Genomic DNA, 72,089 nt, shown 5'->3' with positions numbered 1-72,089 from the left:
AAGAAGAATCATATAGAAATGAAAAAGGGATAAATCTTCAGACCGAACCTGCTGGGACTGTGTGAGGTCCTGAGGCTAAGAGTAAGGATTTATCCACAGGAGAGCTGCGTTCTTACAAACCATCCCACTGTGTAAACTTGACATCTGTGGAACAGCTGAGCTGTATGATGTGTACAAGGACACAAAACATTATTTACCATCAGATCCCGAGCCCTCCATGTGTTAATCAAGAAACTGCTGCTGTGCTACATCCATAAATAATGAAAAAATTAGGAGCTAAAGCTAAAAGGACAGTTTATTTGTACCATCTTCATGTGAACACATTCAAGAACATCACAGATGAAAGAAACATTAAAAACTTCCACACTACATAAAGCAAGAAAAATAGTTTTTCTTTCAGGTGGTTTCAGAAAAAAAAAACAGAAACATCAAACAGCTCCAAGACTCTCTTTGAAAGAACTAAAAACCTTCATTCTCATGGTCCAATCATGAGTGAACTGCCCGATGAAGCCTTGTGTGCTAAAACATGTCAGAGTTTTAAAGGTTAAACATGAGTTTCCAAAACGTTTTGCTGGAGAACAATGAACTATTTGACTGAGTTTCATTTATTTACAGACGAGCAAAACCAGGACAGAGAAAAAAGGACAAAACTGACTCAGTAAAACGACAGAAAATAAGATCCCATGTAAATCTGTATTATGTAGAAGTTCAGCCCAGCAACCAGTTCAGTTCAACACAAGTTTAAATAATTCTATCTGAACTCTGTGGAGCCTGATCTCAAGCTTTTGAGTCTGACACTGAAACCAGAGGATCTTTCTGTCTTCAGATTCACTGTGATCCAGTGATGGGAGTGATTTCAGCCCTGAGTGATCACGCTGATGTTTGCACAGAGCAGACAATGAGGTGAATGTTTTGGCACATTGGTAACAGTGAAACAGTTTATTAGTAACGTGGGATCGTTTGTGTTTGGAGTATGAACTGAGATTCCTGAAGCTCTTGTCACACTGGTCACAGCTGTAGTTTCCTTCCATGTGTGTACGTTCATGATTGTTACGATTACCTGAATCTGAGAAGCTTTTGTCACAGTGTCTGCACTTGTATGGTTTCTCTCCTGTGTGGACTCGTTTGTGTCTTTTAAGGTCACTTGCAGTGGTGAAGGATGACCCACACTGATCACAGAGGTGCTTTTTAACCCCACTGTGAAACAATTCATGTTGTTTTAAGTAACTTGATGTGGGGAAGCTTCTCCCACATTCTTTGCAGTATTTCAGTTTGTCTCCAGTGTGTCTACGTTGATGTGTTTTTAAGTCAGCTTGCCAACTGAAAGTTTTTCCACAGAGGTCACAACAAAAGTTTTTCCCACCACCACAGTGATGACAGGGTTGAGAACTGGATCCATCTGTGTCGCTCTGCTTCTAAACAAAGACACAAAGACAGTGTAAGTCAGTCCTTCAACACTTTTATCCTGAACGTCGCCTGAAATAAAGAGCATCTCTGCAGACGTCCAATTACATTTTACTGTTTCAGTTAACACACTCAGTTTACTGGGCTGCAATAACTACAATACTACCACCATAATACTACAGTAATACTAAAATCATAACTGACATGAAAATCTGAATAATCACTCAGAGCTGCTTTTCCATGCAGTAGAATTGCTAACATGCTAACACAGTTTAATGAGCAGAGTTGTTCCAAACAGTCAGGCTAAAATGACAAGATAACAATATAAATACATACCTCACAGTAACTGCACTTGTAGAGTCTCTTTCTGGTGTGTATCTGTTGGTGTCGTCTCAGGTAATGTGGAGATTTAAAAGTCTTCTCACACAGGTCACATTTATAAGGTCTCTCCTCAGTGTGGGTAAACATGTGTTGTTGTAACTGTGCGTCTGTAGCAAAGTATTTGTCACACTGTTCACAGCAGTACACATCATGTCTGGTGTGAATGCGTTGGTGTCTATTTCGGTGTCCTCTCCGGCTGAAAGTTTTTCCACAAATGTCACAGCTGTATGCCTTAATTCCAGAGTGGGTAACTAGATGCCTCTGTAAGGTGCTACTGTGAGTAAAAGCTCTGCCACACTGATCACAGCTGTACGCTTTAACTCCACTGTGGATGAGTTGGTGTCTTTTTAGGTGACCCTTCCAGGAAAAAGACTTTCCACACAAGTCACAGCTGAACGGTCTCTCTCCAGTGTGGATGACCTGATGCTGTTTTAGTTTAGCCTTCACAGTAAAACCCTTCCCACACTCGTCACAGCTGTATGTTTTCTCTCTCTTTCTTCTGTGAGGTTTGTCGGCCTCCTGAGAGCGCTGACTTCTCGCTCCATGTTGGTCCTGCAGTGACAGAGATACAAACAGAGGCAGTGAGTGAAATGCAGTCGTGGAACAAACTGAACCTTCAAACTCCCTCCATTAACACTAGTTTTAAACCTGAAGGTGGAGTGTGGCACCAAACACCTTAAAGGTCTCTTATCCCCACCTGCTGGTAGTTCTAACACATTACATCCAACCTGGTGCTAAAAATAATTCATGACTGTTCAAACACTAAAATCATGCCCATCCCTCCTGATTGCACACACACACACACACACACACACACACACACACACACACACACACACACACAGAGTTGTTGTTTCTAATACATATTTCTATAATTTTTATAGATTTATACATAATTATTCAGTGATATTAAATCCTATGTTTATCTATTTGTTTATTCAAAAGGAACCCCATTAGCTTTCACAACAGATGTTGCTCGTCTTCCGTCAAATACAATCACATAAAATATTATACAATAAAGTGGATTCAAGATATCCACATAATTTGGCTCTTACATCCACAGTGAGGTTTCACAATTAAAATATAAGCAATCAACAATAACAACAATAATAATATCAATAACATTGAGGCACATTACACAAATTTCAAAAACAAATCATCTCTTACAATATTACAACAACTAAAAGTTCTGTAAATCGACTTTTAAATGTTCATTGAAGTTTTGAATAGTTGCTAATTTTCTAACTGTATGAGGCAATTTATTCCACTTGAAAGTTGCTCTAATTATAACAGTTTTACAAAAAGTTACTTTTAACTCGAGGATTTACTAAATTGCAGTTTGTTGAAAATCGTGTAATATCATGATGTATTTCATCTGGATACTGCAGCTGAGCAGAAATAAATGTGGTGTGTTTAACAGAATTGCGTTCTTTATAACTACAAGTAAGCCATAGAATATTTGAGCCTGTACAGGAAGCCAAGAAAGTTGATAATGCATTTTATCAATATTAGTATTAGAGATGGCACGATGCCACTTTTTAATGTCCAATACCAATTCCGATATCATATGGATATCTGCCGATACCGATATGAATCCGATATAGCGTTTTTTGTAATCAATAAAACAGTTTTTTAAATAAATATCTTGCTGCATTTTGTAGAAGTTCATACTCAAGTTTTAAAAACAAGACACTAAAGCTATTCCGTTATACCAAATGAGCCCTTTCCTCTACTCCCTCTTCACCCACGACTGCAGACCTGCCGATGGTTCTGACACCATCATTAAGTTTGCAGATGACACCACGGTGATTGGCCTCATCAGTGACAACGATGAGACCGCCTACAGGGAGGAGGTGGATCGTCTGGCTGAGTGGTGCGACACAAACAACCTGCTGCTTAACACCAAGAAGACCAAGGAGCTCATCGTGGACTACAGGAGGAATGCTGACCCACATCCACCCATCTACATTAAGGGGACGGCTGTGGAGCGTGTGAGCAGCTTCAAGTTCCTTGGAGTCCACATCTCTGAGGATCTCATCTGGATGACCAACTGCTCCAAGCTGGTCAAGAAGGCTCACCAGCGCCTCTTCTTCCTGAGGACTCTGAGGAAGAACCACCTGTCCTCAGACATCCTGGTGAACTTCTATCGCTGCACCATCGAGAGCATCCTGACCAACTGTATAACAGTCTGGTACGGGAACTGCTCCGCCTCGGACCGGAAGGCGTTGCAGAGGGTTGTGAAAACTGCCCAGCGCATCGCTGGAGCACCACTTCCTGCCATAAAGGACATCTACAGGAAGCGGTGTCTGAAAAGGGCTGGGAAAATCATCAAAGACCCCAGTTACCCATCACATGGACTCTTCACCCTCCTGCCCTCTGGGAGGCGCTACAGGAGCCTCCGGACTAAGACCACCAGGTACCGGAACAGCTTCTTCCCCACAGCTGTCAGACTCCTGAACTCTGCCACCTGACATCTGACCTACGTTAAACTCATGAACTGGACATACACACACCCACAACCACCTACACACACACACAATGGACAACTGTACCCTCAAACACACAATAATAACATGGACTGAACCACCACTCACAACCACTAGCACTTTATATAGCCTCTGTAGAAATTATCCACATATCTCACTTATCTTAACTGCACCACTGTATAATTCTGTGTAAATAATCATTCTGTATAATATGATAATTTTTAATTCTACAACTGTTTAAAACTTGAATATTTCCCATTTCTGTATAGCTGTATATCTCATATTTCTGTATAGTTTTTCATATTTATATCCTGTTCATAGCTTGTACTCACTACAGCCTGTACATACTTATAGTTATAGCATATCCATAACATACTTTATACCGTGTACATTATAACATACCATAATAGACCCATTTCTGTAATATACTTACATATCTATATTATTGCTAATATATATTGTAATATATCTATATCATGGCTAAAGCACTTCTGGATGGATGCAAACTGCATTTCGTTGCCCTGTACCTGTGACATGTGCAATGACAATAAAGTTGAATTCTATTCTATTTAAATATTTTATAGTTCAGCAACACACATCAATCTAATAAACTTAAACCTGCACCATCCTTCCTATTCTGGTATTTTAAAGAGTACTTATCAGAAATATTAAACAACCTAACTAATAGAGTTGCCAACTCCCAGCAAAAATCTCAGAGAACCACCCCCGCCCTCCACCTCATGATGCTTAATCGACGTAATCAACTTTAATTTAATGCACGTGTACATCAAATGCACAGAAATAATCAATTATGTTTCTACAATAATTAAATAGATTCAACATCTTTCTTCAACAGAATTGCAGACTGCACAGATGGTACCTTCCCAAAGGAAAAAGGACTATAGCTTACCAGGGTGTAAATTAGACTTAATAGTTACCATATACAGTAATGGATTTCTATACATTTAATCAGATGACCACTTTGGTTGTAAGATTCAGATAATTGTTTATTAAAAGTTAGTCCTTTAAATGAAATAACAAAGAAAAGTATTTTTTGTGCCTCCCTTTTCTTGTTAATGCCCTACCTGCCTCCTGCCAAAGCTTTGCTAGAGCCGCCCCTGCACAGTTACCAGCTGTCAGCTACTTAGAAAACATGAGAGAAGAAGAGGCAGCTGCAGCTTAAGGACACAGACTAACTCCAGTCTTTTTTTCCCCCATTCTAGCTGAAGTACGGGACAAATCGCTTCCTTTTCGCCTCAGTATGGAAGAGATTAAGATTAAAAATGCTGCGGTTTGGAAGCATGTAGTGAGGCTCCAAATGCTCCACCAGTTCGCCGACAGGTCTCGCAGACAACAGCCGCTCTATCGAGTGACACATACTTCTCTGATAAGCAAAGCTGGGTTACGCCAAGTAGCGCGTTTTGTGAGGCGAGGATCGGTCCATTTTTAATTAGTATAGTATGAACATCTAATCTGGACGCCTTATTCTGGACTAACTGAAGTCTGTTAAGATCTGTCTTATTAGCTGCTGACCAAATGATTGAACAATACTCCAGATGAGACATTACTAGTGCATTAATGACATCTTTCATAATTGAAGAAGTGATACAGAAAGAGCATTTCATAGCCATAGCTATGCCTTGTCCCGTTTCCTTAAAAACAGTCGATGTGCTGAGACCATGAAAGGTGGTGATTTATGGTAAGGCCGAGCAGTTTAATCTGGGTGACGTGTTCTAACACTGGCTATGGAAAGACTCAGTTGTGGGTTGTTGACTAATCTGCTTCTAATTAGCATAGATTTGGATTTAGATACATTTAAAATCATGCTAATGAGATTCGAAGTGCGTTTCTGAGATACCGACGAGGCCTCCCTTGCAAGTAAATCGATTGATCGCTGTTGCCTTGTTTTTCTTTCATGGGAATAAGTCCTGGAGACAGCAGGGTCTGAGTTTAGACCCAACAGGTTCAGTGAAGAAAAATGTCTGATTGTAACCTGAGGGGGTTTTTTTACATTAAGAAAAAGGCACCAAACATCAAACCAATTTAAGCCTAAACAGTAACACATGAAAGTAGAGCAGGGCGATATGACCAAAAATATTAACAGTGCAAATGCAAATTCCTCGGAGCAAATGTCGGCCAATTTCCACTGGAAATGCCTTTTGGTTAAACTGTCAGCAAGCAATATGCATTTGCACTGTTAAATTTTTATATAACTTTAATACACATAAAAAACAGCTGTTTGTTTAAGTGAAAATACATTGATGGGATTTTTAATAAAGTTGTGGAGTTGTAAAGTATTTTGTCTCGCGTCAATTATATCGTCAGTTATATCATTATCGCAAATTTTCAAATGTATATCGTGATAAATATTTTTGGTCATATCGCCCTGCTCTGTCTGTCACCTTCTGTGTTGAGCTCATTGTTTCCTCTGTAGTGGCTGAGCTGAGTCCAAGTAGCTGAAAATGTTCCTCTGCTGCTCCGTCAGACTCTTCTCCTCCTGCTGATCAGCTGGGACACAAAACAGATCTTTGTCAGGCTCCACACTGCACTGAAGAGTCAAAGTGTCTCATGTGTTCATCTGACAAGTAAAAGAACACATTTTTGGCAACTTGTTGGAAACAAACACAAAAGGTTTAAGCACCAATACAAAATTTAGCAGTATAGCAGGAGAGACTGAGGCCTGTTATTAGAATCAAATGCACAGTGGGCCGACACACCAATATACACACACACACACATACACATATGTGTGTGTGTGTGTGTGTGTGTGTGTGTGCGTGTGTGTGTGGTGTTAAATAGGCCTATACTACTGTGCTGTGATGTCGCTCGTAAGGGTGAAACTCATTGTGAAACGTTTGAGAACCACTGCTACAGAACAATGGAGATTTCCGTTATATGGTAACACCTGCAACTCACGTGACGCCCAGAATTGTACAATACTGATGCTTGAGAGCGCGCGTGTGATGCAAGTATGTGTAGAGTGTTGAGCGCGTGATCAGTGGTGAGAAAAACAACTCACGAAACTTGACCTTTCTATACTCGTGGCTCACTTGCACTTCTAATCTATTCGTTTGCACACTTACACACACCCAGCTGCTGTTTCCTGTTTTGCTACACTCTGGAGAGCCTCGCCTTTAACGGTCTTCTCTCACAGAGAGCAACAGAAAACTTCATTCAGAAAACTTCGAAAAACTCAAGATTGACTGAACTCAGTTCAAAGTTACCTTGACACTTACCTTTAGATGTGAGAGGTAGTGATGGTCCACTTGAAGCTGACGCTCCGGTGCGTGTGTCAGAAAGATCAGCTGCTTCAGAAGCACTGTGTCGAGGCTTGATTCGTTTGGCCAGAGTCACGTGATCAGTGACGTCTGAAGCTTCATTTAGAACGTACTTTTTTTTCTTTTTTTTTTGTTAAGTTTGACGCGCATCTTGACTTTTGGTCTTTGGATATTAACAGTCCTGGGTATGTGACTTCTTGTGTAACAGAAATGTTACACATAGTATTTGCAGAGCAGTCTTTAATTGCTAGCAATTCACATTTTTTAGATTTAGACATAAACCAGATGCCTCAGAGAAATCACTAATAACACTAAGGGCTGGACGGATTTGATTTGCATTCTTCAAGAAGAGTGGTGTCATCAGCTAGCTGGCTGATGATGAGCTCCTTATCAGCTATGGTGATTCCTTGTAAGCCTGATTGTGTCTCATCGATAATTGTGTCCAAGAACTCTTTACAGGGCTCTAGAGTAACTTTTTGCCATGGGTGCACCGGTACGCCAAAAGTTAGGCGCACACAAATTTTTCAACCGCATCGTTTAACACCGCAGTTTTACATGTGCACTTCTTTTGGGGGGGGGGAATTGCAGTCCATACAGACAACATTCATTTCTAAATTATTAACTAACAATCTTGTGCTTAAAGTGCTTTGTCAATATTGTAGAAAATGTTAAACTTAATCATCATCTTGGCCTCCTCTGACGACCTGTTTGCTGCTGCCTGCTGCTGAAAGGCATTGGGGAGAGGGGACACTTGGGCAGTGCATTTATTGCAGCATATAATGTGTTTTCTGGATACACTGTGCTTTTTCAGCATTCAAAGTGTAGCCCGGGTATATTTTATGGGGCTTAAGTTTTATTTCTAGTTTTCTTCGTCCCACTCCTTTTCAGGTAATTTTTGTTTTTTGTTTTGTGCACTTTATGTTCAATATATGTATTTTGTTGTGCCTAAAATGAACAAATAAAAAAAAATATGTGTATATATATATATAGCTGAATAGTTATCTTGTTCATTTTCCTATATTTGTATTATTCATAACTTAGTTCAGTGGTTCCCAAACTTTTTTTGCCAGGCCCCCCTTTTTTACAAGAAAAATGTTCGCGTTTGTGAACTAAAAATCAAGAATGTGGGATACTGTTTGTCCGTGATTTGAACAGCCCAGCGCGTGCTCCCGACGCAGGAAAACTAATTTTGCAGGGGAGACCTACCTTGGCGCTTGTGCAGGTGAAGCCAAAGGGAAGATATGCTTCACCATATTTTCTAGTCTTTGGCTTGGAAGGAAGTTGGTTTGGAAACATATTCAGCTATGCTTCATCTCCTGCTTTGCGTTTGTGTGGGAGCCCCGTCAAAAACCTGTCCACAGTGTCCAAGCGCTCTTTTTTTTTCTTCTTTTCTTTTCATACTGCGCCCCCCCGGCGGGCCCCACACTTTGGGAACCTCTGACTTAGTTTGTGTTCAGGTGCTTTTATTGTGAAAGGGGCCGAGAGAGGAAAAGAAACGAAGGAGAAGGCAGCAGCCACGAGAGATCGGAGGAGAGAGAAGCATGGGTGAGATGCGGCTAGCGTCTACGGAGACTTTTCCCACGGGACGGCGAGGATAAATCATCCCACGTCGACGGCTGAGTAACAGAGCGTGACTGTGAGGTGGTGCGGCCCGGACTAGTTTGCACTGTTGCCTCGAAATATCCTTAGTTAGCGGCGTGCTAACTTGGCTAACCGGAGTTAGCCCTCAAGGCGGACTTAGCTAAGGATCACCGGACCTGTACAGAGCGAGAGGCTACCAACTGCTGAGGCTGACCGATAAGGTTTGCTGCTCGGAAGGAGTAAGTGTGCAGCTGCATGGACTAGGGACGGACCTCTCGACTTGCTGTGAGTTTGTGGAAAGAGACTTAGAGTTCCAGGTAGGAGCACCATTTTGTTTTCTTTTAGGACCGTTGGTTCCTACGCACACCAGCATCGATCCAGGCTTGCACTGAGGGCAACTGGGTAAGTTCAAGGTAACTAGAACTCAGGGCGTACCCGGCTGTAGTGGAGTACTGAGTCAGGGGCGCTACAAAAGATTGATGACACCGTGTCAGAGCTGGCTATGAATTTCAGAAGGATCAGGCCTTAACTTAACAGAAAAGTTATCAATAGTTATGTGTGCCTATGCCAAGAGGCACACATATTACTATTCCTCGGATTTATTATTATGTGTGCCTATGCCAAGAGGCACACATATTACTATTCCTCGGATTTATTATTATGTGTGCCTATGGAAAGAGGCACACATATTACTATTCGTCGGATTTATTATTATTATTATTATTCTTCAGTTTCCGCCTGAAATTTTGCAGCGAAACTCGCCCCGCAGTTTTGAGACAAGCTTCATATATGTTACCTCATTTTGTGCGGCTGGATCAGGAATGGTGTGCTATGACTTTTGGTGTTTATAACTATTATAGTTTTTAAATATTAATATTTTAGTGAAAATTTTCCTTCTTCTCTGCCAAACAGTTTTGAAAATAGGGTTACATATGTTAGATCATTTTGTGCGGCTGGAGCTGGACTAGTATGGTATACACTTTTGGTGTTTATGACTTTTATAGTTTTTGAAATATTTAGATTTTAGTGCAAATTTAGGCCAATTTCCATAGAAACAGACTTTATTTGTGGTGGGTTGGCTCTCTCTAGTGGTATACCGGGAGTAGTGCGGCTGAAAATCTGTATGCTTGTTACAAAACTCCATATCCCATAATTCATAGCACCCTCTGCCGAGTTAAACAATGGCGGACACCACTTCGTTTTATATGTCTTTTTATTCGTGTTTCTAGGTCACAAAATACACTTTTAAGATATTTTCAGGCGAGAATGTAGGTGTGTAAACTTCAAATATCTGCTCGTTTATCAAGACATCCCATATTAGCGACAATTCTCTTAAGTGTTGCTGATAGCCGGCTAGCTAGCTAGCGCCGCTAGCTTAGCTAGCTAGCGCCCCTTCGTGAAAAACCACCCAGGCTTGGCTGACAGTGAGGTGGCTAAAATTTCTTTAATCGCCTGATCGCTCGGCAAGGGTCTGTGTCTTAGCTGGACTTATTTTTCGTTTATATGGGCCGATGATGCTGGTCGATGTGGAAAAAATAACTGAGTTGTTTGGTGGTGGAGCTACAACAGAGGGCAGCTATCCACCGTGTGTGACAGAAAGGACATGCCGCGAACGAGACATACAAGGCGGTGAGGCTACCGCCGATCGTCCGGTGTTTGCTAACGCGGAGGTCAATCGTGGATCAAGGAAAGCGAAGGCAGGAGCGTGAGGTGAACTGAATTTCAGGTAAGAAGTTATGACCTGCACTCTATTTGGGTCAGATATAAACCGAGTTTAGGTGTAGTTTATTTAGCAACAGTTCTCTTACGTGTTGCTGATAGCCGGCTGGCTAGCTAGCTAGCGCCGCTAGCTTAGCTAGCTAGCGCGGCTAGCGACCCTTCGTGAAAAACCACCCAGGCTTGGCTGATAGTGAGGTGGCTAAAATTTGTTTAATCGCCCGATCGCTCGGCAAGGGTCTGTGTCTTAGCTGGACTTATTTTTCGTTTATATGGGCCGATGATGCTGGTCGATGTGGAAAAAATAACTGAGTTGTTTGGTGGTGGAGCTACAACAGAGGGCAGCTATCCACGGTGTGTGACAGAAAGGACATGCCGCGAATCGAGACATATGAGGCCGGGCAGGCGATTGCTAACGCGGTGGTCAATCATGGATCAGGGAAAGCGAAGGCAGGAGCGTGAGGTGAACTGAATTTCAGGTAAGAAGTTATGAACTGCACTCTATTTGGGTCAGATATAAACAGAGTTTAGGTGTAGTTTATTTTCGTTGTGCTGACTTTTTACAATCGTACTGCGTGCTAGCTAGCTAGCGACGGGAGTTTATATACAGCTGTGTGCGCTAAGTTACTGACGTTGGACTTTATTTTATTCATAATGGTTAGTTAAGTAGAGTTGCCGTACAAACGGAATCGTGCCACATTCAGAGAAAATATTACGATTTATTCTGTCGTTCTGAAGCCTCCCCTGTCATTCTCTCGCCTGTTGAAACTTCAGTCATGAAACTGATCAATGATCGGCTTTTCTCTCTTGTTTGTTTATCGCGCTAAACAACAGCAGCACGTTTAAGCTTGATCAGCTGTTGTTAGAATTCATTTGCTTTTAATTTCTAGTATCAGCTGATGTTTGCTGCAGCCACAGCTGTAAAAGCGGCTGTTCCAAACCAGATATCCTTACTGAATCATCAGAGCTGAACAGGTGATGGAGAAACAGGTTTACCCTTAGGTGACATGAATGAGTTGAAGGAAGTTATGAACTGTTTCTGAGACAAACACCAAGCTCATTTTTTTTGTGTAGCTGACAGCTGGTAACTGTGCAGGGGCGGATCTAGCAAAGCTTTTGCCAGGGGCCAGGTAGGGCATTAACAGAGAAAGGTGGACACAAAGATATACTTTTCTTTCTTACTCTCATACAGGGAGTGCAGAATTATTAGGCAAGTTGTATTTTTGAGGAATAATTTTATTATTGAACAACAACCATGTTCTCAATGAACCCAAAAACTCATTAATATCAAAGCTGAAAGTTTTTGGAAGTAGTTTTTAGTTTTAGCTATTTTAGGGGATATCTGTGTGTGCAGGTGACTATTACTGTGCATAATTATTAGGCAACTTAACAAAAACAAATATATACCCATTTCAATTATTTATTTTACCAGTGAAACCAATATAACATCTCCACATTCACAAATATACATTTCTGACATTCAAAAACAAAAACAAAACAAATCAGCGACCAATATAGCCACCTTTCTTTGCAAGGACACTCAAAAGCCTGCCATCCATGGATCCTGTCAGTGTTTTGATCTGTTCACCATCAACATTGCGTGCAGCAGCAACCACAGCCTCCCAGACACTGTTCAGAGAGGTGTACTGTTTTCCCTCCTTGTAAATCTCACATTTGATGATGGACCACAGGTTCTCAATGGGGTTCAGATCAGGTGAACAAGGAGGCCATGTCATTAGTTTTTCTTCTTTTATACCCTTTCTTGCCAGCCACGCTGTGGAGTACTTGGGCGTGTGTGATGGAGCATTGTCCTGCATGAAAATCATGTTTTTCTTGAAGGATGCAGACTTCTTCCTGTACCACTGCTTGAAGAAGGTGTCTTCCAGAAACTGGCAGTAGGACTGGGAGTTGAGCTTGACTCCATCCTCAACCCGAAAAGGCCCCACAAGCTCATCTTTGATGATACCAGCCCAAACCAGTACTCCACCTCCACCTTGCTGGCGTCTGAGTGGGACTGGGCTCTCTGGAGCTCGCCCTTTACCAATCCAGCCACGGGTCCATCCATCTGGCCCATCAAGACTCACTCTCATTTCATCAGTCCATAAAACCTTAGAAAAATCAGTCTTGAGATATTTCTTGGCCCAGTCTTGACGTTTCAGCTTGTGTGTCTTGTTCAGTGGTGGTCGTCTTTCAGCCTTTCTTACCTTGGCCATGTCTCTGAGTATTGCACACCTTGTGCTTTTGGGCACTCCAGTGATGTTGCAGCTCTGAAATATGGCCAAACTGGTGGCAAGTGGCATCTTGGCAGCTGCACGCTTGACTTTTCTCAGTTCATGGGCAGTTATTTTGCGCCTTGGTTTTCCACACGCTTCTTGCGACCCTGTTGACTATTTTGAATGAAACGCTCGATTGTTCGATGATCACGCTTCAGAAGCTTTGCAATTTTAAGACTGCTGCATCCCTCTGCAAGATATCTCACTATTTTTGACTTTTCTGAGCCTGTCAAGTCCTTCTTTTGACCCATTTTGCCAAAGGAAAGGAAGTTGCCTAATAATTATGCACACCTGATATAGGGTGTTGATGTCATTAGACCACACCCCTTCTCATTACAGAGATGCACATCACCTAATATGCTTAATTGGTAGTAGGCTTTCGAGCCTATACAGCTTGGAGTAAGACAACATGCATGAAGAGGATGATGTGGACAAAATACTCATTTGCCTAATAATTCTGCACTCCTGTAAACAGCAAGCTCCTTTTTTGTGTAGCTGACAGCTGGTAACTGTGCAGGGCCGGATCTAGCAAAGCTTTTGCCAGGGGCCAGGTAGGCCATTAACAGAGAAAGGTGGACACAAAGATATACTTTTCTTTCTTACTCTCATATAAAATATTTAGCTTTTATTAAATAGTTATCTGAATCTTACAACCAAAGTTTGTATAATAATACACAAGATTGGCTGTAGACCATTGCTCATCATTCAGAACACTGTGTAAAAATAACAAAAGACAAAAAGTGAATGCGAAAGTGCATAAATATTTATTTTACGTGTTTGATGTGTGTGGCGGGGCTTGGTCTGCAGTGCCGCTGCAGGGAGGTGGACCCACCTGAGCGGCATCTGCAATCACGCCTCTCGGGCGTTGTCTGTGCTCTCTCGGCTGTTTTTGGGTGTGTGTAAGTTGAAAAGCTACAACCGGTTGTGTGGGTACACCAACCATGTGTGAAAAGTGGTCCATAACGTAATGCTTCAAAGCGTGTTCATGCAAACATTGTCGGGTCTGCCGTGCTACAATGGGGACTTCTGCTCATGAACCTGTGTGCACAGCGTCTGCAAATCGGGGCTGTACAAAGCAACTTCATCTTTACACAAAACTGTAAGCTGTCATCTGTGAAGTGTGAGCGGTGTTTGTTTTTACCATAGTTCATGGTGGAGAATGGCTGCTCTTCTGAGTTTTGCCCTAAGCAGCCGTAAGAATGGCAAACTACACAGATTAGCAGCGGCATAGGCACACATAAAATTTCTTCAGAAATTTTCGCTTTCTAGTTCTTATTATTATTTTCCTTTTTCCGCCTGAAATTTTGCAGCGTATCTCGACCCGCAGTTTTGAGACAAGCTTCATATATGTTACCTCATTTTGTGCGGCTGGAGCAGGAATGGTGTGCTATGACTTTTGGTGTTTATAACTATTATAGTTTTTTAAATATTAATATTTTAGTGAAAATTTTCCCGCGCTTCTCTGCCAAAGAGTTTTGAAAATAGGGTTACATATGTTAGATCATTTTGTGCGGCTGGAGCTGGACTAGTATGGTATACACTTTTGGTGTTTATAACTTTTATAGTTTTTGAAATATTTAGATTTTAGTGCAAATTTAGGCCAATTTCCATAGAAACAGACTTTATTTGTGGTGTGTTGGCTCTCTCTAGTGGTATACCGGGAGTAGTACGGCTGAAAATCTGTATGCTTGTTACAAAACTCCATATCCCATAATTCATAGCACCCTCTGCCGAGTTAAACAATGGCGGACACCACTTCGTTTATATGTCTTTTATTCGTGTTTCTAGGTCACAAAATACACTTTTAAGATATTTTCAGGCGAGAATGTAGGTGTGTAAACTTCAAATATCTGCTCGTTTTATCAAGACATCCCATATTAGCGACAATTCTCTTAAGTGTTGCTGATAGCCGGCTAACTAGCTAGCGCCGCTAGCTTAGCTAGCTAGCGCCTCGTGAAAAAACCACCCAGGCTTGGCTGATAGTGAGGTGGCTAAAATTTGTTTAATCGCCTGATCGCTCGGCAAGGGTCTGTGTCTTAGCTGGACTTATTTTTCGTTTATATGGGCCGATGATGCTGGTCGATGTGGAAAAAATAACTGAGTTGTTTGGTGGTGGAGCTACAACAGAGGGCGGCTATCCACCGGTGTGTGACAGAAAGGACATGCCGCGAACGACACATACAAGGCGGTGAGGCTACCGCCGATCGTCCGGTGTTTGCTAACGCGAGGTCAATCGTGGATCAGGGAAAGCGAAGCAGGAGCGTGAGGTGAACTGAATTTCAGGTAAGTTTATGACCTGCACTCTATTTGGGTCAGATATAAACCGAGTTTAGGTGTAGTTTATTTAGCAACAGTTCTCTTACGTGTTGCTGATAGCCGGCTGGCTAGCTAGCTAGCGCCGCTAGCTTAGCTAGCTAAGCGCGACTAGCGACCTTCGTGAAAAACCACCCAGGCTTGGCTGATAGTGAGGTGGCTAAAATTTGTTTAATCGCCCGATCGCTCGGCAAGGGTCTGTGTCTTAGCTGGACTTATTTTTCGCTTATATGGGCCGATGATGCTGGTCGATGTGGAAAAAATAACTGAGTTGTTTGGTGGTGGAGCTACAACAGAGGGCAGCTATCCACCGGTGTGTGACAGAAAGGACATGCCGCCAACGAGACATATGAGGCCGTGCAGGCGATTGCTAACGCGGTGGTCAATCATGGATCAGGGAAAGCGAAGGCAGGAGCGTGAGGTGAACTGAATTTCAGGTAAGAAGTTATGAACTGCACTCTATTTGGGTCAGATATAAACAGAGTTTAGGTGTAGTTTATTTTCGTTGTGCTGACTTTTTCAGTCACTTACAATAACTCGTACTGCGTTCTAGCTAGCACGACGGGAGTTTCTATACAGCTGTGTGCGCATGTTGAACTTTATGACAGCCTCCCTGTCATTCTCTCGCCTGTTGAAACTTCAGTCATGAAACTGATCAATGATCGGCGCTTCTCTCTTGTTTGTTTATCGCGCAAAAACAACAGCAGCACGTTTAAGCTTGATCAGCTGTTGTTAGAATTCATTTGCTTTTAATTTCTGGTATCAGCTGATGTTTGCTGGAGCTACAGCTGTAAAACGGCAGATGTCCTTACTGAATCATCAGAGCTGAACTGGTGATGGAGAAACAGGTTTACTCTTTAGGTGACATGAATAAGTTGAAGGGAAGTTATGAACTATTTTTGACAGACAAATACAGGGAGTGCAGAATTATTAGGCAAGTTGTATTTTTGAGGAATAATTTTATTATTGAACAACAACCATGTTCTAAATGAACCCAAAAACTCATTAATATCAAAGCTGAAAGTTTTTGGAAGTAGTTTATAGTTTTAGCTATTTTAGGGGGATATCTGTGTGTGCAGGTGACTATTACTGTGCATAATTATTAGGCAACTTAACAAAAACAAATATATACCCATTTCAATTATTTATTTTACCAGTGAAACCAATATAACATCTCCACATTCACAAATATACATTTCTGACATTCAAAAACAAAACAAAAACAAATCAGCGACCAATATAGCCACCTTTCTTTGCAAGGACGCTCAAAGTCTGCCATCCATGGATTCTGTCAGTGTTTTGATCTGTTCACCATCAACATTGCGTGCAGCAGCAACCACAGCCTCCCAGGCACTGTTCAGAGAGGTGTACTGTTTTCCTCCTTGTAAATCTCACATTTGATGATGGACCACAGGTTCTCAATGGGGTTCAGATCAGGTGAACAAGGAGGCCATGTCATTAGTTTTTCTTCTTTTATACCCTTTCTTGCCAGCCACGCTGTGGAGTACTTGGACGGCGTGTGATGGAGCATTGTCCTGCATGAAAATCATGTTTTTCTTGAAGGATGCAGACTTCTTCCTGTACCACTGCTTGAAGAAGGTGTCTTCCAGAAACTGGCAGTAGCACTGTGAGTTGAGCTTGACTCCATCCTCAACCCGAAAAGGCCCCACAAGCTCATCTTTGATGATACCAGCCCAAACCAGTACTCCACCTCCACCTTGCTGGCATCTGAGTGGGACTGGAGCTCTCTGCCCTTTACCAATCCAGCCACGGGCCCATCCATCTGGCCCATCAAGACTCACTCTCATTTCATCAGTCCATAAAACCTTAGAAAAATCAGTCTTGAGATATTTCTTGGCCCAGTCTTGACGTTTCAGCTTGTGTGTCTTGTTCAGTGGTGGTCGTCTTTCAGCCTTTCTTACCTTGGCCATGTCTCTGAGTATTGCACACCTTGTGCTTTTGGGCACTCCAGTGATGTTGCAGCTCTGAAATATGGCCAAACTGGTGGCAAGTGGCATCTTGGCAGCTGCATGCTTGACTTTTCTCAGTTCATGGGCAGTTATTTTGCGCCTTGGTTTTTCCACACGCTTCTTGCGACCCTGTTGACTATTTTGAATGAAACGCTTGATTGTTCGATCATCACGCTTCAGAAGCTTTGCAATTTTAAGACTGCTGCATCCCTCTGCAAGATATCTCACTATTTTTGACTTTTCTGAGCCTGTCAAGTCCTTCTTTTGACCCATTTGGCCAAAGGAAAGGAAGTTGCCTAATAATTATGCACACCTGATATAGGGTGTTGATGTCATTAGACCACACCCCTTCTCATTACAGAGATGCACATCACCTAATATGCTTAATTGGTAGTAGGCTTTCGAGCCTATACAGCTTGGAGTAAGACAACATGCATGAAGAGGATGATGTGGACAAAATACTCATTTGCCTAATAATTCTGCACTCCTGTAAACACCAAGCTCCTTTTTTGTGTAGCTGACAGCGGGTAACTGTGCAGGGGCGGATCTAGCAAAGCTTTTGCCAGGGGGCCAGGTAGGGCATTAACAGGGAAAGGGGACACAAAGATATACTTTTCTTTCTTGCTCTCATATAAAATATTTAGCTTTTATTAAATAGTTATCTGCATCTTACAACCACAGTTTGTATAATAATACACAAGATTGGCTGTAGACCATTGTTAATCATTCAGAACACTGTGTAAAAATAACAACAAACAAAAAGTGAATGCAAAAGTGCATAAATATTTATTTTACGTGTTTGATGTGTGTGTCGGGGCGTGGTCTGCAGTGCCGCTGCAGGGGAGGTGGACCCACGGGTGTAAAGTCTGTGCTCTCTTGGCTGTTTTTTGGGTGTGTGTGGGGCTATGAGTTGAAAAGCTACAGCTGCCTGTGTGGGTACACCAACCATGTGTGAAAAGTGGTCCATAACGTAATGCTTCAATGCATGTTCATGCAAACATTGTCGGGGTCTGCCGTGATACAATGGGACTTCTGCTCATGAACCTCTGTGCACAGCGTCTGCAAATCGGGGCTGTACGAAGTCACCTCATCTTTACCCAAAACTGTAAGCTGTCATCTGTGAGGCGCGAGCAGTGTTTGTTTTTATCATAATTCATGGTGGAGAATGGCTGCTCTTCTGAGTTTTGCCCTAAGCAGCCGTAAGAATGGCAAACTACACAGATTAGCAGCGGCATAGGCACACATAAAATTTCTTCAGAAATTTTCGCTTTCTAGTTCTTATTATGTGTGCCTATGCCAAGAGGCACACATATTACTATTCGTCGGATTTATTATTCTTATTATTATTATTATTATTTTCCTTTTTCCGCCTGAAATTTTGCAGTGTATCTCTACCCGCAGTTTTGAGACAAGCTTCATATATGTTACCTCATTTTGTGCGGCTGGATCTGGAATGGTGTGCTATGACTTTTGGTGTTTATGAATATTATAGTTTTTTAAATATTAATATTTTAGTGAAAATTTTCCCGCGCTCCTCTGCCAAACAGTTTTGACATTAGGGTTACATATGTTACATCATTTTGTGCGGCTGGAGCTGGACTATTATGTCATGACTTTTGGTGTTTATGACTTTTATAGTTTTTAAATATTACTATTTTAGTGCAAATTTAGGCCAATTCATCTTTTGGCGCCAAATAAACAGACTTCATTTGTGGTGTGTTGGCGCCATCTTTTGGTCCCATTGAAACAAATTTCAAACTTCATTTGTGGTGTGTTGGCTCTCTCTAGTGGTATGCCGGGAGTGGTACAGCCTGTCTACCCTTATTTGGATACCGTAATGATGACAATATCAATGGCGCGCACAGCCTCGCTGCTTTCAGGAACCATTGGAGGTTTTAAGGTTGCGCGAACCATTGAATAGTTACGGTAAACACAATGGCTTCTATGCTTGGTGGAAAACTCCATATCCCACAATTCATAGCACACCTCTGCCGAGTTAAACAATGGCGGCCACCACTTCGTTTTATATGTCTTTTATTAGTGTTTCTAGGTCACAAAATAAACTTTTAAGATATTTTCAGGCGAGAATGTAGGTGTGTAAACTTCAAATATCTGCTTGTTTTATCAAGACATCCCATATTAGCGACAATGCTCTGACGACCTCGGTCCTGCCTGACAGCTAGCCGGCTACCTAGCTAGCTGCCGCGCCTTGGCTGCAAATGGACAGCGAGGACTCTCTCTCTCCTTTCACCTCCCGGTCTCTCGCAAATGCTCGCACAGAATCGGAGTTACAGCTGGATGTGGAAAAAATAACTGAGTTGTTTGGTGGTGCTATAATGCGGAGCTACAACAGTGGGCAGCTATCCACGGTGTATGACAGAAAGGACATGCAGCGACCGCCGATCGACCGGTGTTTGCTAACGCGGAGGTCAATCATGGATCAGGGAAAGCGAAGGCAGGGCGTGAGGTGAACTGAATTTCAGGTAAGAAGTTATGACCTGCACTCTATTTGGGTCAGATATAAACCGAGTTTAGGTGTAGTTTATTTAGCAGCAGTTCTCTTATGTGTTGCTGATAGCCGGCTAGCTAGCTAGCTAGCGCCGCTAGCATAGTTAGCTCGCGCCGCTAGCAACCCTTCGTGAAAAAGCACCCAGGCTTGGCTTATATTGAGGCGGGTGAAACTCGTGTCAGCACCCGGTCGCTCTCTATTTGGGTCAGATATAAACCGAGTTTAGGTGTAATTTATTTTCGTTGACCTTTTACAATCGTACTGCCACGGGAGTTTATATACAGCTGTGTGCGCACTAAGTTACTGACGTTGGACTTTATTTTATTCATTAGGGTTAGTTCATAGAGTTGCCGTGCCGTACAAACGGAATCGTCCCACATTCAGAGAAAACATTATGATTTATTCTGTCGTTACGAAGCCTCCCCTGTCATTCTCTCGCGTGTTGAAACGTCAATCATGATAACTGATCAATGATCGGCTGTTCGCTCTTATTTATCGCGCTAAACAACAGCAGCACGTTTAAGCTTGATCAGCTGTTGTTAGAATTCTTTTGATTTTAATTTCTAGTATCAGCTGATGTTTGCTGGAGCATGAAGATGAAATCAGGAGATGTCCTTACTGAATCATCAGAGCTGAACTGGTGATGGAGAAACAGGTTTACACTTTAGGTGACATGAATGAGTTGAAGGAAATTATGAGTTGTTTCTGAGAGACAAAGACCAAGCTCCTTTTTTTTGTGTAGCTGACAGCTGGTAACTGTGCAGGGGCAGCTAGGACATTAACAGAGAAAGGTGGACACAAAGATATACTTTTCTTTCTTACTCTCATATAAAATATTTAGCTTTTATTAAATAGTTATCTGAATCTCACAACCAAAGTTTGTATAATAATACACAAGATTGGCTGTAGACCATTGTTCATCATTCAGAACACTGTGTAAAAATAACAAAAACAAAAAGTGAATGCATGTGTGAAAAGTGGTCCATAATGTAATGCTTCAAAGCGTGTTCATGCAAACATTGTCGGGTCTGCCGTGGTACAATGGGACTTCTGCTCATGAACCTGTGTGCACAGCGTCTGCAAATCGGCGCTGTACGAAAGTCACTTCATCTTTACACAAAACTGTAAGCTGTCATCTGTGAAGCGTGAGCGGTGTTTGTTTTACCATAGTTCATGGTGGAGAATGGCTGCTCTTCTGAGTTTTGCTCTCTGTAGCCGTATGAATGGCAAACTACAGTGATTAGCAGCGGCATAGGCACACATAAAATTTCTTCTGAAATTTTCGCTTTCTAGTTATTATTATTATTATTATTTTCCTTTTTCCGCCTGAAATTTTGCAGTGTATCTCGACCCGCAGTTTTTGGACAAGCTTCATATATGTTACCTCATTTTGTGCGGCTGGATCTGGAATGGTGTGCTATGACTTTTGGTGTTTATGAATATTATAGTTTTTAAATATTAATATTTTAGTGAAAATTTTCCCGCGCTCCTCTGCCAAACAGTTTTGACAATAGGGGTACATATGTTACATCATTTTGTGCGGCTGGAGCTGGGCTAGTATGGTGTGACTTTTGGTGTTTATAACTTTTATAGTTTTTGAAATATTTAGATTTTAGTGCAAATTTAGGCCAATTTCTAGGCTCCTGAGAAAGATTCTGCTTTTGGCACCATAGAAACAGACTTCATTTGTGGTGTCTTGGCTCTCTCTAGTGGTATACCGGGAGTAGTACAGCCGAAAAGATTTTATCCTTGTGTTGAAAACTCCATATCCCACAATTCATAGCACGCCTCTACAGAGTGAACAATGGCGGCCACCACTTCGCTTTTATATGTCTTTTATTCGTGTTTCTAGGTCACAAAATAAACTTTTAAGATATTTTCAGGCGAGAATGTAGGTGTGTAAACTTCAAATATCTGCTTGTTTTATCAAGACATCCCATATTTAGCGACAGTGCTCTGACGACGTCGGTCCTGCCTGACAGCTAGCCGGCTACCTAGCTAGCTGCCGCGCTTGGCTGCAAATGGATAGCGAGGGACTCTCTCTGTCGTTTCACCTCCCGGTCTCTCGCAAATGCTCGCATAGAATCGGAGTTACAGCTGGATGTGGAAAAAATAACTGAGTTGTTTGGTGGTGCTATAACGCGGAGCTACAACAGTGGGCAGCTATCCACGGTGTATGACAGAAAGGACATGCGCGACCGCCGATCGACCGGTGTTTGCTAACGTGGAGGTCAATCGTGGATCAGGGAAGCGAAGGCAGGAGCGTGAGGTGAACTGAATTTCAGGTAAGTTATGACCTGCACTCTATTTGGGTCAGATATAAACCGAGTTTAGGTGTAGTTTATTTAGCAGCAGTTCTCTTATGTGTTGCTGATAGCCGGCTAGCTAGCTAGCGCCGCTAGCATAGTTAGCTAGCACCGCTAGCGACCCTTCGTGAAAAAGCACCCAGGCTTGGCTTATATTGAGGCGGGTGAAACTTCGTGTCAGCACCGGTCGCTCGCCGACAGTATGTGTTTTAGCTGGACTTATTTTTCGTTTATATGGACCGATGATTTATTTATTTATTCATTTTAGTAACGGTATAAACAGTGAAAGGTGGTGGATTGGCCAGATGTAAACTTCAAATATCTGCTCGTGTTACCAAGACATCCCATATTAGCTCTGATGTTTTCGGTGCCTGCAAAGAGCTAGACAGGTAGCTAGCTAACCCGAGCTGGCTGTCTTTTTGACTCAGGGTCATAGCTGGACTTATTTTTCGTTTTATGAGCCGATGAGGGGTTTTTTTTAGTAACGGTACAAACAGTGAAAGGCGGTGGATTGTCCAGATGCTGGTCGATGTGGAAAAAATAACTGAGTTGTTTGGTAGTCGCTGACGCCGGAGCTACAACCGAGGGCAGCTATCCACCGTGTGTGTCAGAAAAAGAACATGCGGGGAGCGAGGCGGCGAGGCGACCGCCGATCGACCGGTGGTAGATCGTGGCTCAGGGAAACCGAAGGCAGGAGAAGCAGGCGGCTGCCGGTCGGAGCGTGAGGTGAACTGAATTTCAGGTAAGAAGTTATGACCTGCACTCTATTTGGGTCAGATATAAACCGAGTTTAGGTGTAGTTTATTTTCGTTGTGCTGACTTTTTACAATCAGTTATAATAACTCGTACTGCGTGGTAGCTAGCACGATGGAGTTTCTATACAGCTGTGTGCCCGCTAAGTTACTGATGTTGAACTTTATGACAGCCTCCCCTGTCATTCTCTCGCCTGTTCAAACTTCAGTCATGAAACTGATCAATGATCGGCTTTTCTCTCTTGTTTGTTTATCGCGCTAAACAACAGCAGCACGTTTAAGCTTGATCAGCTGTTGTTAGAATTCATTTGATTTTAATTTCTAGTATCAGCTGATGTTTGCTGGAGCCACAGCTGTAGAAGCGGCTGGTCGAAACCAGGAGATGACCTTACTGAATCATCAGAGCTGAACTGGTGATGGAGAAACAGGTTTACCTTTTTTTTAGGTGACATGAATGAGTTGAAGGAAGTTATGAACTGTTTCTGAGAGAAATAAACACCAAGCTCCTTTTTTTATTTAGCTGACAGCTGGTAACTGTGCAGGGGCGGATCTAGCAAAGCTTTTGCCAGGGGCCAGGTAGGGCATTAACAGAGAAAGGTGGACACAAAGATATACTTTTCTTTCTTACTCTCATACAGGGAGTGCAGAATTATTAGGCAAGTTGTATTTTTGAGGAATAATTTTATTATTGAACAACAACCATGTTCTCAATGAACCCAAAAACACATTAATATCAAAGCTGAATGTTTTCGGAAGTAGTTTTTAGTTTGTGTTTAGTTTTAGCTATTTTAGGGGATATCTGTGTGTGCAGGTGACTATTACTGTGCATAATTATTAGGCAACTTAACAAAAACAAATATATACCCATTTCAATTATTTATTTTACCAGTGAAACCAATATAACATCTCCACATTCACAAATATACATTTCTGACATTCAAAAACAAAACAAAAACAAATCAGCGACCAATATAGCCACCTTTCTTTGCAAGGACACTCAAAAGCCTGCCATCCATGGATTCTGTCAGTGTTTTGATCTGTTCACCATCAACATTGCGTGCAGCAGCAACCACAGCCTCCCAGACACTGTTCAGAGAGGTGTACTGTTTTCCCTCCTTGTAAATCTCACATTTGATGATGGACCACAGGTTCTCAATGGGGTTCAGATCAGGTGAACAAGGAGGCCATGTCATTAGTTTTTTCTTTTTATACCCTTTCTTGCCAGCCACGCTGTGGGAGTACTTGGACGCGTGTGATGGAGCATTGTCCTGCATGAAAATCATGTTTTCTTGAAGGATGCAGACTTCTTCCTGTACCACTGCTTGAAGAAGGTGTCTTCCAGAAACTGGCAGTAGGACTGGGAGTTGAGCTTGACTCCATCCTCAACCCGAAAAGGCCCCACAAGCTCATCTTTTGATGATACCGCCCAAACCAGTACTCCACCTCCACCTTGCTGGCGTCTGAGTCGGACTGGAGCTCTCTGCCCTTTACCAATCCAGCCACGGGCCCATCCATCTGGCCCATCAAGACTCACTCTCATTTCATCAGTCCATAAAACCTTAGAAAAATCAGTCTTGAGATATTTCTTGGCCCAGTCTTGACGTTTCAGCTTGTGTGTCTTGTTCAGTGGTGGTCGTCTTTCAGCCTTTCTTACCTTGGCCATGTCTCTGAGTATTGCACACCTTGTGCTTTTGGGCACTCCAGTGATGTTGCAGCTCTGAAATATGGCCAAACTGGTGGCAAGTGGCATCTTGGCAGCTGCACGCTTGACTTTTCTCAGTTCATGGGCAGTTATTTTGCGCCTTGGTTTTCCACACGCTTCTTGCGACCCTGTTGACTATTTTGAATGAAAGCGCTTGATTGTTCGATGATCACGCTTCAGAAGCTTTGCAATTTTAAGACTGCTGCATCCCTCTGCAAGATATCTCACTATTTTTGACTTTTCTGAGCCTGTCAAGTCCTTCTTTTGACCCATTTTGCCAAAGGAAAGGAAGTTGCCTAATAATTATGCACACCTGATATAGGGTGTTGATGTCATTAGACCACACCCCTTCTCATTACAGAGATGCACATCACCTAATACGCTTAATTGGTAGTAGGCTTTCGAGCCTATACAGCTTGGAGTAAGACAACATGCATGAAGAGGATGATGTGGACAAAATACTCATTTGCCTAATAATTCTGCACTCCTGTAAACACCAAGCTCCTTTTTTGTGTGTAGCTGACAGCTGGTAACTGTGCAGGGGCGGATCTAGCAAAGCTTTTGCCAGGGGCCAGGTAGGGCATTAACAGAGAAAGGTGGACATAAAGATATACTTTTCTTTCTTACTCTCATATAAAATATTTAGCTTTTATTAAATGCTTATCCGAATCTTACAACCAAAGTTTGTATAATAATACACAAGGTTGGCTGTAGACCATTGTTCATCATTCAGAACACTGTGTAAAAATAACAAAAACAAAAAGTGAATGCAAAAGTGCATATATATTTATTTTATGTGTTTGATGTGTGTGTCGGGCGTGGTCTGCAGTGCCGCTGCAGGGAGGTGGACCCACGGGTGTAAAGTCTGTGCTCTCTTGGCTGTTTTTGGGTGTGTGTTGGGCTATGAGTTGAAAAGCTACAGCTGCCTGTGTGGGTACACCAACCATGTGTGAAAAGTGGTCCATAACATAATGCTTCAAAGCGTGTTCATGCAAACATTGTTGGGTCTGCCGTGGTACAATGGGACTTCTGCTCATGAACCTGTGTGCACAGCGTCTGCAAATCGGGGCTGTACAAAGTCACTTCATCTTTACCCAAAACTGTAAGCTGTCATCTGTGGCGGCGCGAAAGTGTGTTTGTTTTATCATAATTCATGGTGGAGAATGGCTGCTCTGCTGAGTTTTGCTCTCTGTAGCCGTATGAATGGCAAACTACAGTGATTAGCAGCGGCATAGGCACACATAAAATTTCTTCTGAAATTTTCGCTTTCTAGTTCTTTTCATCTTTTCTTATTACCCACAGCTACATCCACTTCTGTCAGGCCTAGGCTGCTCACTAGGGCTGGGTATCATCACTGATTTCTATAATCCATTCGATTCCGGTTCTCAAAGTCCTGATTCGATTCAGTTTTCCTCAGACAGTCAGAAATATTATAATTCTGATGAAATCTCACAGTACTGATACATGTGAGATTTCATCAGAATTGTGAACATCACAGCAGATGCCTTTGTGTGAAAGTAACTGAGAATAAAACACAGAAAAACATGAAGGAGATTTTTCTGGCCTGACTTTTTATAGCAGATAACCTTAAAAATATTCTGCAATGTTCTGCATATAAAGTATATAAAGTTTAAATTTCTTCAGTATTGAACAGCAGAAAAAATAGGCTTTCTTGTCCGAGGTCGTTTACGTGAAGAAAAGAAAAAGACAGCGGCCGACAGCGCTGTAAACAATGGTAGGCTGGTGGTTAATAAGCGGATGAATAATGCAGAAAACAGAGATTTGAGACAGGAAACTGTTCTTGAAGTACAGAGAGAGAGAGAGAGAGCTGTGCATGAAGTGTGATTTTAATAGTCGTGGAAGCAAAACTGCAAAACGCATGACAACATTGATCAAACGTGAAGCTCAGTTTGCTGCTTCTTTTGCTGCTGGCTCAGTGAATTTTGGTTGGAGAGAGACAAAACCTGCAGCTCAGAATCAGCGCAAAAAGACATAAACACAGCGTGGACCCGACGCATCAGAATCGCTGAGCTCCGACAGCGTGTCCGTGTTTGGGCCGTCGGGTGAGAAAGCCGAGAAAGACAAAGCTGATTCTGATGCGTCGGGTCCGCTCTGTGTTTACGTCTTTGTGTGGAATCCGTGTACCTGCTCTCATTTGCTGTTTGGTGGTTGTTGAAATAGTTTTGTGAGCTTTAATCTGAGAATCTGCCGTTTCTGGCAAAACACAGTTATATTTAAAAGTCAATTCAGGATTTAATGAATCGATATCGCTTTATTCAAGCTACTCACCTCCCTCTTCCACCTGCACTTTCAACTGGACCACGGCCAATCAGAGAGGTCCCGCCCCTTACTATCTCTGATTGGTTTAGTCCACGATAGGGCATAATGTGTGTCTGTTGTTGACCACACGGAGAGTTGCAGAGATTTTTTTTGTTTTTTTGTTACCGGAACAGTTGGTTGCACAGATGCGACCAAATATTTTTTTTAGTCGCACAACTGAAAAATTTGGTCACACTCTATAGCCCTGCTTTAATTCTGTTAGCAAGTACTAAAGCCATAATCTCATAGTCATTATTGAGCAGACAGATGGGTCTCCAATTATCAATAAGAAGTAAGTCTTTGTTTGGCTTTGGAATAAGTGTTATGAGACCCTGAGTAAGAGTAGGAGGGAGGGTGTTATTCTCTATACTTTCTATGAAAACCTGCAGTAAGAACGGAGCACTTCCTCTCCATGGCCTTATCAACATCCAATCTCCAGACTTCAGACTCTGCTCCTGAGGAGAAACAGAATCATCTGGCAGATCATTTGTTCTCATGACTTCTTTACTTTTAAACATTTTGAGCATCCAATCTGCTAATGTGCTCTCTCTTCTGCGTTTCTATCATCACTACAGAAGACTAAAACTCTAAATACTCTACCATATATAATCTCAAAGAGTCAGACCGTTCTCTGTTGGAGTAATCCTCATGTACATCTTAACTAGTTCTATACAGTCTAACCATGTCCTGCCTGTCTCTTCCATTGACTTCCTAAGTCTTAGCTTTACTGTGCCGTTAGTTCTCTTTGTGGGTGATATGAACAATGATGTTTTAGTGTTATCCCTAGATGCTGTGGCATTAATCCAATCACTTCATTTACAAAGTGTGGACCATCATCACTATAAATAGTCTCTGGAATCCCGTGTTCCGAGATGATATTCTTACATATTGCTTTGGCAACCGAAATGGCATCTGCTTCCCTAGTTGATTGATTGATTGATATACCTTTATTAGTCCTAGAGCTGGGCGATATATCGAGTTTTTTAAAAAAAATATCGATATATTTTTATACGAGATATAAGATGTGACAATGGCTGTGTCCGAATTCAGGGGAAGGATGCTCATAAGGACACTACCTACCTACGTCACAAGGTAGTGTCCTTAGACGGACGGGTAGTCAGGAAGTGAGCGGCTTGGACAGCCCCCTTTTTTTCTCCATAGAAACTTTATTGAACAAACAATGAGTATCCAACATAACAGATGGGCTGTGGACAGCCTCCTAGCCTGCAACTCCGCCCTTACTTGCGTGTTTTTCCGGACGCTAGCGCCACAGCGCGAAAACTTTAAAATGGACCCAGAAATGTCGCTCTGTTGTTTGGACAATTTTAATTTTTGAGGAGCTAGAAAAACCTTATCGTCGTCGCCCGCACGTTTTGTACCTTAGGCTCATCAGAGACAAACATGTCCAGGTAAAATAATTTCCTTTAATCTACACGCATTTAGGAATTACTTAGCTAATTACACGGATAATTGAAATATTGCCAGCGTTGTGCCAAAAAAGTGTTCGCCTGCCAAAACTGATTTCCAATGTTTCCGAGTGTAATATGTGTAATATCTTTATGTATGTTGGTAAATAGACTTCGGTGAACATGGTTTACAAAGGGGTTTTATATATACAATAATTACCTGTTGTTAAAGTATCTTTATAACTCTGGTTATAATGTAGGTACAATCGATATATTTGTTGCGCTGTCTGCTGTCCTCTTGGCCAGATTACTCTTAAAAAATAAATTTCTAATGTCAATAAGATTTTTTTTTTTTTAACTGGATGAATAAAGGATATATAAAAGTCACTGCCAAAAACTGATTGCAGCTTCTACCTTGTTACAGGAATGTTGCTGGTGGCTCAAAGTGACTTGATATCACCAATGAGGGACACATTTGACATGTTTCACATATTATAGACCAACAAGTTATTCATAGCAGGTTAAATACGAGCAATCAGTTTAGGGCAAAAACCGGAAATCGTTTTTTGGCAGACGATCATTTTTTTGGCACAACATCGGTCATTCTCACACATGTACTGTATCATATAAAATATATAAACTAAATATCTTTGAAACGTATAGAATCTAATCTTTTGTTTGTTTGTTTTTTTACATAGCACTTTATCAAACTGTTGTCTGCTACAGAGTTACAAGTATTATACTAATAATATAGCATCCACCATCTCCTGCTTGCATATTTCTGTAAACATCTTAGTGGTGTGGCAGCCACGAGTGAGCCCTGCAAACCCTGTGGATGGACGATGCAGTGGACAGTGGGAGGAAGCATCCTAAAGCTCTCTTTGCAGACCACCCTGTGTGATTCTCCACTTGCCCACCAGAAAAGACAAACCGCAGGTCTCAGTTGCAGCAGCTCATCCACGTCTGATCTTGCTCGGGCAGATTCAGCAACACTGCTGAAAAAAAAAAAAAAAAAAAAAAAAAAAACACTGCCAGAGACTTCCTGTAATCTATTACAGTTGTTAAAGAAACGGTCCAGGAACAGGTCACTCAGGTTGATCCTGTGTGAACAACTGAAAATATTGTTTTTTATCTTTACATACTGTGTATTTGAAATATTCTTGTTTAATTGTTATTGTTATTTACTTTATTGCTATCAAATAAATATCCAAGTAATATTGTTCAAAGTTAGCGTTATGTTCATACGTGTTACAAATGCCTGTAAATCAAATTGAGTTCAGTGACAATTACTGTTTGTTTGAATCAATTTATTAATAACATAAAACCTTTAAACTAATGCAACACATATAACAATGTAACAAATATATTCAAATAAATAAATTTCTCAATACATAACTCATTTGGGAACTAATCTTTCTAGAAGTGAAAACAGTCTGTCCATCCTCTCCCTGCTCTCCTCTCCTCAGCCTCTCTTTGCTGCCTCATGTCCTCTCTGATGAGGTCTAGCAGCTCATCATCCCCGTCTCTTTTCCTCTTTCTCCCTGTCGTAGGTGGCTGAGTCGCTTCGTCATCGCTGTCGTTTTGGTCACCCACTGCTGCGCTTGGCCCTGGAGAGAGAGGAAATTAGGACAGGAGGCTTAATGGAAGGCATCTATCCTATCACCTCATCCATGAGGGCAAACCAGGGCCAAGTAGCAGCAGTGGGCTTCCCACTGACCCCCTCTCCTGAGCCTGGATACTTGCAATCCTAAAGGCAGAGGAAATCAAAAATGACAGCAGGCAAATAAAAACACCACAACAACTCTTAGTAATTGCACATTTATTAACTTGTGTTCTTAAGAATTATCTTCTTGATAACACACATATGTACTTTGTATTCTTTAAAGTTATCTCGTGTCTTCTGGCCTGCAAGGGGGTGACTTTCCCCTGCAGGCCCATCTTCTCCAGAATTGTCCTGATCACACACAACAAATAAGAGAAGAAAGGACACCATGGCAACTATGTTAATCCCTAAGCCCAAAAGTTTTCACAGCAGAACACCAGAGGAACACCGTCTGGACATCACAGGTTCTGTACAGCAGCGGTCCGTGAGTCGTTTGGTACCGGGCCACAGAGTTAAGGCTCCGGTGTGAAATTTATGGTTTTCAGGGGTTTTATCATTAACTCGGTTTCCCTGAGTCTTTCCCTTGTTGTAGTGGTGTGTCTTATTTTGAAAGAAATATTTACACGTTACCATAGCGACCAGAAAGCATTAAGCGGCAGAGAGGAGGATGTTACTGTCAATATTGGCGCATTTTCAGGAGGACGCTGCTAATAAAGTTACACAATTACACAGTACATTCACGTTTATTATTATATTTACAAAATACCACAGTTTTTGTCTTGGTTGGATCATTTTATGTGGTTGTATTTATCCGCGATACCTTAAAGGCCGGTCCGTGTCTGACATAAACCGGTCTGTGGCTCAAAAAAGGTCGGGGACCGCTGCTGTACAGCATGAGGGTTAATAGGACCGTACTCATATGAATATGATGTGTACACTGATTTATTCTTGTACATCCACGCCAGAAGGCGGCCCAATTCTTCACCCCAGTGAAGAGGTGATCGCTTTTCTCCTCGTTTTAATAAATTAAGCCGTTTGGTCTTTGTTCCCCACAACATATCACCAATTTGAAAAAATCCCGATACAAGCTGGTTTACGGTTATTTTAAAGAAAAGAAACATGTCTATGCAGATGCCCAAAGCTTAACAAAACGACCGATATAACAATTTAACTTTTGTACAACCAGATTTTCATATACTTACATTTGAAAGTGTTTTCCTCTCCTGCTTCGACCACCATCGTTATCAGAAACAAATCTCCTCTGACCCGCAATGAATCCTGGGATATAGTAGGACATGAAGGATACATTGGACCATCCTTAGAATTCAGGGCAAAGTTAAGTTACAAAGTTACACAATATGGGATCAGCAAGAAAAGATTTTTAGAATATCAGCAAATTAAATCCATAGTAAAAAAGAGATTTAAACCAGGTCAAGATGAACTACAAACACCACCAAGTGTGGTTCAATTTCTGACTCTTAAAACCCCCAAATTACTATCCAAAATATACAGAATGCTTTCTAAAATAGATGAATCAATATCACTTCCTATTGCAAAATGGGAAGCGGATTTATCAGTTAACTTAGACCAAAACTTCTGGTCTCAGATTTGCTCAAAAACCTTTCATCTAATTAGAAATCCCAGTCTTCAATTAATTCAATACAAAATACTACATAGAGTGCACTATACAGGTCATCGGATGTTCAAGATGGGCTTTACATCTACCAACAACTGCTCACACTGCCAAACCAATTCACCGGACAATTATATCCACGCTCTTTGGTTCTGTCCACCAGTTCAGAAGTTTTGGCGCGAGATATGTGAAGACTTATCAAAGTGTCTGAAATGTAACATTCCAACTTCGCCTTTAGTGTGCTTGTTGGGCAGCTTAGATAATGTCACTACGGAAAAGAATATAGCCCATATGGTTTTCACTGCACTATGCATAGCCAAGAAAACAGTCCTCATGAACTGGAAAAATAAAAATAATCTTAATTTTAACCAATATAGAAATTATCTATTAGATTACATTAGTCTTGATACAGCCTCTGCCACCACATCAGATCAATTGCTCTGGGCTCCTTTGAACAGCTCCATCACCTAGTGGGGGTGGGGGGTCATAGTTTGGTCCCACCTTCACTGTTGTGATAGGTGTGGGGGTAGGGACAGGCTTAGGGCATCGGGGGGTTCCCCAGGAGCATCTTCCTTGGGGGCTCAACCCGGGTAGCGGTCATGGCCAATTAAGGGCTCTGTTGGCTCTTGGGTGATGGTTTCCTCGTGGCTGCGTGCAGCGGGGCTAGGGAGGCCTGTGCTGACGGACGTGGGTTACTGACCTGGTAGCCTGGCTGCCCCTGGGTGGGTCCGGGATGGGCGTGAGGTTCTGGGGCGTTCCGTCTCTGGGCTGGGGCTCTGGCCGGGCCTCAGGGGCCTGGGTCCTGGTTGGTGTGTTGCCGGGGTTGTGGGCGGGTGGGTGTATGGGGCCCAGCCCTGGCGCAGGGTGCCGCTGGTGCATCGAGCCACCTGGGGGGCTCTTCAACTGGTGGGGGAGGTTGTCACATCTTGCAGGAGCTTTCCTCTCTTCGGGAACTCTCTCTGCAGGAGGGGGAGATACAGGAGAGGTGGAGGAAGCTCTCAGCCTGGGCTTCTATTGTCTTGTGTAGTCTGGAAGATGAGTGGATGATGGGGTGGGTGTAGTTTTCTCTGTGGTGGGGTCGGGTGGACTGTCCCGGGCTCTGTGGGGCTGGCCGGCGCTGCTGCACTGGGCCCCTTTCCTGGCGGGTTGCAGAGTATGGGGTGCCTACTGGGGTCAGCGGGGAGCTGGCCCCAGGAGGGGTCACTGCCCTCCCTTCCTTCCCTCCCCATCTCCAGCTGCCTCCCTCTTCTCGCTCCACCACAGTCACCCACACATGCAGGGCCTTGGGGTAGGGGTGTGTCACCAGGGTGCAGGGAGGCATCCCCCCTCTGTCCCCTTCTGGCTGCCTCTGCCTCAATTTTATCCCACAACTTAGACATTCACATTACTCACACTCTCATTACACATACATATAGGATCTTGGGGTGGGCACGCCACACAGAATCCAAATTACCATCAGGGTGTACACCTCACCCCTGGCGTCGTTGCCCACCTCTCAATTTTAAATACACGTAGACATTGAGGGCTAGCAGGAGGGGCTATGCGCCTACCTGCTGCTCTGGCAGGTAGCTCCATGCCCTCCTGGGTTTTAAATGCACCTTAGAACACACATACATCAACACTACATATGAGCGGGTGGAGGGAGGTTTGAGTCTTCACACACCCCGCTCTCTGCGGCCTGCTGGAGCGGGGGCTAGGAGGAGGAGTTGGCCGTCCGACTGGGGTCTGGAATGTGGGGCCTCCCTGCTGCTGCGGAGTCGGGCGGTCTGCTTCTCCCCACCGCAGGGAAAAGGGAAACACCACCTGGGTCTGGGTGCAGTTTCCCCTCCAGGGGCAAGGGTACCCGGACCCGGTTCTTAGAGTACGCTTGGGGAGAGTGATTGTGTGTACAGCGTCTCTTTATGTCTGTCTCCGTTGGTTGAGTGTGGAATAATTGCCTAGGAGAGCATGAGGGTGGGAATGGATGTTTGTATCTGTGTGTGCCTGTATGTCTGTGTCTATATGTCAGGTTGGGTATCAGACGCCACCTCTCTGGGGACATCTCAGGCCCTCCAAGGTTTGGAGGCCTATCTCCCCCCACCACTTCCCCTGCCGGTGGTGGACGCCCTCAGACATCGGTGCGTTGGTGGTTCTCTGTGTCCGGGGTGGGCGCCCAGGTACACACCGCTCACTCCTTGGCGGCTGCTTATCGGGGCCTGGAGCCTGGGGCTCGCTCGGGCCACTTCGAGGCGGGTGCCCTCGGCCTCGGCCCGGGCTCGGTCACTCAGGCACAGCTGGCTGCCGGCGGAGCTCACGGGCACGTCACTGCAACCCCTTGGCTTCTGCTCCCGCGGCTGCTGAGTGACCCCTCATCTGGGACTCTCCTCAGCTCTTTCTGGGATAGTGGCGCTGCTGCCCTCTGTTGGTCTTCCTTGGTCTCTTGTGTTCTGGGGGCCTCTGGATGTCTGGAGTTTTGATCTCCTCCATACCTGCTTCATGCCCTGGAGGACGGGGCAGTGGCCCCCACACCCTCTAGCAGATCATTACATGAAGGAACCTTTTTAAAAACAAGCGCGTTCATGCTCACAGGTGTACACACGGGTGATCACACACAAACTACACCCTTTTTGGCTCTTACCTCAAAGCACACTGTGCGCTGTCGATCTTACGTGCTGCACAATAATGTTTAATATTTAGTATTTACTGTCATATTCCCATAGATCATTGTGATGTTGTTTATTACTCTCGTTTTCTTCTGCTTGCTTTCTCTTTCTTTCTCAACAGGTGATCCAGATGATCGATATATGTATTTTTTGTCTGCTTATTCTGTTGGTTTTGGTTTTTGCCCTTTTTCCCGTCCCTCTTCCCCGCTGTTTTTCTTTCCTCTTTCTTTCTCCCCTTTCTTTCCCCAGTTAAGTCTGTCCCGTATTCAGCAAGTGAAAATAAAATAAACAATAAAGGTGAATCAAATGGACCATTACGGCAAGGCTGGGATGGTCAATTTGGTAAAGTAAATCCGTTGGGCATCTTTCTTCGCCTTTAGACAATAATTCTGATGGCAAAAGAACCAAACGGGACAGGTTTAAAAAAAAAAAAAAAGAATTCAGGGCAAAGTAGGACGCATTTGTCGCCACATTTTGAGTACTCTTTGAATTCGGATAGCCTTCGTCGCGTCGCCGCGACGTCATTGCCTCCAAATACGGCATTGGCGCATCCTTCCCCTGAATTCGGACACAGCCACTATCCTTATAGCGATATAGTCTATGTTACGTTATAATTATAGTTGCGGAGCCGCAAGTTTGCCTCTCTTTCGTCTCTTACGCCATGCACGGCCTGAAATCCTTTCATTTTCTCAAAAGTTGACTGCGCGCCTTTTGTATGAATTCTGGTTGTGCTTGATGACCGCGAACCGATTTTATGTGATACACAGCGCTCAGCAATCTGTCAAAAAATGTTTTAGTACGACTTGGTAAGCTACGGAGCTGCACCGCTTGATGGATTGTCGGAGCATTACGGCTACCGAGGAACCTCGCGGAGTAATACGTACTGTGCTTCAACGTAATATTACCGTATTGTGTGTGTATAAGGACCATAAATGGCACCTGTTCAGAGACATGGTTACGAAGCGGATTTTAAATTCCAGGCTGTCAGTCACGCAGTAGAAGTTGGGAACAGAGCAGCTGTAAAATCTGTCTATGTTATTATGCTCAGCGTCTTTTAGTTTACATTTTGACTGCACAATTGTGAGCTCTTTGTTATGCACAAAACAACATCGTTTTCTTTTATTTATGGAGCATCATTATTTAATAAATGCTCATAATTTATTTTTGAGTAGTTTTTTTTTTTCATGTACAGCTATGCTGTATGTTAATAAAAGTGCCTGTGTGACATCTGGGACACAGCTTTGACTAAGAACTCTCTTTTTGTTCTTACTTTATGGCTTTAAAAAAATATCGAGATATATATCTTATATCGCCATCCAGCTAAAAAATATCGAGATATGAATTTTGGGTCATATCGCCCAGCTCTAATTAGTCCCACAAGGGGAAATTTCATGTTAAGGCTGCCGACCTATTGCACGCAAGGGCGGCGCCATCTTACCCTCCAACCATACATACATTACACAAAAAATGGTGAAGACAGGTCAGAGAGGTATACCAATGGAAAAAGCACCACATAAGGAAAGATAAGGAGACACATCAAATTCAGCAGGGAGGACATGAAAAGTGGCAGGTTAGCCTTCTTAGACTGTGAGATTTCCATCAGTAATGGGGGACATCTAAAAGCTGATGTGTACCGTAAACCTACACATACGGATCAGTATCTAAGGTTTGACTCTCATCATCCACTGGAGCACAAACTGGGTGTCATCAGGACGCTACAACACAGAGCGAACACCATCCCCACAGACACAGCGGCCAGGGAGGCAGAAGAACAGCACATCAAGAAGGCCCTGAGTAAATGTGGTTATCCCAGCTGGACTTTTGTCAAAGCAGGAAAGGCACCTAAAGAAAGCTCCAGCCGATCCAGGAGAGAAGGACAACCGCTGCCCAGGCGAAAACCTGTAGTGATCCCATATGTGTCAGGAGTATCGGAGCAGTTGAGACACATTTTTTCTAAACACCGGGTCTCTGTGGCTTTTAAACCCCAAAACATGCTGCGCCAAAAATTAGTCCACCCTAAGGATGGGGTCCCCCGACACAAACAGAGTAACATAGTGTACGCTGTTAAGTGCTAGGAGGATTGCCAGGATTTATACATTGGGGAAAGCAAACAACCTCTGGCAAAGCGGATGGCACAACACAGAAGAGCTACCTCATCAGGCCAGGACTCTGCAGTCTATTCACACCTACAGGCCAGTGGACACTCTTTCAATGATGAGGATGTACACATCCTGGACAGGGAGGAACGCTGGTTTGAGGGCGGAGTCAAGGAGGCCATTTACGTGAAAAGGGAAAGACCATCTCTGAATCGAGGAGGGGGCCTAAGATTATTAGATTACTAGAAACTGACACTCCCCGGAGTGTCGGCCAGAACACTACTCTAGGCCCGGATGGATATTCAGGAAGGAGACAATGAAGACACCGAGGATGGTTTAGACGCTTGTATTGCCTTCACACGGTCAGAGGTAACAGGCTTGTCAGAGGAGCAAGTGTTACATGCAAGTTTAGGTGCGCAGGTAGGAGTGTGGGGGTAGCATCGGTGTGGATATGAGCGTGCGCGTGTGTGTGTGTGTGGTCTCTGAAAGGAACAGAAAGAAAATACTACATTACTAAAGTGTTCACAACAATAACTCCAGAGTACATCAACATAAACACAGGTGGGAAATAAACTAACATCCCCTTTAATACCATAGGCCATATATTACCCATGACTCACTTATAGACACAAACTGTACTGTAACACAGTACACAGTTATACCCAACCACACGGCAGGAGAGTTAGCTTAGCTTAGCTTAGCTTGGCACCCGCTAACGGCACAGACAGAAACATAGTCATTTCCCCCCTAACCTCAGTTACAGTCACAAATGCATCTTATCCTCACACATCATAGACTTACGTTGCTCAGTAACGCACACTTCTCACGAAATGACCACTTCTCCGCCGGTAATCGGGAGCGGAAACGCTCATATATCTCACCCACGTATCTCCCTGCCCAAATCCTCTCTCATACAAAGCAGTGGGGTGACCTCTACTGGCCACTCTAAGAAACTACAGGTGAACAACTGAACAGAATAAAACCGTAACTATGGGGCCTTTTGTACAAAATCAGTTCATGAAATTTACTCCTGCTAAGATATGCCGAGATCAATCATTGAACCTATTATTGCAAAGTGAAGTATTTAGGAAGCGCAGAAATTACATTGAGGTTACAGTGTGTAACAGTACTGACTTAGTAGCACAGAATCTATGAACTGGAGCTTTGTGGTGCTCCTGTAGGTGTTATTTTCTATCTGAGGTTATACTGTGTGTAGCATGATGTGGACTGTTCTGTTTTTTTCCTCCTCTTCAGCTTCAGCATGCACTTATTTGCTTTGTTGGCACAGGAAATGACAGAACTCATAAGTAGAAATGTTCCATAAACATTTCACATGTAAGCAACAAGTATAGATCTTCTGATTTTGCTGATGATGCCATGTATTATATTTGACTCATCTCAGGATTCACTCTGTAAGAAATACATTTTTAAGTCTAATTCAAACGGTCAGCAATAATGGGAAAATGTGTGGCTACTAATTTGGCCTGAATGCAGAGTTAACTCGCCTATTCTGAGCGCCCCCAAAACCCTGTCAGTCCTGTCAAATGTTAAAAAATAACTTAAGAAGTTAATAAAAATCAATTATAGTTTGTTATCTCAACCAAAAAAAGAAGCTTTCTGAAGCCGTTCTTTAGTAAGACACCGAATGCTGATGTCAGCTCTAACATCTGGATGATGGGAATATGGGTGCATCACATATCTTTACTTCCTTCTTCTTGCATTTTTTTCTTAAAAACACCAGATGCTTAAGGGAGAACAGAAAGTTTGCAAAATAATCCTTTTAAGAAGAAAATGTCCTTACTGGCCTGTAATGTTTACACTGTAAACCAGCGGAGTGCAAATGTTGTTAAATAGTAACTATCCTCTTAACACGAATCATGTCCGAAGCCTAAAATACTTAGTCAGTCATTTGTTTAAGATAAGATAAGATAAGATAACCTTTATTAGTCCCACACGTGGGAAATTTGTTTTGTCACAGCAGGAAGTGGACAGTGCAAAAGTTATGAAGCAAAAATTAGAATAAAATAAAATAAGAATAAATACAGTACACAACTGTACAGAATAGAATAAAATAAAATACTATATACAGTAGAATAAAATAGAATAAAATATACAATAAGATAAAAATAGAATACAAATGCTATATACAACTGAGTAAAAGATACAACGATGCCAGAAAAGATTATTGCACATTAGTGTTATTGCACATGTGTAGATGTGTGTGTTTGATCAGCTGCAAAAGTCTTTATTGTGGAGTCTGACAGCAGTGGGGAGGAAAGACCTGCGAAATCTCTCCGTCCCACACCGTGGGTGCCGCAGTCTCCCACTGAAGGAGCTGCTCAGTGCTGTCACAGTCTCCTGCATGGGGTGGGAGATGTTGTCCATCAGGGATGACAGCTTAGCCGCCATTCTCCTGTCACTCACCACCTCCACTGGGTCCAGAGGGCATCCTAGAACAGAGCTGGCCCTGCGGATCAGTAATTTAACATTTAATAATTCACATATAAAACTATGAATTGTAATTTTAAATGGTTTAAAAGCATGTAGAATATCACAAGTTCCTTTAGAGATTAGACAGATTAGATTAGATTACCCTGGCCTTGGACACCACGTGAGATGTTGGTTTTTATTTTTATTTCAGTTGTTTTTAGGTGATTCGATGCTGTTTTGTTCTTGTTTTTGTTTTAATGTAGGGCTGTTTTAATTTTATGTATTATGTGTTTTATTTATTTATATTTGCTGTTTTCTGTTATTCTATTGTTTTAACTTATTTTCTGTACAGCACTTTGTTCCTGTGCTGGGTACTTTAAAGTGCTTTATAAATAAAGTTGGATTGGATTGGAAGTATATTTCTCCTTTTGTTATGAAGAAGCAAAGACAAAAAGGGAAAAAAAGAAAAAAGAAATGAGGCCGGGTTTGGTAGTTGAATCATCCGTCCCCACCAAAGCCAAAACCAAATCTACGCCCTTGATGGAGGCTCCTGTTTCACTGCAAGACTGTCAGTTTTACTTTGCTTGCTCATTTCTACTGATTTAGAAATGTTACATTTTTGTTTTTCTTTTATTGGTTTAAATACAACAGTAGTTGTAATTTGGTGTAGTGAGAGTTAAATCATTTGAATGAATGTTATTTTATTACTAAAAAAAGAGTCAACACAAGTTGAGGGCTGTTGTATCCTGGTAAAATCAAAGGAAAAAAATGTGAAATCCTGTTCTTGTATTAGAATATGTTTGTTTTTTGTGAGTCTGGTGGGCATTCACACTACAGGAACATAATTGCCCAATAATAATACACTAATAAATAAATTGACATATAAGGAAGAAAAAAGAGAAGAAAGCCAGAACTCAAGTCAACCGCAAGATTTAATGCAGGGTTACTCCAACAGCTATGAGTAAAAAGCAATCTGCAAATGTAAAGGAAAGTTTTAAGTTAGACTAAGAAATACTTTGGTTTGAATAAGCCTTTAAAAGTGATTGAAATACTGGAAAAACTGATGTAGCAGACAGGCCTCACTCCTTTGTCATACGGACAATGACTGAAGAGGAAAGACAGAAACTGAGGAGCTTTTATTTCAGTGTGTTTCTTTTAGTATAACTTAAAATCCTTGATCATTGGGCATTTGGATCAGCTCAAAGCATTTTCTGTTAAAACTGGTAATAAAAAAAGATAGTTATACATATTGTACGTTTTTGTTTGTAGGACAAAATGTAGTGACCTTCACACAGGGTGGTCTTGCAGCCTGCTCACGATGCGTTTCTCCTCCACTTCACTATCAGGACCGTTTACCTAACACAGCATTGTCGTCATTTGGAGAACAATGATTAGCTCGGAAGATGGAGAAGTTTAAGATTTATCCCTGGATGGAAATCTGATTGATTCTTAATCTGGTTGAAAATGAAAGCTGTGTTTGAAATGTTGGCTGTTCCCTGACATTAACGGCCTTTTTGTTCCTAACTCTGTAACCAATTTACACAAATACAATTAGGAAATTAATTAGAATTATTAAAATGCATTAAAAATAGCACCTCACACCAAACTGTCATGGTCCTCTAGTCCTCCTGAACTGCCTGCTCCAAGCTCTGTTTTTCTCCCTTTCTCTCTCTCTTCTGTACATGTGTGTCTGTTTATGTGTCAGACCCACTACAGGTTCCCACCTCTGGCTGAAAACACCTGCAGTAATAAACCACCTTTCCTGGATCACCTTGTTAGTAAGATGATCCGGGACAGGTGGTTGGTTACCTTATGGAAGCCACTACATAAGGTGGTGGCTGAAACTCATTATCTGCTGGATTGTTAACTGCTAACAATGCAGTCAGCAGACCGCCTACGCCTGCAGCTGTTTGTGCACAGACCTTCCCTGGTTTTCTCTTCCCTCGAGTACTTGGAGAGACTGCCTGAGCTGATGCCCCTGGTTCTGTTTCCTCAGCGTTACCTATATATCACCGTGGTGTTTTTTTTCACTGCCATTGAGTCCACTCCGCCTGGTGTTCGTGACACAAACTGCTTTCACTCACAGATATGAAGATAAATTATGTTTTTGAACATTGTAAAAATCTTCAATCTCTGCTATATTTAGATATAAAAGGATGTCTTTTAAAATGTCATGACTGACCATAAAAACTAAAAAAAAACTGCATCCATGGACATCTGGTACTTGGTGTGTAAGAGTGTAAATGCTGGAAAAGTGTTTAAAATTATAGACTGATCAGATACCAGAATATGCTGGATGTAAAGAGTCGAGAAACTAGCAAAGTCCTGACAGAGTGGTCATGTAAACCAAAAAAGTCATCAGTGCACCCATGTTACATCATCATCATCATCATCATCATTGTTTATTTATATAGCACTTTAAAAACACACAAGGCTGACCAAAGTGCTGAACAATAGAAACATAAGAGATACCATAAGAACAATAAATACGATAAAATAATAAACATAGCGAAAACAATAAAATACAAGTCAGTCAACCACTGAGTCAAAAGCCAGTGAATAAAAATGTGTTTTCAATCTGGATTTAAAAACCAGCACTGATGTCAAGAAACCTGTAAGTCATGTTACAATGGCTCCCAGCTGTTTGTAACAGCTGGGAGCCATTGTAAGGAATAGTAATTGCTGTACAAGTTGATTCATGTTGGTAAATTATTGTTAAGGGTAAGAACATCCACGGGCAGAGCTGGTGATGTCTTTTTATACATCTTTGTTTGTGCGTGGGGTGGCACATCACACATCTGCCTCTTATCAGGGAGATTTAAGCTTTTCAAACCACCAAAATCTAACAGAGAGCTTTCAGAAAAACAGCTTCACAGACACTCAGATATGGTGTATGGACTGATACCAACAGTTCGTGTATTGTCACCAATGGTCAGTCTAAATCTCACATTCATTTTTGTTTTTCCATTTTGACTTTCTGTGACTCTTGAACTTAAAGAAAACTACACAGAACCACATAATAATTTTTGTACATCAGGCTGCAAGTGAAAATGAAAGTGACGATCCTGATGCACATTTATCCACAGTTGCATGACTTGTTGCCTTTTGGCTGCTTTTTTAAAAATCTATAGACGCCCACAACTTAAACTTTTGCTTGGAATTTAAACCATTAAATTAAATTGTTTACGGTTTCTTGTTTACATCAAGCCGTTTTACCGCTGGAAACTCAAAAGAAGACTCTCTCACTGTTTATTTCATTTATGTGTACTTTTGGCAGACGATCAGATAAGTTTCACATTCTGCTCTGGAGGAAACGTGACAGGAATTTAATCATGTCAGCTGTGGTACTCTTCCAACACACACATGCAAATATCAAAATTTTCTGACACAAACTAAATACCTCACATGAAAACTGTGAGGTATTTAGCTGTATTGGCTGTCGATCCCATTTGTGTTATGTAGGCTTTAATTTGAGGACATGGGTGCTTTGGATCATTGCCCTATTGCATGATGTAATTTGGGCCAAGCTTAAGCTGTCAGTCAGTCGGCTTCACATTCGACTGTAGAATATTTTGACACACAGAAGAGTTAATTGTCGATTCAATGACTGTGAAATGCACAGGTCCTGTGGTTGCAAAGTGAGCTCAAATCACCCCTCCACCCCTGTGCTGACATTTGGTATGAGGTGTTTGTGCTCATATGCTGTATTTGTTTTTGTTTTTTTACAAATGTGGTGCTGTACATTACGGGCAAACATCTCCACTCCCTGAGTAAGGAGCTACTCGTTGTTGAAGTGGGATTCTCCAACTACTACAGTAACTGCAGCTTTGACCTCTATGGGTCACACTTTACTTAAATTTGGATTATATGCTTTGAGCTCAATTAAAAACACTGAGGAAATCCTATTCTGGGAATGTATTAGGAGACGTGTGTGACATTTTATGTGAGTATGGTGGTCATTAAAACAACAGAGAGGAAATATTTGGTCAGTAATGCAAAACTTTATTTTTATATTGATGTAGCAGACAGGCAGAAATACTGCAAGCTTTGTGCTTCACTTGGGCGCCTTCGTCATTCTGGCAGTGACTGGAGAAGAAAGAAAAGCAGGAGACTCAGGATTTTTTCTCTCTCATTCTTTGCATTTATTTCTCTGTGTGTTTCTTTTAGCATAACTTACGATCTTTGACCCACTGAGCGTTTGGATCAGCACAAATTTGTCCATTTTTTGTGTTGAAACTGTAAATGAAAAAGAGAACATTTTGGAGATTGTATGTGTGTGTTTGCTTGTATGTAGGACAACATGTGCTGACTTACATTATAGCCTTCACACAGGGATATCTTGCAGCCTGCTCACGATAAGTTTCCCCCACCACGTCAGCTGTCACATTGCCTTTGGTCAGGTCAACGCAGCACGGTGGTTTACTTCCAGGACCATGAGCATCTGAGAGAAGGTTAAAAATTGATTTATCTTACCTGAGAAAGTCTAATTAGAAGGAAAATCAAAGTTAAATGTAGTTTTAAAATATGAAACTCCTTAAAATGGCTTTTGAAATGTGACCTGAAATCATGTGGCATTGAACAGATTTTTATTTGTGTAATTCAATCAAGTAAGTCAAACAAATCAACATGTTTACCACTCGGGGCCCTCTGAGTACTTTGTTGGGCAGTTAGGTGATGCAATGTGTTAATTAACGTTAAATTTTACAGTCACAAGCTTACAGTCCCTGATAGGACACGTGACCTTCCCAAAGAAGGAGCTAGAGGATGCGACCAATGGGGTGAGGGCTTCCATCGGTGAAAGCAGACCACAGGTAATCTGCTCCTGGCCATGCATGTCAGAAAATCTCCTGCGGGCAGGGGACCACCTGTGCAAAGCTGCAGGGGAGGCAGTTGCGCCTGAGCTGAGGGCGCTGAGTCTACATGATATCATCAAATCTGGTGGCCACCTCCACTGCTTGTCCTTGGGGGACAATATCCAGATCCCTGGATGCCCTGTCCATCACCTCAAGAAATCCAAGCTGTCCCAGCTTTGTCGCTGAGGAGCTAGCTGGGCTGTCGGCAAGACAGGTTAAAACCTTCAGAGTAAAGGACGGAACCAGCGTTTCCTCTCGACAGCTGTCCTCCAGTAACCCCTGCACGGGGGTGCAGCCGAGGAGGAAGGAGCTGCTGAATGAATCTTGAATTGTGTGATTGTTATTATTTGCAAACAAAGGATGCTGATTTCTTTTCCAGATGATGATGATGATAATAGGAACAAACATTAAGCTCAATTTGTTAGTAATGATTAGTATATCAATTTTTTAATCACAAATTGCAAAATTCAGATGTGCTGATAACTGAATGGTGAAAAATATTGTCCCGTAGCTGCAAGATATTATCTTATACTCTCTTTGCATCTCTCTCATTTCCTGCTTTCATGCCTTATGCAGTGAGTCACAATGTATGGACCCCTCTAAAAACCCACTGAAATGATGACTTTACTAGAAAATTAAATTAAAGCAGTGAGATTTAGTTACAGAGTGAATTTGTTTGAAAGAACCCACTGAACCCACTCTGCACACTAATAAGTTGGCAGTTGTGATAGTTTAAGTGTCTTACTGTCACGGTCGCCAGGGCAAGCCGTGTGGTGTTTGCAGAAAAAGGACCCAATATGCAGGAAACGGCTAGATACAGGTGAGCGTTTATTTACAAAGTGGAAAATGGAAAATGAGGCACGAGAAACTACTAAAAACCTAAACTGGGAACACTAATAATGAGACCTGAAATAATAACAAAGCAGGACGAAGAGGAGAGAGACACAGGACGAATGAAGAGAACACCATGATTCGCAGGAAGGACACGGAGAAAGGAGAGCAGAGAGCAGCGGGGGATACCAAATTGCACAGACCGAGCGACAACGAACACAGGCAGGCACAGACTATAAATACACACAAGGTAACAACGGAATGACACACCAGAGGGGAACACAGCTGAACCTAATTAGACACGACGAGACACAGACCTTCAAAGTAAAACAGGAAACTCACAAACTGTTTTACAACACAAATCAAGGACACGGATAGAGCACAGGGGGAAGGACACAGGTCGGAATAATAGAACACTAAACACAGTAACTAAAATCCTAAGAACAATCCAAAACATATGTTGATACAAATACTGGACACAAAACGCTGGGTCAAATGACCCAGAACCACGACATTTACAACGTATGCCTGGCATGCAACGCAGCGTGAGACACAACCCCATAAGTGACAAAAAACAAAAGTTTGCATGTAGATAAACATAAAAGGTATAAACATTGTTAATGGTAAGCGGATAAATGATGAATGGATATGGTGTGGCTGTCAATCGGTCCAGCAATCGAACACACAAAAATCAGGTGAATGTTGTACTTGAATAAAAAAATCTCCAAGACTTCTTCTAAATGTAGACGTAAAGGACGCCTTTAAAATGCCATGACTGACTAATGAAACTTAGCCCAGAAAACAGCTTCCAGGAATGCTTGGTGGGTAGAAGTCGAGGAAATGCTGGAAAAATATGTTACAATTATAGACTGAGCAGATACCAGAATATGACTGATGTAAAGGTTTGTGGTCTTTACACAGTGGTCCTGCTCCATAAAACACCAAAATGTCAAAAGTGCACCTTATTCACAAACAGGTAGAAGCCATTGTAGGAGATAGTCATTGCTGTGATCAAATTTCTGTATTCTATGTCTGTTTTTTCTCTTTTATTTAGAAAAGTAAGAGCACAGTTACCTTCAGAGTGGCAGCACACACATGTTGAGACCAGGAGGAGAGTGATGGAGAGGATCTTCACAGACATTTCCACGGTGGTCTGGCTCACTGATCAGAGTCAAAACATACAAGTTGATTCGAGCTTGGTTATTTATTGGTAAGTGCAGGAACACATGCAGGCACAACTGATGAGGTGTTTTTATAGGTCTGTGTATTTGTTTGTGAGGGGTGGCATATCACACCTCCGCCTCTTATCAGGGAGATCTCAGTATTTCAATCTATCAACACCTCACTGAGAGCTTTCTGAGAAAAAGCTTCACTGACTTCTGTTTTTCAGTGACTCATGATGCCCCTAAACAGCCTAGATGTACATCTATTAACATTTACATGACTGGCTGACTTTTATGCTGCTTACTTTTTCTTATAAATTCCCACAACTTTACCTTTTGCTTGTAATTTCAATTGAATTGTTTAAAATTTCTTGTTTGCATCAAGCTTTTTTACCCCTGGAAACTCAAAAGAACTCACTCTTACTGTGTATTTAATTTAGGTGTGCTTTTGACAGATGATCAGATAAGTTTCACACTCTGCTCTGGAGGAAATGTGTGACATGTGATCATGTCGACTGTCTTTATCTTCCAACACACACATGCAATGAACAACATTTTCTAACAGAGACTAAATATCCCACATGAAATATGTTTTGGGTATGCATTGCTAATTTCCCCCCTCATAGCTGCATTAGCTATCCCATTTCTTTTATTCAGACTTAAATATGAGGGTATGGCTGTTTGGGGTGCTTGGGTTCATTTCCCTCTTGCATGACCCAACAGTGCAAGCATAAACTTTCCAACAGATGGTCTCACATTTGACTCACAAATACTGTTCCTGTGGTTGCTGTGCTCTATTTGTTCTCATACGCTGTGTTTAGTTTCAATAAATTTGATGCTGTGCATTATAGCTAAACATCGTCTTTTTAGTCTCATTGGTTCAAAGGACATAGTTCCAGAAGTGTTTATTGCAAAAAGTCAAGGCACCTTTGTTGAGGGTGGATCTTGGCCAGGTCTCCCTTGAAAAAGAGGTTTTTAATCTCAATGGGATCTTCCTGGTTAAATACAGGTTAAAATAAAAAAATGTCCCCCCATCAAACCTCTGCATGTCAGTGGGAGCAAAGGTCTATTGCTTTACTACATATTCAGGTTGTGTATCATGTTTTTAAATAGTAACTAAGTAATAAAGTAACGAATTACTTTTGAAAATAAGTCATCAGTAAAGTAACAGGATTAACGTCTTGGAGAAGTAATTAATAATTAGTAACTTATTACTTTTTTCAAATGACTTGACCGAATGCTCATCTCACAAACACACATTATCTTGGTTAGCTGCTGCCTCTAAACATATCATGCATTATCAGTCCTATATCAGTAACATTCATTATTTATCATTACTGTTAGAAGTTTGTTTATGCTGGCAGAAAGGGGCGTTTCACTGGTCTGACCCACATGAGATTGAAGCGCACTGTATGTGGCCGATAATGTAAAATGAGTTTGGCATTCCTGCTGTAGGGAAAGGTGAGTAACAATTTTCCGGGTGGAAGGCAGTTCAATGAGAGTTAAATTTATTATTTATTATTATTTATTTATTATATGAATTTCACACTATTACACAAAATAATAACAAAGGAAACAACAAGTCCAGCGATGGTGCTCACAACAAGGAGAGATACAGCTAATAGGGACAATGCAACAAAGAAAAGAACCAAACTGAGGGTTTAAATACATGAGAAGAGATGAGGGCAGGAAGGAAACACCTGGGGGAAACACACAACTAAACAGAATGAGATGAGTGGAAACAAACCGAAAATCTCAAACACGAGACAAACAGTAGAGCTAGGCAGGCTGCTAAAATCTGGGGATGGATTCATTGATCAAAGAGGAGATTTAAGAGGATCCACCTTTTCCCATATCTTTAAACACTGAATGGCAGGATGCAGCACACAGTTATCAGTTACAGTCAGATTTCTATCAAACATTTCTCCAAATTTTTCCACCACAGAATCAGGAATATGTCAGAAGGAACTTCATGTGTGCAGTAGGCAAAGGAAAGAGCAAATAAAATACATTTATGAGCATTAAAAAACCAACAGACTGATCCAAGGTGTGCCCACCACTATATCGAGGCCCAGTCACAGATTCTTAATCTTCTAGAATATTCTTGAAGATTAAGAAAGTCCACTAAGAACCTCCAAGCTGATCCGAATGGTTCTTTAGATAAAATTGTATTCTTATCCAGTCCAATTCATGCTCCTCAAAGTCTATTGATTTATTGAATTGTGAACATTTGAGTTCAGAAAGTATCAGGTCTGCTGTCCCCCCAAAATAGGTCCACTTGCAGGATTGTTGTTGGTATTTGCTGTGTGTCTGTTCTGCTCCTGCTGTCCTCCAGTGTGTAAAAAGGAAAGCCTGGCAGTGTGTTTTGGAGTTGTGTTGTGGGAGCAGTGTGGATTTGTTTTGCCTGGTACGAGTGAGTAGTGAGCTTGTGGGCCACTGAAGTGCGTTTTAGTTGTTGTTTGTGTTTTCCCTCTCTTTAGATGGGTGAATTTGTGTTGTTTTCTTTTTCTTTTGATATTGATCTAGAAGTGTCGTTGTGTCTTTCTGTTAAGAATAACGTTTACAATTTAACAATTTCTGTTTTATTTCACTTCTTTCTTTCTCTCCCAGCTTTATTCCTCCTCACACCCTCCCCTACACTTCCATCTCATGGATGTAGCAGGAGACATATAAGCGGAAAAAAAGAATAAAAGACAACTCCAAGATTAACATAATAAGAAGAACTCAATTGGTCCATCTAAATTTCAGCATTAAGCATCACTTTCAAATCAAGTCATGCATGACTCAAATCCGACATCAAGAATAAAACACAACACAGTTAGTAAGAACAGAGTTAAGTAACCTTAAAAATTTAAAGTACAAATATGAAAACAATCTTTAGGAAGTCCTACGACAAGTATAAGTAACTACGGGCAGATCCTGATAACGCAGAAGCGGTGCATTGCTTCATCACGCACTGGAGCCTTTATGGGAAACACATTTGTCATTCTGGCAGTGACTGTAGAGGAAAGAGAGACGAAGAGGAGCTTCAGTTCATCTGTGCAAATACTTTTAATATGTGTGTGTATCTGTGTAACTTACAATCCTTGACCCACTGAGCGTCTGGATCAGCACAAAGTTGTCCATATTCTGTGTTGAATCTGGAAATAAAAGACAGAAGATTATAGAGATTGTATGTGTTTGTATGTAGGACAACATGTGCTGACTTACAGTATAGCCTTCACACAGGGTGGTCTTGCAGCCTGCTCACGATATGTTTTCCCCACCACGTCAGCACTCATATCAGCGGTGGTGATGCCAACGCAGCACGGTGGTTTACTTCCAGGACGAGCTGAATCTGAGAGGTAGGAGGTTAAAAACTGATTTATCTGACCTGAGAAAGTCTGATTAGAAGGAAAATCAAAGTTAACTCTGAGTTTAAAATGTGATGAAACTCCTTACATCACTAAACAAAAAAATGTTACCTGAAATTATTTGACAGTGAGCGAGCCTTTTTGTGTGCCTCACTCTGTAAACAATTTACACTTTGACAGAAAATCAAGGTCACTGAGAGGTAAAAAACTATATTGAAACAAATCAATCTTGGGTGCAAAATTAAGTTTTAAACAGCTTTTTCATTCTTGCAAAGATGAAGATAAAGGCAGGCTGAGTGCTGAGTTTCTGTCTTCTAATGTCTCTGATAAAAACAGTGCATGAACACAATTTTCTGAGGTTATGAATCACAAATTCTGAACAGACTCTCTTTATATATATTTCTATTATTTTTATAATAGAGGGTATGTGATCGTTTGCTTTGTGTTTGCTTCCTGGATCACTGAGAAAGTTTCCATAAATACATTTTAACAGACGTCTCAGATTGTTCTAGCTGTTATTTATGTCCAGTAAACCATCTCGATTTCTTTTCTAGAGGAGACGATAAGAAATAAGAAAAAGCTTTTGCTAGCAATGGTTATTATATCAATGAACATCTAGGCTGTTAGAGGCTTCCCATGATGCACTTTTTTCACTTACTGTGTGTTTAAACATCACTTTCCATTCAATCGGATTTTTTTTGTTTTTGTTTTTATCTCTGGATCACTTTCACAGTATGTTTGTTGTACTCTTTTCAAATAAAACTCTTTCCAAATAAAATAGGAAACCTGGAGACGTAGACATGACACAAACTTGACAACAAGAACCACACAGACATGAAACATGACAGGTAAACGCACAAACCTGGGAGACTTAGTACAGGGGGAGATGACCAATGTTCCCTCTAAGCTGCGCACGTGCGCAATTGCGCACTGCTGGCACGGTCTCTGCGCACAGGAAATCTGCGTTGCGCACAAAAAAAATCTAACCAGAATTGAAATTAAAATTAATACTTTAACAATTCTGTTTTGCAGTGTTAGTCAGTAAGTGACTGGCTGCTCCTGTATGGGATTAGAACGATGCCACCTTATCCCATAGTCCAGCCAATGATGCGATTTACATTCGTATATACGCAGCTAATCAATGTCGTTGACAGGCTATGACAGCGTCCTTATGTGCCGACACCGGTGTTTTAGCTAGCAAAGCGGTGTGGCTGATGTGGAGTGAAGCCACGTTAATGACAATGTGTACAACCATTGGAGATGTGAGCAGGACAGACGGAACACGTGACGGAAAAAGTGTGGACTTTATACCAGTTTTTAAATTGTGTTGATAGGCCACGTAAAACCAGAGTTGTGATTAAAAAAAAAAAATGCAATGATATGGCAACGACTAGCATCTAGTTGTTAAGAAACGAGGGGAAGTTTTAGGAGTGATGGCGTGTTTTGAGATGTGAGAGATTTGAGACGTTTAGCGCAAATCTTGTGTAGTTAGTGTGTAGTGTAGTCAATAGTTTTGTTGTGTGTGTCAGAACAATGAGGCGACTAGTGAATGTTACAGGTGTTACAGCAGTGATACATCTCCTGTTGTCAGGCCTGCAGGTATCAGGCTGTTTTTCTCCTTTATCTCATAGTGGACAGAAATGAGTTTTTCTGAGTGGCACAAATAATTTGTGTGGCATCAGATTTGATGCAGAACAGCTGATTGTTCTGTAAATAGTTTGAAATGTTTATTTAAAAAAACACCTTGGCTGCATTTAAAAAAAATAGCTGCAAAAAACTTTGTTTGCCAAACTGAGTTACTTTTTTGAAGAAGTAACTATATAATTAATTGCCCAACATTGGTCATTATATATTATATTTTGCAGACAGAGGGTTACAGGACTCTCCCAGACCACAGACTCATACTCATAATACAAGTCAAAGCTTTATTAAAAAAAAAGAAAAAAAGAAGAAAGTTGTGTTTTCGAAATTGGAGTTCAAGTTATTTTTTACTTCAAATAGTGTTAACATACTACACAGGTCATTGACAAGATTTCTTTTACATTTTTATTGTAAGTGGGCTAAAACTTACAATAAAATAATTAATTACTACTTAATTAAAAGTAGTCTAACATAAATGTAAATGCTGTAATTTGATTATTTTAATAAACCATGTAACTTGGATGGATTAGATGCCGCCGTGACCACAGTGCACACGTCTGATGTCGCTCACAGTGGTCCAAGCGATCGCTCAGGGAGTTTGTGTGTTCGCTCAGACATGTGAAAAATTAGAGGGAACATTGGAGATGACAAAAGGAACTAAGAAACAAAGGACTAAACAACAACCTACAAATGAACTAGATGAGCTAAAACTGAAACTAGAACACAAATGAATACAAGATTCATTAAAACTCAAACACTGGGTAACATGACCCAGCACTGTGACATTATCTGTATTATTGTATTTTTACTTCACAATTTAAAGCACTTTGAGGTCACTTCTGCTGTGAGTTGATATTATATGAATAAAACTGGGTTGTATTGAAATTTAACAATGTTTAATCATACAAGACAGAATTAAGATGGTAACTGGATGTTGAACAGAATTATCCCACAGCTGCAACATATCATGTCATACACTTTGTTTCTCTGTATCATTCTCATTTTATGCCTTTAGATGATATTGTCACACCTAACCAATGAGTCACCCGTCGCAGAAAAAAGCTCACATGAAATCTAAACAGCATCAAGATCTGGCTACAGAGTGAATTTGCTTGAAAGAAACCACTGCACACTGTGCCACCATTGTAGGTAGGTTTGGAGTTATGACAGTCAAAAAGGTGATGCAAATGACGATGAGCATCCAATGCCCAATGAATTGTTGGAAAAAGTAATTCTCTGATAAATTTTATGTATTTTATTTTATTTACTTTTTATTTTTTGCTTAAGAAAAGTGAGAGCATATTTACCTGCAGAGGAGTGGCAGCAGGAGGAGAGCAGGAGAAGGATGGAGAGGAACTTCAGAGACATTTTCACTGGTGTTCTGGCTCACTGATCAGGCTGAAAGTATATGAGTTCATTTGTGTTTGGCTGTTTATTGGTAAGTGCAGGGACATTTACAGGCATAGCTGATGACGTGTTTTAATAGCTCTTTGTGTGTGCATGATGTGGCATATCATACCTCCGCCCCTTATCAGGGAAACTTCAGTATTTCAGCCTATCAACACCTCACTGAGAGCTTACAGAGAAACACATACACAAAGTTTACAGACACTTAAATATAGTGAACAAAACAGTTTGTGTATTCTCCGAAAACTAGCTTTACTTTGTTGTTTGGGTCAACTTTGCTACCGAGAAACAAAGAGAGGCGTTGAAGGGCTGCTCCTACGGAACTTATTGTTTCGGAGGAAAACACAAACACAGTGTAGGATAGCGATACAGCTTTTTGATGAAAACAGACATGGAGATTACTTTTACTTTTATCGCACAAAACACATGAGTATGAGGGAAAAGTGCAAACTACATCCAGGAGAGAAACAACCACAATATACTGGTAATATAACTCTATATATAACATGCTCTTTGCAAGCATCTGCACAGACAGCATGCTAACACAAAGCTAGCTAAGAAGTTGAGAGCATGCTAGCCACTGATATTCAACAGGTAACAAAGGCAGTGATGAACAGTCAGTCGTGCAGCCTTGGGTTCTGCCTGTTCATACTCCTAGAAGGAACTTAACTTTATTTTTGTCAGCCTTGTGTTCATAAGTAAATAAACAAAAAAAAACTATGTGAGTCCTCATCAGGGTAGGGATTGGTGCTGGTGTGTGGAACTGTAGGCTAAGTTAGGTTTATATTGTTAACTGGTAATTAAGTGAAACTTAGTTTTATTACCTTATATATTACTGCTTCATAAAAAATCTTTGTGGCTTTTTATTAATCATAATAATTAGAAATTGTTTACAGCAGTGGTTCTCAAACTTTTTACATAATCCCCCACATGGCAGGAAGAAATATTTTCACGCCCCATGTATTGTTAATATAACTGCTGCGAAAAAAGTGATTCTGATGTTAAACATTAGTTCTGCATGAGTTTTTTGCAAGGTAACTTGCGCACCTGTTAGAACTCTGGCTACACACTTTCAGAACCACTGGTTTAAAGTCAGATTTCCTGGGGTGCAGTTTCCCTGGTAGTGGTATTGCTTTCTTTCCCATTTTCTCATTTTTCTTGCAGCAAGATGAATGTTTCGTGCACATACCTGCCTTAAAAAACCGTCATGAAAGTCTTTCAACATAATCAGTCTAAATGATTGTGAAACTTGCTTTGTGCCATTCCTCTTTCTTCTTATTTTGCTTGTTCCCACAAACTTTTCTGCACTTTTTGCTAAGTTGCATTCTTTATCTGATGTGGTAATACATATTTCTGTTTATGTTACTTCCTGTTTAAACTACACTTCAAGAAATAGTTAAACCAAAGATAAGACAACCATAAAAGATCATTTCCTGTTTATTTAGTAGGAAATGGGTTTGTAAGAGACATGTTTCTTAATTTGATGGTCTGAATGAACTCCTCAGTACGACTGCTAAATGACAGATTAAATTTAATTTTTTTCTACAAGTATATTTATGATTATCAGATTAATACAAACATTTACTTAAGTACTCTCAAGCAAAAGTAATTTGTTACACTACTTGTTACATTACTTTTACTTTCACTTTTACTGTAAAATGTCCTGAAATGCACGTCATATTATTAGTATTTAGGAGGAACAAGTGGCCCCTCCCTGGGTAGCTGGCCCCAGGGAGGGGCCACTTGCCCATTCCTTCCCACCCCATCCCCAACTGCCTCCCTCTACCGATTCCACCACAACCACCCACACGTGCAGGGCCTTGGGGTGCTTTTACTCACAGATTTGAAGGTACAATATGTTCAATATTGTCTATAAACACAAAAAGTCAGCCAACAAAATCTCTGTAAAAGAAAATCGCACCACTTGGAGTCAATCTTAAGATTCTTTTGGGCAGTTATGTGACTCATTTTATTTATTAAATGTTAATTTTAATGGTCAGTGGGATCAAAAGAAAGAACAAAAGAAAACCAATAAATTATGATTAAAACTTTGGACCATCGTATTTGATGGTCACACACAGATTTTGTGAGACTTCTACATCATCAGCGTGACTTCTTTTACCCTCAACAAGTATATAAATTGCATGACACATTTTCAATGACTAAACTGCAAAAATATGGCTTATGTAGCAAATGTGATACAAATTAAAACTCATATGCAGATTAAAATGTGACGTTTCTATATTTTGTTGTTTGGCAGTTATTTCATGGTTCAGGTTTTAAAGGGTTAAATGTTAATTTTAATGGTCAGTGTGATCAAAAGAAAGAAAGAAAAGTAAATCAATAATTTCTGATAAAGACTTTGGATCAAAATGAGGTTTTAAACATCTCCTGGAGCATCTTTGTTATTGCAGAGCTCTCAAAGACAGGCTGAGTCCCATGCTTCTGTCCTCTAATGTGTTTGATGAAAAAAAGCTCACAATTTTCTGAGGTTGTGAATCTCAATGTTCTCAGTATTCTGGTAATTACTCTTATAACTGAGGCGATGTCACTGTTCACTCAGAAACAGCATCAACGTCTGGCTACAGAATTAACTTGAAAGAAACCACTGCACACTGTGCCAGCATAGGAAGTTATGACAGTCAAAGAGACGATGCAAATGATGTAGAGCATGCAACGCACCATGAAACATCATTCTGTAATGTCACTGGAAATAAAATATATATACTTTAAATATCATGATGGTTAACCAACAAGAATGTGACTGATATAAAGATAAATGGTAAAAGAAACTATGAGAGTCCTTACAGAGCAGCCATTTCCAATAAAACCAAAGAAAGCTAGGAGCCATTTTTGGTAATAGTAATTGGTATAATGAGTTTTATGTACTTTCTCTCTTTTTCTCCTTTAGAAAACTAAGAGCACAGTTACCTTCAGAGGAGTGGCAGCACACACACATTGAGAGCAGGGGAAGAGTGATGGAGAGGATCTTCAGAGACATTTTGACCGGTGGTCCGATTCGCTGATCAGGTTACAACAACAAGTTCATCAGTTCTTGGATATTTATTGGTAAGTGCAGGAAGAACTGATGACGAGTTTTTAAAAAAAATGTGCATTCATGTGTGTGTGTGGCATATCATAATCACACCCCCGTCTCTTAATAGAGATACTTTAATATTTCAACCAACAGGTCGCTGAAAGCTTTCCGAGAAATAGCCTCACATTAGGACATGCACAGACACTAAATCACTCAATAATTTCAGGGTTTTTTTTTTCTATTTTGACTGACTGTGACTGTTTATCCCTGGCAGTTAAAAAAACTAAACCAAACATCACAGTATTTTTTGTAAATCAATGTAACCAAATGACAGAAAAGTTTCTTTTTTTTCAGTGTGGATTTGTTTTGCCAGGTACTAGTGAGTAGTGTGAGCCTGTGGGCCACTGAAGTGCGTTTTAGTTGTTGCTTGTGTTTTCTTTTTCTTTTTGATATTGACCCATCAGCGGTGCTGTCTCTTTCTTTTAAGAATAACGTTTGTCATTTAGCCATTTCATGAGCAAATGCTTAAATTCATAAGGACAAAAGGAGTCATAAAAGCAGAAAGAAAGAATAAAAAAAAAATTCCAAGCATAAAATAACAACATAAGAAATCAATGTATCCATAACCGTCCATCCACTTCCAGCATTAGGCATCATTAGTCATACAAGACTCAAATGTGACATTGAGGAATGCAGAAATAAAATACACTGTAACACAGTCAGTAAGAAAGACTCCACGAGCAACGTCCGTTTCGCCCTAGCAGCACCGGTCCCTCTCCTCCTCTTTCAGTTTTCCTCATCATAAAACTTATCATCAGTGTTCACATTGTTTGTTGTCTTTTAGCTTCCTACTGATAAAGTCCTCTCCCATAGTCATTCACAATACATCAAATTATAGATTTCTATAATCTCTCATGTTTTACTGTGTGGCAGGCAGGAGATTAGACCCAAATGCAGGACTCACAGGACACAGAGCGATGGACTAAAAGAGGCAGCTTTTATTTTGCTGTAAATAACTTACTACAAATACAAAACTCAAAATTAGAAACCTCCAACTGAAACACCAGAAGATAAACCAGGAACTGAGAACTAGCAATTAACTCAGAAGACAGACGAAAGAAACAGCATAGTGAGGGTACAACACAACAACTAACAGAAAGAAACACAGGACTTAAATACACAAGCAGGGCAACGAGAGGATGTGGAACAGGTGGTAACATGGCTGGGATAAAATATCAAAATAAAACAGGAAACACACGACAGGCACAGACTTGACACTGAACAGAGGGGACACAGAGCACAGGGATAGCAGTAACAAACTGTGACGTGAGACACGACTGACTGGAGAATAAGAAAATAAGCATGAAGACAAAACTAGACTAATCACGAGGGACACAGGAACAAAATCAAAGAAGTTGAAATCACAAGATAAAGAAGAACTAGAGCTAGAAATACAAAACCATAAAGACCAGTAATGATAATCCATGATGAAATCAAACATTAATAGTAACACAGAACACAAAACACTGAGTCACCGACCCAGGAACGTGACATAATCTTCAACATTTCTTTGAATTTAAACCCAGAGTCATTCTTATGTAGAAAAACTGAAACATAATGTTGAAAGTAAAACTTCTTTAGTTTCACGTTTGGCCCACATAAGATCCAAATAGGCTGTAATTAGCCTGAGATGTGAAATACATTTGACATCCCTGTTGTTTACTTTTTTCCCCACCTATTAAATAACTTCTGTAAATACATATAAATCAGCCACCGGCGCATAGAAATGATGAGGCAGCTTCTGGGCAATAATCATATGTGTTAATGTTAACACTGCAAACCCATATTACTACCATCTGTATTATTTTACAACTTACGCTTCTATTTATTACGCACGCATATTTAAACGTAAACACTGGAATCCCAAGTATAATCAAATAAATATTATATATTATTCATATATTTATCATATTGTTGCGACCTGGCCCGGAACGGCCGTAACAAGAGTGGGGTGTCCCGCAGCCTTCCACTCCCAAACAGACACGGCCACAGCATCTGGCTTTTAACAATAGTAGTGGGAGTGTACAGCTTCAGGATGAGTCAAGGCCAACACAACAAACAAAACCCAACCTAAACTTCGGTCCCCCTCTGACTTCTTCAAGAAAACAAAAAAAAGAAATGACAGAGTCTGACTTCCATGGTCTAACAACTGTTAGGGCCCCTGGCCTCATGTGGGTCCGCCTTCCTGTATGGAAATTCAAGTGTGACTCACAGGTGATTGGCTGGCCAAGGACCTATGCTTGCCCAACTGCATGCAGATCTTGGCTGTATTTCGGGATCCTCGGACGCAGCGGACCAATGACGTGGCTCCCTGCGTTTACCTGGGAATACAAAAGGCTGAGGATTCTTCACTCGTGGGGGACTCTTTGGTTTGAACAGACTCTGTAGGCTGTCCCTCCTGCCTCTGTCTTTGTACCACTGCCTTTTGAACCTCTGTTTTTAAGTTAGTGCCTGTGAGATAATTAGTGTTCTATTAGTGTTCTTGTGTTAATTGAATACACGAGTTGTTTTTTTTGTTTGTTTAAATTGCATCATTGCCTAGTGAGTCGTTTCACTAACGGTTTTCAGTTGTGGTACTAAACCTTGAGTTTTTGTAATCTGACCCTCCAGTTTCTGGGCTCATTTATGTTACCTCCCCTGTCGCCTAGCAAAGCTGTGGCATAACACAACACAGGAGAAAACGAACCTTCCCAAAAGTAATCGGCAACTCACTCGGCGCTTCACACACATGCCTGAATAACTAACTGGCTATGGCTGCAGCTGCTCCGTCTGGATCTGGGGCAAGTGCACAGAAAATTTTCCACACCCCACAAATGCTGCAGCTCTTCCGTCGTCCTTTATTGTTTACATCTGTAGCGGGAGCCAGTTACACCAGGCCGATCCTTCCGTCCACCAATCACAGCCGAGCCCCTGCACAGGTGAATTGGCATATACAAATGTAGAAACAACACGCACGTAAAAATATGAATAATATACAAATATCTTACTTGAAAAAAAAACTCTCAGTATGATTTTGGTGATTTGAAATATTAAAGTCTCACTGATAAGGGGTGGATGCACACTGAACTACACAGATCTATAAAAAATATCATTAGCTCTGCCTGCGGATGTCCCTTCACTTACCAATAAATAACCGCAAACCCCTTCAAAAATACTATCCAAGTAATTGCACCTGTTTTTATAGGCAGGGGTGCACATAAGCGGTCCACAGGTGCGCATGCACTGTCAAAATAAAATACACGCGTATTTTATTAGTAGAAAAGCAGTAAACTGCATTCTAGGACGATTGTTAGAGTTAAGCATAAACAGGAGGGTCAAAGGTGAGGAAATTAAAGTTATGGAACAAATTTTGGTGGCTAGCTGAGGAAATGCATCTCTCTGTCTGTCCCTCACTCCATGTTATGTCTTACTGTCTGCAGAAATTCTAAAATTCTGCTTCTTTTTCTTATATGGAGATATCTCAGGGATAAAATATACAGTTAAACAACTTTACACTGACAGAAAGGAGAGTTTCACTGGCCCGTCCCACTTCAGACCAAAGTGGACAAAATGTGGCCCAAATTTAAAATGACTTTGACATCTCTGGGTTACATTGTTGCCGATGCAACAACTTTTTCTACAAATCACCTGTGGATTCTTACTTTCTCAGAAGCCTTCCATCCTTGGTTTGCTGGCATGTCATTTAGTTTTTGTGATGCAGTTTTGATTATTTCACTCAGCAGTAAGCAGATGATATCACCCCCAACCTTTTTTATTCAAAAGCTGAGACCTAAGGTGGAGGTTGCTGCGTGGCTTTGGTGGTGCGATGTACATCTATGTGCCGTGATTATTTATGTACGCCTGGTTTGAGCCGTTGCTTGTGAGTGTGTGTTGAGGTGATATGCACGTGTGGACTGGTGATTTTGCATGCATTAAGCCTTTCCAGATTGTGCTAATCCTGTCTTTAGACTGACAGAAAAGGGAGTTTCACTGGTCCGACCCACTTATGTTCATCGTGAGCTGCATGAACTTGGGTAAAAGCTTTATAAAAACCTGGACAGTCTGCTCAGTGAGCATCCTCAACTAAAACACTAGTGGAATACATTCGGCGATGTGTGTGACATTTTGTGAGGGTCTGGTGGGCATTGAAACAACAACAGGAAAATATTTGCTCAAAAGTTTATTTTTATATTGTCTTTCACAGCCACATTGTGCTTCACATAAACACATAAAGCACAGAAAGAGATTCACAAATAAGCAAAAAAAAAAAAGACAAATAAAACCTGAACCCCAATGATCAATTAAAAAACAATGAAGTCAACAGAGTGAACAAAATACAGGTTTACTCCACAGGTTAGAGTAAAAATTAATCTACAAATGCAAAAAAAAGAGAAAGTTTTAAGACAGTCAGGCTGAGAAAGCGCTCTGGTTTGAATAAGCCTTTAATGGTGATGGAAATACTGGAAATACTGATGCAGCAGACAGACTTCACACCTTCCTCATTTTGGCAGTGACTAGAGAGGAAAAACAGACAAGCAGGAGCTTCAGTTTTTCTCTGTAAATACTTTGCATTTATTTCTGTGTGTTTCTTTTAGCATGACTTACGATCTTTGACCCACTGAGCGTCTGGATCAGCACAAAGTTGTTGTCCATCTTTTGTGTCAAAACTGGAAATAAAAGATAGAAAATTATAGAGATTGTATATGTTTGTATGTAGAACAACGTGTGCTGACTTACATTATAGCCTTCACACAGTGATATCTTGCAGCCAGCTTATGATATGTTTGTCCCACCACGTCAGCAGTCATATTGCCTTTGGTGACTGCAGGGCAGCACGGTGGTATCCTTCCAGGATGTTCATGAGTACCTGAGCCCAGAATTAAGTTTAGCTGTTGCAGAGCTCTGCCACAGATTTTAAAGAATGTTTCTATCTTGAAATGTCTCTGATTCAAAAAGCATATTACATGCTCCCATTTGTGCAGCACGTGGATATTTCTTAAAGAAACTCCGGCTAGCCTGGCCATGCTCCGCAGCATACCTATACAATATCTGCATAGACATGAAATCAGTGATGGTTTGATCAGAACTTGTCTCCAAGCAGCCTGAAGCTGGACAGATAGTCTCGATATGATAGAGAAAGGTGGGTTACTTTGAAATATCCACGTGCTGTAACCAAAGGGGAGTCATACCCCCGTATATATGGAATATGTAACTGAGTGGAGACATAGTCTTGGTATGATAGAGAACATATTCTCAATGTTCTTATGTTTATCATAGACAGTACGTCACTGTTTGCTTTGTGCTGTTATCAGGATCACTCAGAACGTTTCCATAAATATATTTTAGCAGAGGCGAGACTTGATCCAACATTTGGAGATATCATCTGGCATCTGGTTCCTGGAATTTTCCAAGGATGAATTTTTACTTATATTTATTTATTTTCTTAACCAAATTGAATCAAATAGAAATATGAACGGTTGGGAAACATTGTCTTCATGTTCTGAAGAAGATATCTGCTGTACCAAACTAATCCAAACTGATTGTCTTAAATTGCTTTTTTTGTTATTATTTTCAAACAAAGCATGTTGATTTCTTTTCCAGAGGATGAGAATAAGGACCAACATTAAGCTACATTCATTAGCAATGATTAATGTATCAAATGTTTAATCATAGATTTCAAAGTTCAGATGTGCTGATAACTGAAAGGTGAAAAATATTGTCCTGTAGCTGCAAGATATCATCTTATACTCTCTCTGCGTCTCTCTCATTTCCTGCTTTCATGCCTTATGCCAGTGGTTCCCAAACTTTTTTTGCTGGGCCCCCCTTGTTTAACAAGAAAAATGTTCGCGCCCCCCGACCCCCGGGCGTGCACGCGCGCACGCACACGCACAAACACATCCTTCAACCACACACACCCATATTTTGCTCCATTGCGGTTTATTTCACACCTCAAACATTTATTAAACAATTAAGCAAATACAAATAATCTGCAATAAATTACAGGTAGTAAGAAAATAAAAAACCAACTCTTTTACGCTCCGTCCGCACCTACACGGGTATTTTTGAACGCGCAGCTGTTTAGGGCACATGTAAACGGCGTATCGAATCACCGAGAACGGAGATTTTTTAAAACTCCTTTTTTTATGCGTTTACATGTGGACAAGGAATACAGAGTTTGTCACACAATGTCAAAGGTATGTGCCTTTTTCACGTCACACTGTGCGCCACGTTATTGTTTACATGAGATGAATTGCAGAATGGCAGATAGAGACAAAATACTGTTAATCTGACTCTGTAGGTTTTACACGCTTACATATACAGGCCATTACTGTCCCTGCATTTAGAAAGGCAGAGGCATCATGGTGTAATTATTTTACATGTAGTTGTTTTTTTTCCTGTGTAATAATGTTCAACATTGCTGTCAATACATTTTCAAAAAACCCTCTACAAAATGGGTTCAAAAACATAAACAACTGTGGGATACTGTTTGTCCGTGATTTGAACAGCCCAGCGCTGCTCCCGATGCAGGAAAACTAATTCTGCAGGGAGACCTACCTCAGCACTTGTGCAGGTGAAACCAAAGGAAGATAAGCTTCACCATATTTTCTAGTCTTTGGCTTAGAATGAAGTTGGTTTGGAAACATATTCAGCAATGCTTCATCTCCTGCTTTGCGTTTGTGTGGGCGCCCCGTGCTAGCATTGTCCAAGCGTTGTTTTTGTTTTTTTTCCCTTTTCATGCTGCGCCCCCCCTGCAATGGCTCTGCGCCCCCCCTAGGGGGCGGGCCCCACACTTTGGGAACCACTGCCTTATGCAATGATTCACAATGTATGCACCCCTCCAAAAACCCACTGAAATGATGACTTTGCTAAAAACTAAATTAAAGCAGTGAGATTTAGTTACAGAGTGAATTTGTTTGAAAGAACCCACTGAACCCACTGTGCCACACTAATAATTTGGCAGTTATGATAGTTTAAGTGTCTTACAACATATGCCTGGCATGCAACGCAGCATGAGACATAAGCCCATAAGTGACAGAAAACAAAAGTTTGCATGTAGATAAACATAAAAGGTAAAAACATTGTTAATGGTAAGCAGTATAGCGTGAATGGATATGGTGTGGCTGTCAATCAGTCCAGTAATCGAACACACAAAAATCAGGTGAATGTTGTACTTAAAAAATAAAAATCTCCAAGACTTCTTCTAAATGTAGACGTAAAGGACGCCTTTTAAAATTCCATGACTGACTAATGAAACTCAGCCCAGAAAACAGCTTCCAGGAATGTTTGGTGGGTAGAAGTCGAGTAAATGCTGGATAAAAATGTTACAATTATAGACTGAGCAGATACCAGAATATGACTGATGTAAAGGTTTGTGGTCTTTACACAGTGATCCTGCTCAATAAAACACCAAAATGTCAGAAGTGAACCTTATTCACAAACCAAGCCATTGTTGGAGATAGTCATTGCTGTGATCAAATAATCTATTTTATCTCTTTTTTTCCTTATTTTTCTTTATAAAAGTACAGTTACCTTCAGAGTGGCAGCACACACATATTGAGAGCAGGAGGAGAGTGATGGAGAGGATCTTCACAGACATTTTCACCGGTGGTCTGGCTCACTGATCAGAGTCAAAATCTACGAGTTGATTTGTGTTTGGTTATTTATTGGTAAGTGCAGGAACACATGCAGGCACAACTGATGAGGTGTTTTTATAAGTCTGTGTATTTGAGTGCAGGGTGTGGCATATCACACATATCTCAGTATTTCAACCTATCAACATCTCACTGAGAGCTTTCTGAGAAACAGCCTGACATACACGAAGTTCAAAGACACTCAAATATGGTGATGATTATGATAGAGCTTGATGACTGATAACAACGGTTTGTGCATTGTAATGAGTAATGAATCTAAATCACCCACTGACTTTTGTTTTTCAGTGACTCATGATGCCCCTTAACAGCCTAGATGTACATCTATTAACATTTGCATGACTGGCTGACTTTTATGCGGCTTATTTTTTCTTATAAATTCCCACGACTTAAATTTTTGCTTGTAATTTCAATTGAATTGTTTCTTGTTTGCATCAAGCTGTTCTACCCCTGAAAACTCAAAAGAACTCACTTTTACTGTGTATTTTATTTAGGTCGACTTTTGGCAAATGATCAGATAAGTTTCACACTCTGCTCTGGAGGAAATGTGTGACAGAAATGTGATCATGTCGACTGTCTTTATCTTCCAACACACACATGCAATGAACAACAGTTTCTAACACAGACTAAATACGTCACATGTAAAATGGTTTGTGTATGCGTTGCTAATTTCCCCCCTCATAGCTGCATTAGCTATTCCATTTCTTTCATTTAGGCTTAAATATGAGGGCATGACTGTTTGGGGTACTTGGGTTCATTTCCCTGTTGCATGACCCAAAAGGGCAAGCATAAACTTTCCAACAGATGGCCTCACATTTGACTCACAAATATTGTTCCTGTGGTTGCTGTGCTCTATTTTTTCTCATATGCTGTGTTTAGTTTCAATAGATATGATGCTGTGCATTATAGCTAAAAACTGTCTCCTCTGGTCTCATTGGTTCGAAGGACATAGCTTCAGAACAGGGGCGATTCTAGGATCAGAGCTTTGGGGGTGCTGAGCACCCAGAGAGCTGCCCAGCCAGGCAAAATAAACTTCACTCGTCACGATGAGACTTCTTCCCCGTCTCTGTCAGTCCCTGCATCCTTAAATGTCTCCAGTTGTCCCGAGTTCTCTCTGACTGTCTCCTTGGTGCATTTAAACCCCTGTTCCTCCCTGTCCTCATCGTCTGTTGTCTTCATCTCCGCTATCAGTCATCATAATTTTACCATCTCTGTGCAAGTCTGCAAATTTCTTTATTAAATCATAAGATTCTTAAATTCATCAAGTCTCTCTGTGCCTGGGTCCTCGTCACAAAACATGACATCACCGTTTTGTACATTTTAACACAATTTAATCCCCACATTTGTGAAAGAAAAGCAAAACACTTTTTTGGGAAGTCTGTAACAAAACCATCAAATCTGATAAAGGTTATTTAAATGATGCTCATAGTGAGTAAGAAGTAAACTGAGTGCATGTTTTGGACAGAGATTCACTTTTAATGAGTATGTATAATATAATACAGATACATAAAAACCACTCCCAAAACAGAATAAATTATTACAAAATATTAATAAAAAACTATAAAAATGGAGGCAACTTTGCCTGTGGTAGAATGTATGCAATGTATGAAAAAATCTTTACTGCAGATACTAATTTAACTAATTTAATAATACTAATTTTGTGTTGTAAGTTTTATGAGTTTCATGCTTTCATATTGGTACTTGGGAGAGCTTGACATTTTTCTCAGGTGGTACACACTGTAAAAAGTTTGAGAAACACTGATAAGTGTTTCTCTGCCACATAAGTCTGTATGCGGCAGTCATACAGACAACTGGATGGTCCAAAAGTTGGCCTACCTATTACTGGCTGAGGTTTTAGTAGAGTTGTGGCTGAACCACATAAAAATATATCATTAATTTTAATCTCCCCAATCAATGATAATGTTCTATTGGAATGTTGTTAAAGAGGGTAAAAAATGTTTCAACCCAGTTTGTTTTGCAGATTCTGTATAGCAGCTTTAATATAGGAGGACACAACTTCCAGACTATGTGAGTAAAATCAGGTTTTTTCTCTTCGTCAGTTTAACAGTTTCTGTTTTGCCTGTCACTGTTCCCTGTCTGTTTTCTTACCTGGTTCTTCCTGACCTTGTACTTTCTCCTCACGTTCCCTCTTTCCTCTCTCCCTCTTTGGACTGACAATCATACACAAATAGATTGTATTCAATTAGATGAAAAAATTACATTAATGTGAAAAAAATTTTATTAAGATCACTAACGAAAAGTCCTGTCTCAGTGTACTTTCAACCAAAAGGCAAATAACCAAACCACATGAACATCTAATAAAAGATATAAATATTGAAACACTGATCCAACATTATCCTTTATTGATGGATCATTTGTTCTTACACTTTTACCTGAATGTGGCTCCTGTTTTTGAAAAAACTTCCTTATATCCATTATGAACCTGGCTGTCTCTCTCTCTCTATACACACACACACACACACACACACACAACAAGAGTTATAAGGTTAATGGGCATTCAGTCAGTTAGCTAGTTAGTATCCATTTCAAACAGGACAGTGGTAACAACAGCAGGCTACGGACAATTTTAAGTTTTAGATTTTAAATAGGCTGTATACATTTCAGCGCAAGCAACAGGACGGTCAAATATCACTGAATTTACTACAGAGTAGGACGGATTGTAGGGTAGCAAACATCATTGGAAAACACGTTTTCAACACTGCAGGTTACCTGGGTGTAAGGTTTTTCAGCTAAAAAGAAACATGACTCCTATCTAACTACATAAAGAGTAACTGAAGGTTAAATGCTGCTAATATGTCCTGTTTTAATCCAGGCACTCCACCTCCGCTCCGCTGCGTCTCAGCTACCATCGCTCTGGCAGCAACGACCCTAGAGCCAGAGTGGGGCGAGCTGGAACAAACCATTTTGGGAGGGGGAGGGTTATCTATACTTTTGTTGTTAAAATGTTCCGTCTCAACCAAGTACTGTATGCTTTTATATTTTTTTAGTAGTGTGTCACACAAACAGCAAATATTGTCAAAAAAAAGTAAGAAATCTTTGGGGGTGCTTTGATTCATTTTGGGGGTGCTGAAGCACCCCCAAAAATGGGCTAAAATCGCCCCTGCTTCAGAAGTGTTTATTGCAGAAAGTCAAGGTACCTTTGTTGAAGGTGGATCTTGGCCAGGTCTCCCTTGAAAAAGAAGTTTTTAATCTCAATGGGATCTTCCTGGTTAAATACAGGTTAAAATAAAATTTTAAAAAAGTCCCCTCACTAAACCCCTGCATGTCAGTGGGAGCACTGGGACACAAAGTAAAGGTTACAAAATAACACATTAAACCAGATTACTTGATTCCATGTTTCAGTAATGTAACATGTTATTGTACTACATTCAGTAATAGTAAAATACAGACTAAAAACCGACAGGTTTGTACATCTGTAGATAATTTCCCCTTCATAGTTGTATTAGCTGTCCCATTATGATGCTGTTATTTATAGGCTGCTTTGACTGACAGATATCCTCTCAGCAGATGCCTGATAGGCCTCATCTGCACTAACTGGAGTCAAGGAACTTCACCTCTCACCATGCTTGTGCTGTTGGTGCCTTTTTACAGCATTTTGAATGTAAATCCCTGACAAATGTGCTGATAATTTTTTTTAAGTCAGTACTTTTGTTGGTTGAGTGTGACACTGTGACATTTAATGGGTAAGAATACCAAATCTATTGATTTCTTGGATTGTACAGGTATGTACAGATGCATAGCATGTGCAGTTCTGCAACAATTTCAACTTAAGAAACCATTTAAGAAATCCACTGAGCTTTGATCTATTTCCAGCATTAGGTAGCCATTTAAAAAAACAAAACAATGCATGAGTCAAATGTAACATAAAGAATATAAGAAAACTCATAAGAAAGCCTTTTGAAATGATGAACAACATAATGAAAAACTATAAGAAGATCCTGGTTTAGCAGACAGGCAGTGATGCTTCTCCACAGAATCTAATCTCTGTGTTTCACATCTTCGTCTTGCTCACAATGACTGGAGAGGAAAAAGAGTCAAAGAGGTAGTGATGGTAAATTCGATTCTTTTTACTGAATCGTGTTTTAATGAGTCACTCACCAAAGTGAATCGGGTTTCTTGAGTCATTTGAGTCACTGAGTCAGTTGACCAGAGAGTGCAAAAATGTATATTTTCACACAAACTTAATTTGTTTCTCTTTTCATGTAAATCCTACTGCTAAGATGAATGATTGTAAAAGAAAACAACTATTTTTTTAGAGCAAAAAAAAATTCTAAAGGGACATTTATTTATTTTTATTTTATTTTATTGGTATTTTCCTTAAATGTGTCAAATATATATTTTCTCATCTAAATGTCCACTGAGCTGTGAGCCAGGGGGCGGTAAAGCGCCTTAACACTGGTTGCCAACCAAGAAGAAGCTGTGAGCCAGGAGGGAGGGGGTGAGTGAGTCAGCGATTCGTTCAACTCGTTTGAGCTGTGAGCCAGGAGGGAGGGGGTGAGTGAGTGATTCGCCTTACGCTATGATTCAGCACAGCAAGGGAGGGGGTGAGCGAGTCAGTGGCTCTGTCCGAATTCAGGGGAAGGATGCTTAAAATGCCATATTTGGAGGCAATTACGTCACGGCGACGCGACGAAGGCTGTCCGAATTCAAAGAGTACTCAAAATGTGGCGACAAATGTGTCCTACTTTGCCCTGAATTCTAAGGATGGTCCGATGTATCCTTCATGTCCTACTATACCCCAGGATTCATTGCGGGTCATAGAGGAGATTTGTTTCTGATAACGATGGTGGTCGAAGCAGGAGAGGAAAACACTTTCAAATGTAAGTATATGAAAATCTGGTTGTACAAAAGTTAAATTGTTATATCGGTCGTTTTGTTAAGCTTTGGGCATCTGCATAGACATGTTTCTTTTCTTTAAAATAACCGTAAACCAGCTTGTATCGGGATTTTTTCAAATTGGTGATATGTTGTGGGGAACAAAGACCAAACGGCTTAATTTATTAAAACGAGGAGAAAACGATCACCTCTTCACTGGGGTGAAGAATTGGGCCGCTACGGCGTGGATGTACAAGAATAAATCAGTGTACACATCATATTCATATGAGTACGGTCCTATTAACCCTCATGCTGTACAGCAGCGGTCCCCAACCTTTTTTGCGCCACAGACCGGTTTATGTCAGACACGGAGCCTTTAAGGTATCGCGGATAAATACAACCACATAAAATGATCCAACCAAGACAAAAACTGTGGTATTTTGTAAATATAATAATAAACGTGAATGTACTGTGTAATTGTGTAACTTTATTAGAAGCGTCCTCCTGAAAATGCGCCAATATTGACAGTAACATCCTCCTCTCTGCCGCTTAATGCTTTCTGGTCGCTATGGTAACGTGTAAATATTTCTTTCAAAATAAGACACACCACTACAACAAGGGAAAGACTCAGGGAAACCGAGTTAACGATAAAACCCCTGAAAACCATAAATTTCACACCGGAGCCTTAACTCTGTGGCCCGGTACCAAACGACTCACGGACCGCTACTGTACAGAACCTGTGATGTCCAGACGGTGTTCCTCTGGTGTTCTGCTGTGAAAACTTTTGGGCTTAGGGATTAACATAGTTGCCATGGTGTCCTTTCTTCTCTTATTTGTTGTGTGTGATCAGGACAATTCTGGAGAGATGGGCCTGCAGGGAAAGTCACCCCTTGCAGGCCAGAAGACACTGAGATAACTTTAAAGAATACAAAGTACATATGTGTGTTATCAAGAAGATAATTCTTAAGAACACAAGTTAATAAATGTGCAATTACTAAGAGTTGTTGTGGTGTTTTTATTTGCCTGCTGTCATTTTTGATTTCCTCTGCCTTTAGGATTGCAAGTATCCAGGCTCAGGAGAGGGGGTCAGTGGGAAGCCCACTGCTGCTACTTGGCCCTGGTTTGTCCTCATGGATGAGGTAATAGGACAGATGCCTTCCATTAAGCCTCCTGTCCTAATTTCCTCTCTCCCTGAGGACACTCCAGGGCCAAGCACAGCAGTGGGTGACCAAAACGACAGCGATGACGAAGCGGCTCAGCCACCTACGACAGGGAGAAAGAGGAAAAGAGACGGGGATGATGAGCTGCTAGACCTCATCAGAGAGGACATGAGGCAGCAAAGAGAGGCTGAGGAGAGGAGAGCAGGGAGAGGATGGACAGACTGTTTTCACTTCTTGAAAGATTAGTTCCAAAATGAGTTATTTATTGAGAAATTTATTTATTTGAATATATTTGTTACATTGTTATATGTGTTGCATTAGTTTAAAGGTTTTGTGTTATTAATAAATTGATTCAAACAAACAGTAATTGTCACTGGACTCAATTTGATTTACAGGCATTTGTAACACGTATGAACATAACGCTAACTTTGAACAATATTACTTGGATATTTATTTGATAGCAATAAAGTAAATAACAATAACAATTAAACAAGAATATTTCAAATACACAGTATGTAAAGATAAAAAACAATATTTTCAGTTGTTCACACAGGATCAACCTGAGTGACCTGTTCCTGGACCGTTTCTTTAACAACTGTAATAGATTACAGGAAGTCTCTGGCAGTGTTGCTGAATCTGCCCGAGCAAGATCAGACGTGGATGAGCTGCTGCAACTGAGACCTGCGGTTTGTCTTTTCTGGTGGGCGAGTGGAGAATCACACAGGGTGGTCTGCAAAGAGAGCTTTAGGATGCTTCCTCCCACTGTCCACTGCATCGTCCATCCACAGGGTTTGCAGGGCTGGCTCACTCGTGGCTGCCACACCACTAAGATGTTTACAGAAATATGCAAGCAGGAGATGGTGGATGCTACATTATTAGTATAATACTTGTAACTCTGGAGCAGACAACAGTTTGATAAAGTGCTATGTAAAAAAACAAACAAAAGATTAGATTCTATATGTTTCAAAGATATTTAGTTTATATATTTTATATGATACAGTACATGTGTGAGAATGACCGATGTTGTGCCAAAAAATGATCGTCTGCCAAAAACTGATTTCCGGTTTTTGCCCTAAACTGATTGCTCGTATTTAACCTGCTATGAATAACTTGTTGGTCTATAATATGTGAAACATGTCAAATGTGTCCCTCATTAGTGATATCAAGTCACTTTGAGCCACCAGCAACATTCCTGTAACAAGGTAGAAGCTGCAATCAGTTTTTGGCAGTGACTTTTATATATCCTTTATTCATCCAGTTAAAAAAAAAAAATCTTATTGACATTAGAAATTTATTTTTTAAGAGTAATCTGGCCAAGAGGACAGCAGACAGCGCAACAAATATATCAATTGTACCTACATTATAACCAGAGTTATAAAGATACTTTAACAACAGGTAATTATTGTATATATAAAACCCCTTTGTAAACCATGTTCACCGAAGTCTATTTACCAACATACATAAAGATATTACACATATTACACTCGGAAACATTGGAAATCAGTTTTGGCAGGCGAACACTTTTTTGGCACAACACCGGCGATATTTCAATTATCCGTGTAATTAGCTAAGTAATTCCTAAATGCGTGTAGATTAAAGGAAATTATTTTACCTGGATATGATTGTTTCTGATGAGCCTAAGGTACAAAACGTGGAGGCTGCGACGATAAGGTTTTTCTAGCTCCTCGAGAAATAAAACTGTCCACATAACGGAGCGACATTTCTGGGTCCATTTTAAAGTTTTCGCGCTGTGGCGCTAGCGATCGGGAAAAATACGCAAGTAAGGGCGGAGTTGCAGCCCATCTGTTATGTTGGATACTCATTGTTTGTTCAATAAAGTTTCTATGGAGAAAAAAAAGGGGGCTGTCCAAGCCGCTCACTTCCTGACTACCCGTCCGTCTAAGGACACTACCTAGGTAGTGTCCTTATGAGCATCCTTCCCCTGAATTCGGACACAGCCAGTGATTCATTCAACTTGTTTGAGCTGTGAGCCAGGAGGGAGGGGGTTAGTGAGTCCTGAGTGATTCGCTTATGCTATGATTCAGCACAGCAAGGGAGGGGGTGAGTAACTCAAATGTGCTGTTAGCATGCTAGCTGAGCAATGCTACTGTGAACCGAGGAGCTATTGTCTTGATGTGAGCTTCTACTCAGGGTTTTTTCTTCCAGTTCAGAGCAGAAATGTTTTTGTTGAGAAACTGGCTGTTGTTTTTTCCCCCCACAATTTTAATTATAAGCTAGATATATTTCTACTAATGGAATTAGCTTACTAACAGCAAAAGGGATGAGTCAGTGAGTCAGTTGCGCTTGTGAATCATGACACAAGGCCAGGGTGGAATTTTTCGAAAACTCCGTTTTTGTGTTCACGTGTGGACGAGGAAAACGGAGAAAACGCAGCATCAAAGGTGTGCCTTTTTTGACGTCACACTGTGCGCCAGGTTATTGTTTCGGTGAAATGAATTTCTACGATGGCAGACTTATTAATTTTACTCTCTGCAGTGTTTAAATGCTTACATATACACACACAGTTACTGTCCCTCCACACATAGGACTCAGTTCTGCTTCTATGCGCCATCTTTGTTTACTTTTTCCCACCCAGGCTTCTAGACTTCTGATTGGCCAACATTTCTACACGGTTAGGAATATATCGCTACCTGCTGCTTTGGCATGTTCCTGGCAGCGTTTTCCTTCGTTTTTGGCTTTTACGTGTGAAAGGGATTTAAAAAAAAAAAATGAAAACGGAAAATCTCAGTTTTTTTGAAAACGATAGGGGTATTTTTGAAAACGCATCGTTTTCTCTCCGTTTTGGCCTCCCGTCCACACTGAGACGGCGTTTTCCCCAAGGAAAAACACAGCGTTTTGAAAAAGCTCTCAAAAACGCATACATTTCAAAACGGAGCTGCCCCGTCGCAGTGTGGACACTTGAAAACGCAGACTTTCTAAAACGATGATGCATTTTAGTCATGTGATGCAGTCATGTGACCAATTAAGCAAAGATAGAGGAGTTCATTACACAGCAGTTGTTTTGATTGCTCTCAATTTTGACAGCCCTAAAAAAGATTAATATCAGTTTGTACATGCTCCAGATAGGTTTTCTTCAAATTCTTCAATCCTCACTCGTTTTTGCGCATGCGCAGGGCTGGAACGTAAGTGTTTTTGGCCGTCTCAATGTGGACGGAAAACTCTGTGAAAACATCTGAAAACGCTAGTGAGGACGCGGAGCATTTTCAGACGAAAACGCTGTTTTCAAATCTATCCAGGGTAGTGTGGACGTAGCCTTAGTCTGTGTTAGGTCTGCACTTGCAGGCCTCGCTGGTTCAGAG

At 41.0% G+C, this 72,089-nt stretch overlaps 2 protein-coding genes and 1 long non-coding RNA gene across 4 annotated transcripts; 1 reads left to right on the top strand and 2 right to left on the bottom strand.

Moving 5' to 3' along the window:
- Positions 1 to 42,781: 42,781 nt before the first annotated feature.
- Positions 42,782 to 45,764, bottom strand: LOC120441958 (eotaxin-like). The gene is made up of 4 exons (XM_039617572.1): positions 45,559 to 45,764; positions 43,115 to 43,241; positions 42,978 to 43,036; positions 42,782 to 42,886 (listed from the first exon to the last, which is right to left on the bottom strand). Exons 1-4 carry the CDS (start codon positions 45,623 to 45,625, stop codon positions 42,855 to 42,857), a joined length of 285 nt encoding a protein of 94 aa, XP_039473506.1. The 5' UTR covers positions 45,626 to 45,764; the 3' UTR covers positions 42,782 to 42,854.
- Positions 45,765 to 48,667: 2,903 nt separating this feature from the next.
- LOC120441959 lies at positions 48,668 to 62,699 on the top strand. The gene is made up of 3 exons (XR_005614418.1): positions 48,668 to 48,678; positions 58,455 to 58,458; positions 62,661 to 62,699. It is a non-coding gene; the product is annotated as an uncharacterized LOC120441959 (long non-coding RNA).
- LOC116318504 (eotaxin-like) lies at positions 59,422 to 62,787 on the bottom strand. Of its 2 annotated transcripts, XM_031737513.2 has the most exons (4): positions 62,655 to 62,787; positions 59,862 to 59,991; positions 59,730 to 59,791; positions 59,422 to 59,638 (listed from the first exon to the last, which is right to left on the bottom strand). In XM_031737513.2, exons 1-4 carry the CDS (start codon positions 62,719 to 62,721, stop codon positions 59,613 to 59,615), a joined length of 285 nt encoding a protein of 94 aa, XP_031593373.1. In that variant the 5' UTR covers positions 62,722 to 62,787; the 3' UTR covers positions 59,422 to 59,612. The 2 variants fall into 2 exon arrangements, 1 of the variants encoding a protein (XP_031593373.1); XR_004199327.2 differs by lacking the exon at positions 59,862 to 59,991 and having other exon boundaries at positions 59,477 to 59,638; positions 62,655 to 62,672.
- Between the last annotated feature and the right edge of the window lie 9,302 nt (positions 62,788 to 72,089).

Source organism: Oreochromis aureus, linkage group 9 (genome assembly GCF_013358895.1).
Source record: "Oreochromis aureus strain Israel breed Guangdong linkage group 9, ZZ_aureus, whole genome shotgun sequence".
Lineage (NCBI taxonomy): Eukaryota > Metazoa > Chordata > Actinopteri > Cichliformes > Cichlidae > Oreochromis > Oreochromis aureus.
This window is presented reverse-complemented; position numbering and strand designations above follow the sequence as displayed.

Bases quoted from the DNA above. Each gene is read 5' to 3' on its own strand.
- LOC120441958 (XM_039617572.1), bottom strand. From the start codon at position 45,625: ATGTCTGTGAAGATCCTCTCCATCACTCTCCTCCTGGTCTCAACATGT. The intron at 43,037-43,114 runs GTAAGTCAGCAC...TTTCATTTACAG, and splicing joins CCCTGTGTGAAGGCTATAAT to TTTCAACACAAAAAATGGAC. The intron at 42,887-42,977 runs GTAAGTTATGCT...TTTCTTCTCCAG, and splicing joins CGCTCAGTGGGTCAAAGATC to TCACTGCCAGAATGACGAAG.
- LOC116318504 (XM_031737513.2), bottom strand. From the start codon at position 62,721: ATGTCTGTGAAGATCCTCTCCATCACTCTCCTCCTGCTCTCAATATGT. The intron at 59,992-62,654 runs GTAACTGTACTT...TTCTGGGCTCAG, and splicing joins TGTGTGCTGCCACTCTGAAG to GTACTCATGAACATCCTGGA. The intron at 59,639-59,729 runs GTAAGTCATGCT...TTTCCTCTCTAG, and splicing joins CGCTCAGTGGGTCAAAGATC to TCACTGCCAAAATGAGGAAG.